Source organism: Oryctolagus cuniculus, chromosome 12, assembly GCF_964237555.1.
Source record: "Oryctolagus cuniculus chromosome 12, mOryCun1.1, whole genome shotgun sequence".
NCBI classification, from domain to species: Eukaryota; Metazoa; Chordata; class Mammalia; order Lagomorpha; family Leporidae; genus Oryctolagus; species Oryctolagus cuniculus.
In genome coordinates this window covers 54157170-54219627 of record NC_091443.1, presented here as the reverse complement: position 1 = coordinate 54219627, position 62458 = coordinate 54157170, and the positions used below count along the sequence as shown (strand labels likewise).

Here is a 62458-nt window from a genome sequence, read left to right as displayed (position 1 = left end):
GGTAGAATGAGAAGGCCATGCCAAGATGGCCACTGGCAAGGTAGCGTCAGTTACTCAGGAATGGCTTCAGAAACCATATGGCAATGGAGCCTGCCTGGCAACAGGCTGTGATTGGTTAGGGCATAAACTGCCCCTGATTGGCTGCCTTGGCTGTATAAGCTGCTGTACTACTGAAATAAACGAGTCTGCAGGCTACTCACCTCTGGCCTGATTTCACCCGACTCCCAGGGTCTGTGTGGTGACTCCGCGCCTCTTGCCCCCACCACGCTCCTTCTCTCAGAACGAATCCACCACAACAAATAACTTGTCAATATTTTTATAGCATTAATGATTACTTATATGTCAATTTATCCATTCATTTAGAAGTACTTCTTGAGTATTGCTAAGCTGTAGGCACTAAGCATTGAGGATAGAATGAAGAGTGAGAGAAAATCTAAAATGCTACGTGTTTTAATATGGAAATGCTTGGGGACTACCACACTAAAATATACAGTGAAGTGGTCATTTGCCTGAGCCTACTTATAATAAATAGGGCAACTTAAAAAGTTCATCAAACTTTGAATTAAAAGGTAAGTTTATTTGGGGAAAAACATTTTGAAATCCATGTGTAACATACATTTCTATTAACTTTTTAAGATTCTTCATAAACATGGATTCCAAAATCATATGCACCAAAATAAATTTATTTTTAAATTCCATCTTCCAGGGCCAGTGCTGTGGTGCAGTGGGTTAATGCCCTGGCCTGAAGCGCTGGCATCCCATATGGGCACCGGTTCGAGTCCTGGCTGCTCCACTGCCAATCCAGCTCTCTGCTATGGCCTGGGATAGCAGTAGAAGATGGCCCAAGTCCTTGGGCCCCTGCACCCATGTGGGAGACCCAGAAGAAGCTCTTGGCTTCTGGCTTCGGATCTGTGCAGCTCCGGCCGTTGCGGCCATCTGGGGAGTGAACCAAGGATGGAAGACCTCTCTCCCTCTCCCTCTCCCTCTCCCTCTCCTCTCTCTGTGTAACTCTGACTTTCAAATAAATAAAAATAAATCTTTAAAAAAAATTCCATCTTCCATGAACCCTTTGAAGTACTTCATATTTTAACAAAATACAAACAGAAATCTTAGAAACTGAATATTTTCAAATATTTTATTTTTAAAAAAGATTTATTTATTCAAAAGGCAGAGTTACAGAGAGAAAGGAAGAGACAGAGAGATCTTCCACCCACCAGTTCACTCCCCTAATGGTTGCAGCAGCCAGAGCTGGGCCAATTTGAAGCCAGGAACCAGGAGCTTCTTTGGGGTCTCCCATGTGGTTGCAGGGACATAAGCACTTGAGCCATTCTTTGCTGCTTTTCCCAGGTGCATTAGCAGGGAGCTGAATCGGAAGTGGAGCAGCCAAGATTTGAACTGGCACCTATAGAGGATGCTGGGGCCACAGGCAGTGGCTTTACCAACTATGTTACAACACCTGCCTCAAATATTTGATTGCTTGAAATAAGACTGTTTTTGTATATATACTTATTATCACCATAAATGTTCCTGTTCTCTTAAAATTTATAATCTAATGGTTGGAAAGCATACAGCTTTAGAATCCAGTCTTGTTGAGAAACTATTCCTAAATTCAAAACCTCATTTTGGATAAAGACTATTTAGTTCTCTTGCTGGTACCAGAGGCTGTTTCCAGAGGCTCTTAGTTGCCAGAGGTATCTCCTTTGATCTCTAACAAAGAACTAGATAATATTTTTCCACTGGCTTTTATGATCTTCCAACCATGAAATTTTGGGCAAATATTTACTCTCATATTCAAAGCAAATTATAAAATGACTGCACAAAATGCAGTGAGTAAGGAATGAACCATTTCTTTATTGTCTTCATAAAAGTATGGTTTTTCATAGATGTCAAGTTCTTTATGTCTCATACACATGAGAGAGAAAGAAAAGAAATATTTGAATAAAATTTATGATCTCATTGCTGAACCTAATTCATTGTGAACAAGGCAAGTGGGTAAGCCTATCTTTCGATAAACAGTGTGCCAAGAACATGATTCCTTTACTTGTGACAAAGGCTTAAAATGACCAACAATGAAAGACTATATGAAAACAATTAAAAATGTTCATATTATAGAGAAAATATAATGTGAAATGTTGTAATTGCTATGCACATTGTAGTATTACAATAAGAGTTCCCATTTGCTCTGAATTCATAGGAAATCATAGTTCAATTTTATACTAAAAACATGCAGGGTCAGTTAAACCCTTACTGTATGGCTATGGTGTAATTATTGATACATGGATTCATCCTCCAGTTTCCTAGGATTAGGAACATTTTGAGCTGGGTGACTGTCTTTCCCAGGGACCAGATTTCTTGATGTTTTTACTTCAAGAAGAAGGAAAAGGACTAACTTTCCCAAATAGGCATCCATGGGCTGCTTGGTGGCCAGAAGGTACATATGAGAGAGAGTAAGGATGAAAGCAACATTCATGAAGCAGATAGGACGTGTTAAATGAAAGAAGCATTGCCTCTCCTCACTGTCACGTCACTTCTCAGCTATAACCCTATAGCGAGTTATTTTTATATGGCAAGATGAAGGCAGTCCTTGGAAGAAACAAAAGACAAAGATACATAATTCCTAAATTTTGTCATGAACGTAATTATCTTTCCCATTTATTCTTCAGCTCTCAAACTGAAACTATGTTTTCTCAGGTTCAACAACTTTGGGGAATGAGAAAAAGAAACATGGGTGAGATAGCCAAATTGTAGGAATAGAAATAGAAAACACTTCAGGCAGTTCTGAATGATGATATCTAAGCTTAACCGGTAATGTGATTATTCACAAAAGAGGAAGAAATTCTCAAGTACTAGTAAATTTGTATCCAACATGTCTACAGTACACATTACCAGCTGTTTTCTTCCAGAATCATCTGATATTCCACAGACAAATACATAATACAGGCTGTATTAGTTATCTGTTGCTGGGTAACACATTACTTCTAAATGTTGTGGTTTAATACAACAAAGACTTATTTCAAAGTTTCTGTGAATCAGGAATTCAGGAACAGGGGTCTGCATTGTGGTGCAGCATGTTAAGCCAATGCCTATGACAGAATTCCATGTGAGTGGCTGCTCCACTTCTGATCCAGCTCCCTGCTAATGTGCCTGGGAAAGCAGCAGAAGATAGTCCAAGTACTTGGGTCCCTGCCATCCACATGAGAAACCTGGATGGAGTTCCAGGCTCCTGGCTTCAGCCTGGTCCAGCCCCAGCTGTTGTGGCCATTTGGGGAGCAAACCAGCAGATGGAAGATCTCTATTTCTACCTCTCACTCTGAAACTCTGCCTTTCAAATAAATAAATCTTAAAAAAAAAAAAAAAAAAAAAAAAAGGAATGCAAGAACAGCTACACTGGGTGGATCTGGATCAGAGTTGCTCAAGAAGTTGCATCCATGATGCCATTAATAGCCGTAGTCACTGGAAAGCTTCACTAGACTACAGGATTTGATTCCAAGAAGGCTGCTCAAATGGCTTTGGGGATGAGGTGTTGATTCCTTAATCATGCAGGAAGTTTCAGCTCATATTCACATGGACTTCTCCATTGAGTTGCTTAACTGTCCTTGCTAAATGGCAGTTGGCCTCCCCAAGATGATTAAAAAGTTTAAATGAAGCCATCATATCTCTAGATTCAGTCTCAGGAAATCCCCAAATATATGGAAATTTAAAAAGACACTTAAGGGTCAAAGAATGAATTAAAACTTTTTTTTAGTATCCTGGAATGTAAGAAAATGGAAATAATATTCCAAGATTTATGGTATGAAGCAAAAGCAGTTATAGGAAGGAAGTTTATAGCAATAAAGACTTACATTATGAAAAAATAAGGATCTCAAATAAACAACATAATTTTTTTTAAATTTATATTTATTTGAAAGTCAGAGTTACACAGAGAGAGAAGGAGAGGCAGAAAGAGTAGGAATCTTTCACGCTCTGCTTCACTCTCCAATTGGCCACAATGGCCAGAGCCAAGCTGATCTGAAGCCAGGAGCCAGGAGCTTCTTCCAGGTCTCCCACGTGGGTGCAGGGGCCCAAGGACTTGGGCCATCCTCCACTGCTTTCCCAAGCTGTAGCAGAGAGCTGGATCAAAAGTAGAGCAGCTGGGTTTCAAACCAGCGCCCATATGAGATGCCAGTGCTTCAGGCCAGGGCGTTAACCCGCTGTGCCTCAGCCCTGGCCTCCAGAAGATAAACAATATTGACAAACTTATTCCTGAACAAAGAAAAAGAGAGAAGACTCAAATAAATAAAATTATAAATAAAAGAGGAGACATTACAGCTGATATCATAGAAATACAAAGAATCAGGGCTGGTGTTATGCTGCATCAGGTTAAGCCACTTCTGGTGGCACTGACATCCTGGCTGCTCCACTTTTGAGCTAGCTCCCTGTTAATGCACCTGGGAAGGCAATGGAAGGTGGCCCAAATACCTAGACCTCTGCCACCCACATGTGAGATTTAGGTGCCAGGTGGTAGTTTCTGAATTTTTAATGCAATATTATATAGCAAGAAATATCTGTGTAGATGATTTTTATTTCCATTATTCTAGTTCTAAAAGGTATGTGGATCACACTGGCAATTCTGGGGCGAGGAAGATAGATTATGATTATATTAATGCCTCAGTTACTATATTATGCTGTGCTCTCATATTCTATGTTGTATAACTACCAGGGTTAGTGAGGTGAGCAGGACCCCGAGAGATGGTCTACAGAAGACAGCTAGACTAACCCACGGGTGTAATTTCTTCAGCACCTGTGTAGTGTTGAGTTCTAGTTTCATGGAGATTCACAAAGTTCAATGGGCCCCCTCTTCATCAGACATTGCAATTAAAAGCCATATCCTTCCAAGTTAAAATAGGTGTCTAGAAGCATGATTTTTCTGGTAACCCCTCGTTTTGATAGTGAAAAGGACTCTTGGCCCCAGCCCTTCACTTATCTCAACTGATTGGTAAATTAGGATCTTAACTTTGAATCTAAAGACAGGGATAAGGGATTGGGAGTAGATCAGAGATTGGATTTGGGTGAAATGTGTGAAGGCAATGGATGCTCTTCCTATCATCTCCCATTACTACTCCTTATCACAATTTCAGAAAGCTTTTAAGGAAAAATAATTTTAAAAATGTTAAGAAGTTTGATATTGTGACTTAAACTGGTTGGGAAGATTTCTGTTAGCAGACCGACTCTTCAGCATTTTTCTGAGGAGGTATATGCAGCGGTGTGACCACATCTACGGGAAGGTGGCGAGAGGCACTGTGGAGAGGCAGGTGCTCTGCCATAGCAGGTTAAGCCACCGCCTGCAGTGCCGGTATGACATATGGGCACCAGTTCAAGTCCTGACTGCTCCACTTCCGATCCAGTTCCCTGCTAATGTGCCTGCACCCATGTGGGAGACCTGGAAGAAGTTTCTGTCTCCTGGCTTCAGATCAGCCTAGCTCCGGCCTTTGTGGCCATTTGGGGAGTGAACCAATGGATGGCAGATATTTCTCTCTCTCTTTCTCTCCACCCCCCTGCCCCATCTCTCTCTCCCGTTCTCTGTAACTCTGCCTTTCAAATAAATAAATGTTTAAAACATAAAAAAAGACATTGTTCCTGTGCCGGAAGTGAGGATTTATTTCTAGTTTTTATGAACACTGATGTCTAAACTAGAGATCTAGGAATCCACAGAGACAGCACTGCACGGCTGAGAGTACTTTGGGGAGTTTGCTTTTCCAAGTATCTCAAGGGGTTTACCCGGAGGCGTCCCCTACCTGAGCTACTTTTTTTTGGTTATGTGTGCTGTGTTGTGCTGTGTTGTGCTGTGCTGTGTTGTGCTGTGTTGTGTTGTGTTGTGTTGTGTTGTATAGGAGCAACAGGACATGTGAATGATCTACAGACAGCCCAGGAGGGTGGCTTACACAAATGTCTCAAAGGAATTTGAGTTCTGTTGGTGTCAAGTCACGCCCCTAGAAAGAGTTTCATACCTGGAAACCACACATAGGCACACCAAAGTCGCTGCATTTTGAAGCACTTTATTCTTTCTGCTGAACTAGAGAATTACGTGACTGCATCTTTGGAGGATGCTTCCGGCAACCTCTTCCCGTTCCTTTTAGTGCTGGTCGCCCTTCCTCCCACGGCAGGCATGCATACCCATGACCCATTCAAAACATGTGGAACTGTGAGACCTGGGTGAAACCATCTCGCAGTGAACCCAGCCTACATTGCCTTTGAGTGATGTTCGGACAGGAAGGGAGGGAGGCTGATAATTACAATTAATGGAATGAAATAACCATTCTCAATTTTGATGAAGAAAGATTCATGTGGAGAGTGTGATATCCTCTCACTCTGACTTCTGAAATTCTTCTTCTTCATGGAGGGCATCTTTGTTCTGGGAGACACCTGCACCACCGAGGAAGGCTTCACTTGGGATGTTTTTGTGTTCAATCCTGTAGCACCAGGATATCATTTACATGAACAGGAACAAGTTTTTTGATACTATTTTGCCATCGACAAGTAATTAGGACAAAGCCCATCTTATAAGTTGAATCATAATCACAGTCAGGTAGAGTGGTCCCTCTTCTTAATTTACAATACACTCCCTCTATCGGCAGCCTGCTTCTGTGACATTTCTTGATCCCATTCTTACACTCGACATACCTCGTGTAACAGAGGTTTTTCACATCATCGTATGGCATTACGATGAAATTATGTTCCGTCACACAACGAGACTTGTTGTGAACATTTTTTAGCCTGACTGTATCAGTGCAGAAGAAGGAATCGCTTAATGTCCTTTCTGTTCCAATAAGGGAAAGCCTTATGAATTTTTTTTTGGTAGGTGGTCTGGTAGGCCCTGTACTACTAAATTCTTCCAAATAATCTTCAAATTCATCTGCTTTATCAGGTGGCAAATCGTAGCGTCTCTCATTGTCTTGAAACTGTAGTGGCTGTAGCAGCTGCAGCAGCAGTAGCACTAGAGGCAGCGGATGTTTGGAGATGAGAATTTTCATCTTTTTTCTGTAGAGAGTGAAAGAGGTAAGGAGATATAATGTATTGTGAAAATGGGCAGTATTTTATTTCATTTGTAGGGCAATTTTTCTAACACTTATTGCTATTCTGAATGCTAACTACTTTAATTGACAATTCACAATTTGTTTCCTCTGAATTACTAAAATTACCTTATAAAGGGTATAATTAGCCCAGAGATTGTGGATAAACAAGGAAAAGGTGAAAGAAAGGAGAACAAGGAGAGAAATAAACAGAAGAAGGAAGAAAAAGAATTCAGGAAAAACGGAGGAATGGAGCACGGGAAGGGTGAAGGGTGAGGGAGAAGGAAAAGGAGATCAAGGTAGCCGTGGCAGAGGAGGGAGAGTGGCTCCCGTGCTCTCTCCATCTGGAGCGAGTGCTGCTGGCCCTTCCCAGGAGTTGAGAACTTGCTCTGAAAAGAGACACGAAGTGGAGCCGGTGTTGTGGCTTTAGCGGGTTAAGCCACTGCCTGGGACGTCGCCAACATCCCATTTGGGTGCTGGTTCAAGTCCAGCTGCTCCCCTTCCAATCCAGCTCCCTGCTCACATTCCTGGGAAAGCAGTGGATTTAGGGAGCACAACAGCAGATGGAAGATTTCTCCCTCTCTTTCTCTGTAACTCTGCCTTTCAAATAAGTAAAAGCAAAAAAAAAAAAAAATGGTTTTTAAAAAAGAGACCTAAAGGCCGGCACCGCGGCTCAACAGGCTAATCCTCCGCCTTGCGGCGCCGGCACACCGGGTTCTAATCCTGGTCGGGGCACCGGATTCTGTCCCGGTTGCCCCTCTTCCAGGCCAGCTCTCTGCTGTGGCCCGGGAGTGCAGTGGAGGATGGCCCAAGTGCTTGGGTCCTGCACCCCATGGGAGACCAGGAGAAGCACCTGGCTCCTGCCGTCAGATCAGCGTGGTGCCACGGCGGCCATTGGAGGGTGAACCAATGGCAAAAAGAAAGACCTTTCTCTCTGTCTCTCTCTCTCACTGTCCACTCTGCCTGTCAGGGAAAAAAAAGAGAAAGAGAGAGAGAGAGACATAAGTGAATCACCAACCCCTTCCTTAGCATTCTGCTTTGATGAGGAAAATTCCTTAACTACATTTTTCATTATCTTCTTTTTTGGTGTTAGTCACAACCTTGGGGAAGGGGATCAAACAAGGTCTAAATTTGAGCAGCTAAGGCAAATGCATTGTTGAAACTACCCTTAAAAATAATGATAAACAATAAGCACAATAAGAAGGTATGTGCCAAGCACAAGGTTAACTACTTATTTTTAGTATTATGGTTGTAGTTATTATAATAGGCATCTCTTTATGAAGGGAACTTGCTTAAAGTTTTACACTGAGCCTGGCAAAATCCTGTTCTAATTTCTTTTTTATTTTTTAAAGACTTATTTATTATTTGAGAGGTAGAGTTATAGACAGAGGGAGAGACAGAAAGAGAAGTGTTTCATCCACTGGTTCAGTCCCCAAATGGCTGCAAAGGCCAGAGCTGAGATGATCCAAAACCAGGAGCCTGGAGCTTCTTGCAGGTCTCCCACATGGGTGCAGGGGCCCAAGCACTTGGGCCATCTTCCACTGCCATAAGCAGAGAACTGGATCAGAAGTGGAGCAGCCAGGACTCAAACCAGTGCCCATATGGGATGCCAACCCTGCAGGAGGCAGCTTTACCTGTTACACCACAGTGCCAGCCCCTCCATGAACTTTTTGAAGTGCATACTGAGGTCACTCACGGTGTCAGTGCACGACACATCTTCATTTTTTAGATTTTCAAGCTTCTTAATCCTTTATTTATTAATTCAACCTTTGATTTCATGCTTCTCCAAATACTTTATCTCAAAGTCTGTGCATTTTCATTTATGTTCTATTCTGCTACTTTTATACGTTTCTTAAAAAATTTGCATCCATCTTGAATTTATGTTAATGTATAGTAAGAAGTTTCTTTTATGGTTTGCACACTATCCCACTATCAATTATTTGGGGAAAAAAATCCATTCTATCATCCCTTTAAAAGTTTTTATCCTTCAAAAGCTATTTTAGGAGCCAGTGTTGTGGTGCAGTTGTGGGTTAAGCCACTGCCTGAAATGCCAGCATTCCATACGGTGCCAGTTCAAGTCCCAGATGCTCCAGTTCCAATCTAGTCCCCTGCTAATGTGCCTGGGAAAGCAGTAGAAAATGGTTCAAGTCCTTGGGCACCAGCACTGTTGTGGGAGACCCAGACGGAGTTCCAGGCTCCTAGTTTCAGCCTTGCCCAGCCCTGGCCCTTGCAGCCTTTTGGGGAATGAACCAGTAAAAAGAAAAGGTTGGGCTGAGTTCTTTAGATAGATCAATATATATTAATTGATAATGGATAATTTAATGATTTAATGGTGTTTTAAACGTGAGTCAATTTTTTTTTTTTTTTTTGACAGGCAGAGTGGACAGTGAGAGAGAGAGACAGAGAGAAAGGTCTTCCTTTGCCGTTGGTTCACCCTCCAATGGCCGCCGCGGCCGGCGCGCTGCGGCCGGCGCACCGCGCTGATCCGATGGCAGGAGCCAGGAGCCAGGTGCTTTTCCTGGTCTCCCATGGGGTGCAGGGCCCAAGCACCTGGGCCATCCTCCACTGCACTCCCTGGCCACAGCAGAGAGCTGGCCTGGAAGAGGGGCAACCGGGACAGAATCCGGCGCCCCGACCGGGACTAGAACCCAGTGTGCCGGCGCCGCTAGGCGGAGGATTAGCTTAGTGAGCCGCGGCGCCGGCTAAATGTGAGTCAATATTTAAAGAGAAAAAGCAAAATGCTTTAAAATTTTACAGTAAGACATTAATAGACAACTATCATAATTATTACATAGCTTCATTCACAAAAGGAAGAATTAAAATTATATCTTTCAAATTGGTGACAATTATAACACCCCATAAATTCAGTGTTGCTAAGAGTGTGATGAAGTGGCAAATCACGCATTTTTTGGAGGAAATAAATTGTTATAATTGTTTCTGAAAAGAGAAATATAATTAAAAACCTTGAAAATCTTATAATTCTCCAATAATCAATTAATTAACTTTAGTTGAAAGACAGAGAGACAGACAGACAGCTACAGAAAGATCTCACATCCACTGGTTCACTCCCCATATGACCACAGCAGCCAGGCTTGGGCCAGGCTGAAACCAAGAGCACAGAACGTATTTGGGTCTCCCATGTGAGTGACTCAAGCACCTGCGCCGTCTCCAGCTGCCTCTCAGGGTGCACATCGCTAGGAAGATGGAAGCAGAAGTGGAGGCAACACAAACCCAGGCATGCTAATGTGGGATGCTGGTGTCCCAAATGGCATCTCAACCACAGCACCAAAGGTTTGCTCTAGCCCCAGGGTTTTAATAGTTAGGATTCTAAGTTGCAAAAATGTTTATGGAAGGATGGGCAACAAGAGACAAAAATCTGAAATTTTTGAAAATATAAATATTAAAATTGTTGAAAATATAAGCATTAAAATATAGAAAAGGTTAAATTAAATCCTATTCATAACCATGTTAGCAATAATAATCATTTTTATAAAAGTTATTGAGGCAGTACTCTATATTCATGAATTATATATTCTTTGAATGGACTATTTTCCAGAATTTGCAAATGTGTCGCTCAATGGAATTTTAGATATATAAAATATTTTGTGCTATAATATCATCATAACTGGACTGCCTGATTGACAGTGAGAGAAATCCCAAACAAACAATCTTAAATGTCAAAGGAACTATGTTGACTCACAGAAGATGAAAGTCCCAGGGGTCCAACAGGAGAATGAAGCTAAACTCTTCACTGGGCTCTTGTTTGCACTGCCCCTCTCCACTCTGCACACTGATTCCGTTCTCAGGAAGTCTCTCTCCAGACAAGGGCAGAGTCAATGGTTGTCACCTTTGTATTAGGGTCACAGCAGGAAGTGCAGTGTTCTCCCACCTTCATCCAGCATGGGAGATAACTGTTCTGATTGGCCTTGCTTCTGTCACAGAAATAAATACAGGGATGTGGGGTCTTTTGATTGGTCAGTCTGAAATGTGTGTCCTTCTTTGAGAATAATGGAAAGACTACACAATCAAAATCCTAGCAGAATTCCGTCTGTTGACAGCAGGGCTGTTCCCTCTTACTCAAAACCATTAACAGGGACCAAATACAGAAGTAGACAAAGTGAATTCCAAGTAACGGGAAAAAATCAAAACTTAAAACTCTATCACAGGATCCCAATTAATAAAAATACAGATTACATAGAGGAAAAAAGACAAAAATAAAATATGATTTTAATAGAACATTATTTCTGAATGATATGTTACTGGTTCATTTTTTATTCTTGCCTTTAAAGTGGTCAATTTTACAAATTAAAAAAAAAGTAACAACAAAATAATCAGCAAAGGAATTAAGTTTTAATATTTGCATTGAACATGTTCTTAAATATTAAGCATCAATTTCCCAAACCCTACATTTTGGTATCAGCGCACTCTAGCGTTTCATCACCACAAGGAAAAAGCACTTCCTTAATTTGAATGGTTGAACAAAAACATATGCAGTCCTTAGGAATAGACCAGCCTTTGGAAGGGAAGCCCAGGGTATCTCTCAGTGAAATTTGGTAGAAAAATCTAAGCAGACAAATAGAATTACAGCACACTCAGAAGCTCAGCTTATCAAAGGAAACAATCAACAGAGTGAAGAGACACCTCACAGAATGAAAAAATATTTGCAAGCTACTTATCCAAAAAGGATTAATAGCCAAAGTATATTGGGAACTTAAAAAAACTCAACAACAAAAATAACCAAATCAGTTCTCGAAAGGAGAAATACAAAAAGCCAAGAAATATATAAAAAATATTCACCATCACCATCAAAACCACCATGAGATACCACCTCCCCCCAGTCAGAATGGCTATTATTCAAAAGACAAGAGTAACAAAAGCAGGCAAGGATATAGAGAAAGGGGAACTATTATATATTGTTGATGGGAATGCAAATTAGTGTAGCTACTGTGGAGAAATGTATGGAGAATTCTTCTTTTTTCTCTTTAAGATTTATTTATTTTATTTAAAAGGCAGAGGTACAGAGAGAGAGAGAGAGAGAGAGGGAGAGACAGATAGAGATCTTCTATTGCTGGTTTGTTCATTCCCCAAATGGCCTCACCAGCCAGGGCTGGGCGAGGCCAAAGTCAGGAGCTTCCTCAGGGTCTCCCTTGGGTGCAGGGGCCCAAGCACTTGGCCGTCCTCTGCTGCTTTCCCAGGCCATTATCAGGGAGCTGGATTGGAAGTGGAGCAGCCGGGACTCAAACCTGCTTCCATATGTGATTCTGGCAAAGCAGGAAGCATGTTTAATTTGCTGGGCCATAGAGTCGGCCCCGGAGATTTCTTTAAAAACTAGAAATAGACTTGCCATGTGATCCAGTAATCCTGTTGCTGGGTGTATGCCTAAAAGACATGGACACACTGTGTCAAAAAGAGATGTTTGTACCACCATGTTTGTAACAGCACTGTTCACCATAGCCAAAATATGGAATCAATCAAGGTGTCCATCATCAGATGAGTGATAAAGAAAATGTTATATATATATATATATACATATATATATGTGTATATATACACACACATACAATGAAGTAGTCAGCTGTAAAAAAGAATGAAATTTATCATTGCAGCAAATGGTTGCACCTGGAGGACATAACGTGGGATGTAATAAACTGGACACAGAAAGGCAAACACTGCATCTTCCCCCATACATAGGAGCTAAAATTTTTTAAAAACATCAAAATACAAAAACAAAAAATAGAAAGAAATGCCTGTATCAGTTTTGTTGCAAATGCAATGTTTTATCAAACTTTGCTTTAAATTGTTGTCAAATTGTGAAGAATTATATACTACTATAGTTTTTGTGACTATCTCAAAATTTGCTTTATATGAGTAAAGTTGAACATCTTTTCATTTGATTATTGGATGTAGCCCTTGCCTATTTTCCTGCTGAGCTATGGTCTTTTTACTTTCTATTTGTTGAACTCTTTATTTAGTGATGCACTTAGCCTTTCACTATAAAGTACATTAAAAATGTTTTCTCAAAAATGTAAAAACATTAAAATCTAAGATTTCACCAGCTTAGGATTTATACTTCTCACAAACATTTCATAGCAATGTTTACATCTCAGACCTTCACACCCCTAACCAAACTTAATATTAGGTATCAGGTTGGGAAATCTGGAGAAAAACATTCCCCTGTGGGGCAACAGAGAATTAACAGTTTTATTGGGGTACTGCGTCTTTTGCTCAACGGAAGACAGTTCTTCCTCCTAGGGCCAATAAAAAGGTTTGCGTCTTAAAGCTTACAGAGGCACATAGACTAGAAACACAAAAGTTAATCATTGGAAAACAAGCCTCCAGAGCAGTACCATGGGTCACTTGGATGTCTTGGATTCGGAGCCGGCCTGTCTCCTGCTTTAGAATCACAGAAATCTCTAAACAACTAGAGGCAGCTTTTTGCAAATTAGTTTTAATTTGTGTTTTGTTTAGCTTTTAATCATACAGTTCTAGAAGACTGTGAAACATTATGCTAGATAGCTTTTGCTACTTTTTTCCTATAATATTAGTATGAATTTTGGAGCTGTAGATTGAGCTATGGCCACTGGTGTTTATTTGATTTCATAATTTGTTTCAGGAAACAACAAAGGCAGAAAAATGGAAGTGTGGAACACATATCATAGAGTTTGTTTTGGAAAAGAAAAGGAGACCTGGTGAGACAATGGGCTCTATATTAAGAAAAACTAACATAGACCCTAGAATTCACATTGCACATGCTTTCTCTTTCGCGCACACACGAACTCAATTTACAATAGACTAGAACCCCAACTAATATTTTTTTAAATTAAGAACATTAAGTAAAAATATAATAGGATATTTTTTCATTGTCCTAGGGTCAATAAAAGTTGTCCTCATTAAACAAGAGCACAGGCATAAAGGAACTATTAGAAGACTTGATTGGACACATACAGACTTAACCACATACCCAAGTACATGAGTTATTGCTTTCGTTTCACCAAAAATAAATGACAAACTCTAACATCCAAAGACACCAAAAACAAAGTTCAAAAATCAACAATAGCTTGGAAAAAAGTACTCTCCAAATCCGTGCAATGTGAATTTGCTTCTCAAGCCTGGGTGTGGGAAAGTGTTAATCTCTTTTCTAAATCCTACCTATCTACAACAAAAACCCAACTCTAGAAAATAACAGCAAAATTTACCTCAGTTGTTATTTTAGGTGACTTCTACCTTCCCTATGGAACTAGAAGAATCCAGGGATCTGAAGTTGTCCTAGGAAAAGAGAAAGTGCATTTCTTGTCCGGGGGTGTTGATTGACATGGTTATAGCTTCCCTCTGTGTTGTAAATGGTCTTAATAGTGAGCATGATGCTGGCCAGCAAGCAGCGGCTTTACCTGTTATGCCACAATGCCGGCCCCCAGTTGATTTTCCAATAAATTGTGGAACCTAATTCCAACACAGAGATAATACTTAATTATCACACAGAAAGCAAGCAATGATTAGTACACAGAAGACAATATTGGATGTCATTGAAAACACTGATGTTCTCTTCATGTTTCTTAAAGCCTGTGCTACAAACCTGCATATGGGATATATTTAGCTCTTTATATTTGTAGTTTATTGATGAGAATATGCCCTGTATAAGGCTATATACCACTGGCTTCCTCAAAATCATGGGCACAGTCTTCAGGGAATATTTTTCTGAGTTAGGATTAAGGGGGAAAAAGTAGTTGCAAGTATAAAAGCTGTCTTTTGGACAACGACCTGTTGGGGTTTTCATTTTGACTAATATTATAGCTTACAACTCTGTTTACATCATTCACCTTCAAGCGAGTGAAATGACTATTGTGCTGTTTCCTATCCCTGAGAGGCCCTCTGGCCGTCCTGGGGTGAGAGAACAGGAGGGCTACAGCAGGTGGCTGATACCACATTCACCCTCAGTCTCTACGCAGATCCTAACTGCTGTGAACTGGTCATTCCAGTCTCTTCCTCTCTTCCTCTGGATCCTTGTGTCTCTGAAGAGTGGCAAAGCCTTCCAGTGGCACCTGGTAGGCTGCATCCTGACCCCTTTCTTAGCTCCTGTGAAATGTGCACACCAGCCCATGCACGCCTCATGTCGAGCATCACTGATTAGCGATGCTTAGTATGAAGGCAGCTTTGCGAGGCAGTGAGAGCAGGAAGGAGAAAAACAGAGAGAACAAAGGGGCCCCTCCAGTAATGCGGAACATTTTCCTGACCCAGGGTTAGGAGCTAGAAAGCAAGTGCAATAATAAAAGAGACAGGAAGAATGTTGTTGATTAGTCAGGAGAAAAGCAGGCTCTGCCCCCAGGCCATGCAGAAGGCCGGGTGGCTGGGGTTGTCTGTGCGCAGTCTCCGGAGGGAGCACGTGGAAGACAAGCAGCCCCCACCCCCACCCCCTGCTCCCCGGACAGGCCCGAGATAGACCTTTTTCTGTGTCTTGTAAGAGTCGCGACCATATGGGAGGAATCGCGATAAGGCGGGATGAGCTCACCACACAAGAAACACTTTTCTAAAAGGACCTTGCACAAACTTTCCAACGACTATAAAACCCCAGACCACTTCTTTGAATGGCTTTTTCCTGCATTCAGCAGTCTCTCCCAGCTGCTTCCCCAGGAGCTTTCCCTCTGCTCATTTCAATTTGCTAAAATCGCCTTCTTGTTTATTCGTCTGCCTCATCGTACATACAGCAAGTTCCCAGGGTTCGTAGCAGCTCTAGCGCCATGATATGTTTTCATTTGCACTAAAACAGAAAGAGAAGCTGCTTAGCTCCCTAAAACTGAGGGAAGCATATTTAGAGGAAAATACTTTGGACTGCTTTTAAAGTGAAAAAAAGAAAACAGAAAAAGAAGGACTAGGGTCAGCTTCCAGCCAAGATGGAGTCCAAGGGACTGGAGCTACCGTCCTTCTTGAAACAATAAAAAACTAACAAAATTCTTGAAAAATTATTTTCAAGATCCTGAACATATGTCAACAAAACACTCGGATCATTGCGAGAAAGGACAATTACAAGGAGGACCCTAAAGGACTCCGTTTATTGTCTTGAGAGAGATTTCAGGCAGAGGTGAAGTGAGGGTGAACTCAGAGCTTGCAGACCACTTGAGTTGAGGACATGGAATTGAGAGGACAAAGCAGCTTCAGTCCACAAGACAGTACATGAGACAGGAGAGAGCTACACCCAGACACTGCCTTGGACATCTGCACAGTCCCCCTCAAATGTCCAGCAGAGGGCTGTTTGTAACATGTGTGGAATAAATCCACCTGTGGCGAGGGAAAGAGCCGTCCAAAAGAACCAGGAAACAGTGCTTACTCTCACCAGCCAACTTGAAAAGGAAACAATCATAGACCCTAAGTGAACTACTCAGGAAGGTCTAGCCTCCGTGGTGGGTAATAATTAGCCCTGGACTGAACACTGCTGACCTGCCTACCAGATCATAAAATTAAGATCCCAGGGTCCCAAATATCCTTTTTTTTAAAAAAACAAAAAAAGGTTTATTTATTTATTTGAAAGTCAGAGTTATACAGAGAAAGGAGAGGCAGAGGTCTTCCATCCGCTGGTTCACTCCCCAGGTGGCCGGCACGGCCGGAGGTAGGCTGATCCGAAGTCAGGAGCCAGGAGCTTCTTCCAGGTCTCCCACGTGGGTTCAGGGGCCCAAGGACTTTAGCCATGTTCTACTGCTTTCCCAGGCCGCAGCAGAGAGCTGGATGAGAAGTGGAGCAGCCGGGACTCGAACCAGTGCCCATATGGGATGTAGGTGCTGCAGGCAACGGCTTTTACCCGCTTTGCCACAGCACTGGCCCAAACCAAATACTCTTGAACAAAGCTCATGAAGATTTTTAGGATGCCACCAATATCCCACAAGGTTAATTGGCAATGCAGAATCAAAACATCTGGGATCCAAAGATGCAGAAAAATACCATAACAAGGAGGGTAATGGATGGAAATCAAACTGGACTAGTCCCAGATGTTAGAGTGAATACAGGAGGACACTGAAACAGTTATTACTATTGAATTCTATAGGAGCAAAGAGATAAGTGGAGTTTAGGATGCTAGAAAAATAAACTTAATGAAAACTTTCAGAAATTAAAAACTACAATGTGTAAGATGAAAACATACATTAGGGGCCGATGCTGTGGCATAGCAGGTAAAGTCGCCACCTGCAGTGCGGGCATCCCATATGGGTGCTGAGTCATGTCCCGGCTGCTCCCCTTCCGACCCAGCTCTCTGCTGTGGCCTGGGAAAGCAGTAGAAGATGGCCCAAGTCCTTGGGCCCCTGCACCCACGTGGGAGACCCGGAAGAAGCTCCTGGCTCCTGGCTTCAGATCGGCACAGCTCTGGCCATTGAGGCCATCTGGGGCATGAACCAGCAGATGGAAGACCTCTCTCCCTCTCTCCCTCTCTCCCTCTCCCTCTCTCCCTCTCTCCCTCTCTCCCTCTCTCCCTCTTTCCCTCTCTCCCTCTCTCCCTCTCCTTCTCTCTTTGTGTTAACTCTGACTTTCAAGTAAATAAATAAATCTTTAAAGGAAAAAAAAATAAAACATACACTGGCTGGTATTAATGACAGTTCAGTCATTACATAAAAAAAAAAACACTGTGCAATAAGTGCAAATAACCTTAGAAACAGACAATTGGAGTCTCTGAAAGACAGAAGTGTGATGATTAAAAAAAAAAGAAACAAAGTCAAAAACTTTAAAACTTGTATAAATATACAAGTGATATATTTATACACTTGTATAAATCCACAAAACCAAAAATGTTCAGTACACCCTAAGCACAAAAATCATGAAAAAAATACACCAAGGCACATCATACTCAGACTTTGGGGTGGAGGTGGGTGCCAGGGAGAACAGTGCCAAAGAGAAAACCTGAGAGGCAACCACAGACAGAAAGACATGCATGGTCCAGAGAAATGAAGATAAAGGGGGCATCTGACTTTTTATTGAAACAAAACAAGTAAGAATGCAGTGAGAAAACAGTACTGAAAGTAAGAAAACTATCAATCTAGAATTTCTAGACCTGGTAAAAATATCTCTCAAAAATAGATACAAATTTTAAGGTATAAATCACCAGCAAATTCACACTGCAAGATATGTTAAAGAAAGTCATATCAGCAGGAGCGGAATTATACCAGATGGAAATCTGCATCTATATAAGGAAATGGAGAACACTGTGTAGTAATAACATGTGACTTGCCCATCATAAATGCAAAAATATGAGATTTTTCTTATTATTTAAAATTTATTTTAAATATAATTGTTTAAGAAAAATAATTATTAGATATAGTTTAATGAGGTTGATATATGTAAAAAATAAAATGTATAACAACACAGAATAAAATCTGAGGAGATGCAGAAGTCTGTTTTTGCAAAGTTCTTATACCATAAAAGAAATAGCATAATATCAGATGAAGGTAGGCTGTGGAAAGTTAAAGATGTGTACTATAAATCCTAACACAACTATTGAAATAGCAAAGCAAAAAGCTAAGGCTAAAAAGTCAACCGAGGAGGTAAAATACGATCATAAAGACTACTGGGTAGGTCTAAATACAAGCCAAAAAAAAAAAAAAAAAAAAGAAGAAGAAAAAAGAAAAAAACCAAAGAAATAGAACAAAGAGTATATGGGACAAATTTAAAACAGAGAGCAAGATATTAGGCTCAATCAAACCATATCAATCTCTTATTAAATGTAAATAGTCTACATACATCTATAAAAAGCCAGTAATAGGTTGGGTTGAAAAAAAAAAGCAAAAGCAAGACTCATCTATACTTTGTCTACAAGAAATGCACTTAACATGAAGACACAAAGAAATTAACAGCATTTGGATATGGAAACACAGACCATGCTAACGTAGTCACTAGTCAAATAGCTGGAGTGGCTATATCAATATCAAGCAATATAGACAACAATATAGAACATTAGAACTTTAGAACTTCTAAAGAAGTTCATATCCAAATGATGAGGGGAATTAATTAATCAGCCAGACATAATAATCCTAAATCTTCATGCCACTAAAAGTTTAACTTCAGGGGTCAGCACTGTGGTCCAGCTAGTTAAGGTGCAGCCTGCAATGCCAGCATCCCATTTGAAGGCTAGTTCGAGTCCCAGCTGCTCCACTTCCAATCCAGCTCCCTGCTAATGTGTCTGGGAAAGCAGTGGAATATGGCCCAAGACTTTGGGCCCCTGAACCCATATGGGACACCTGGATGGTCCAACCCTAGTCATTGGGGGAGGTGAACCAGCAGATGGAAGATCTCTCTCTATTTCTGTCTCTACCTCTGTCTCTGTAATTCTGCTTTCAAATAAAAGAAGTGTAGGGGCAGGTATTTGGCACAGCATTTAAGATGCCAGTGGGAAGGCTGGCATCTCAGCTGTTGTGCACATTTGGGAACCAGCAGATGAGAGTGTCCTCTCTTTCTCTCTCTCTCTCTTTTTCTCTAAGTTTTTAAATAAAAGAATTGGCAAAGGGCCGGCGCCGTGGCTCAGTAGGTTAATCCTCTGCCTATGTTGCAGGCATCCCATATGGGCACCAGTTCTAGTCCTGGCTGCTCCTCTTCCAGTCCAGCTCTCTGCTGTGGCCTGGGATAGCAGTAGTGGATGGCCCAAGTCCTTGGGGCCCTGCACCCTCTACCTCTCAAATAAATAAATAAAATATTAAAAAAAAGAATTGCAAGGCACACGTTTTCCAGCTTTATTCTTTTTCTTTTTTTTTTTTTTTTTTTTTTTTTCCCCCAGAGTGTCTTGGCTTTCCATGCCTGAAATACTCTCATGGGCTTTTCAGCCAGATCCGAATGCCTTAAGGGCTGATTCTGAGGCCAGAGTTCTGTTAGGACATCTGTCAGTCTATGAGTCTGCTGTGTATCCCGCTTCCCATGTTGGATCGTTCTCTCCCTTTTTGTTCTATCGGTTAGTATTTTCAGACACTAGTCTTGTTTATGTGATCCCTTTGATTCTTAGTCCTATCATTATGATCAATTGTGAACAGAAATTGATCACTTGGACTAGTGATATGGCATTGGTACATGCCACCTTGATGGGATTGAATTGGAATCCCCTGGTATGTTTCTAACTCTACCATTTGGGGCAAGTCAGCTTGAGCATGTCCCGAATTGTACATCCCTTCCCTCTCTTATTCCCACTTTTATATTTAACAGGGATCACTTTTCAGTTAAGTTTCAACACTTAAGAATAACTGTGTATTAGTTACGGAATTAAACCAATAGTATTAAGTAGAACAGACAAAAAAAATACTAAGAGGGATAACGTATTAAGTTGTTTGTCAACAGTCAGGGCAAGGGCTGATCAAGTCACCATTTCTCATAGTGTCCATTTCACTTTAACAGGTTTCCTTTTTGGTGCTTGGTTAGTTGTTACCAATCAGGGAGAATATATGATATTTATCCCTTTGGGACTGGCTTATTTCACTCAGCATAATGTTTTCCAGATTCCTCCATTTTGTTGCAAACGACCGGATTTCATTGTTTTTTTTTGTTTGTTTGTTTGTTTGTTTGTTTGTTTTACTGCTGTATAGTATTCTATAGAGCACATATCCCATAATTTCTTTATCCAGTCTACTGTTGTTGGGCATTTAGGTTGATTATGCGTCTTAGCTATTGTGAATTGAGCTGCAATAAACATTAAGGTGCAGACCAATTTTTTGTTTGCCAATTTAATTTCTTTTGGGTAAATTCCAAGGAGTGGGATGGCTGGGTTGTATGGTAGGGTTATATTCAGGTTTCTGAGGAATCTCCAGACTAACTTCCAGAGTGGCTTAACCAGTTTGCATTCCCACCAACAGTGGGTTAGTGTTCCTTTTTCCCCCACATCCTCGCCAGCATCTGTTGTTGGTAGATTTCTGAATGTGAGCCATTCTCACCGGGGTGAGGTGAAACCTCATTATGGTTTTGATTTGCATTTCCCTGATTGCTAGTGATCTTGAACATTTTTTCATGTGCCTGTTGGCCATTTGGATTTCCTCTTTTGAAAAATGTCTATTGAGGTCCTTGGCCCATCTCTTAAGTGGGTTGTTTGTTTTGTTATTGTGGAGTTTCTTGATCTCTTTGTAGATTCGGGTTATTAATCCTTTATCTGTAGCATAGTTTGCAAATATTTTTTCCCATTCTGTCCGTTGCCTCTTCACTTTCCTGACTGTATCTTTTGCAGTACAGAAACTTCTCAATTTGATGCAATCCCAATAGTTAATTTTGGCTTTGACTACAGTTTTATTCTTTTTCAAGATTGTTTTTGTTGATTAGGAGTTCCTTTGTGTTTTGTATTGATGTTCTCTCCTGTTTCCACTGGGCCCACCTGGGCCGCAGGCCCTGGATGGACACGTGCAGTGCTCCCACATGGGCTCAAACCAGCACAGATTGAACATCAGCCTCAGGTTGTCTTGGCTCTGGAAATCTGCCCCTTGTCACGCCACACCTGAGCAGTGAGTGTGAATGCAGGGTGCAGAGAGCAGAACACAGGAAGTTGAGTCGTGCAGAGCCTAAAAGGAAAGCAGAAGACAGAGCTGGCAGCGTGCCAAGGGGAGATGTGCGTCGAGGGCACCATTTAAACAAGAGGAGAGAATAAGGAAGTTCAGTGAGGAAAGGGGCGAGGGGAGATAAGGGAAGCAGGGTCAGAAGGAGGAAGTGACGGTCCTCAGGCTTGTGTGGGCCTTTTCAGGAGCCCCTTCCCACTGCCTGCGCCCAGCAAAGCTCTGGGAGAGGGTGTTTACCGGGACGGGTCAGAGGGTCCCGCTCACATTGCCATACAGAAGAACACAGAGCCCTGGAACAGCCTGAGTTGGAGATGCATGATAACATAGCCTAGAGCTCTCCTGGTCCTGGGCTCTGCCAGCTCTGTGCCCGTGCCCTTTGAGCCCGTGCAAGTCAAGTCCCAGGGCCTAAGCAGGCCCTTCAATGAGGTCCCCATCTCAAAGACCACCGCGGCCAGAGCTGACTGGCTTGAGCCTCCTTCCTAAATGATGCATAAGGGGAGGGAGGGGCGTCAAGGCAAGGTAATTCAGACACATGTACAGGGGCCTTCAAAGCAAGAATGGGGCTTAGAGCCAGTTGCTCATGAGAAAGACAGCAAATTGCAACTTGTTTTTCCCCTTGGAGGAGTGCATGAAAATGTCTCCTTTCCAATATCTATGCCAGTACTACATTATTTTTTAAAGACTTATTTATTTATTTTTATTTGAAAATCAGAGTTACAGAGAGGGGGAGAGACAGAGAGAGAGAGAGAGAGAGAGAAAGAGAGATCTTTATCTGCTGGTTCACTCCCCAGATGGCCAGAACAGCAAAGGCTGGGTCAGGCCAAAGCCAAGAACCAGGAACTTCATCTGGGTCTCCCACATGGGTGCAGGGGCCCAAGGACTTGGACCACCATCTGCTGCTTTCCCAGGTACGTTAGCAGGGAGCTGCATCGGAAGTGGGGCATCTGGGACTTGAACCAGTGCCCACACGGGATGCTGGCACTGCAGATGGCACCACAGCACTGGCCCTGTTTCATTATTATATATTTTAGATTTATTTATTTATTTATTTGACAGCCAGAGTTACAGAAAGGCAGGGGGGGAGGGGGGAGAGAGAGAGAGAGAGAGAGTCAGAGTCTTCCGTCCACTGGTTCACTCCCCACCTGGCCACTTTGCCTGCTACACCACAGTGCCAGCCCCTACATTATTCTTTTAAATCTTGTTTCTGCTGATCGGGTAAGGGAAAATGTGATAGCACTCTGTTTTTATTTATTTTACATTTGGTAGGGAGGAAATTTTTTTCAAATGTTTAATGACCATTTATTTCTTCTTGTGTGGCTTATTTTCATTTGTGTCCCCTGTTTGTCTTTCTGTACAAATATTCATCTTTCCCTTATTAAATTGACAGACCTTCTTATATTAAAGATATCAACCATTTGTCAGCCATATATATTGGAAATGCTTTTTAAATTTTATTTCAGAGAGAGAGATCCTGTCTGCTGGTTTACTTTCCCAGTGCCCACAATGGTCCCACAAGTGTCCACAATGGACAGCAGCCAGGAAACCCAAACCAGGTTTTCCACATGGGTGGAACCGCTTTGAGCCATCACCTGTGCCTCCCAGGGTGTGTTCTAGCAGGAAGCTGGAATGGAGAGTGGATCAGGACTTGAATCCAGGCACGCTGATGTGGAATGTGTCGCTCCCCCTCTTCGTGGAGGAACGACACTAAATCCTGCGCTGTTCTTTCGTCTGCTCGGCCCTTCCCGGATTTGCTGCTGGTCCTTCCTGGGTTGGCTGCCGACCCCTCCACCTCCGTGGAGGGGGGCTCCCCCTGCCACTTTCCCCACTTCCGCAGGGGAGCGGCACACCGCCGGCCGGCTCTCTCGGGGGCTGCTCAGATGTTATCTGGATGTTCCTGGTGCATGTTGTCTCTCTCCTCCTTTATAGTCCTCTTCCATCAATCCCAACTCTGCTACCCACATGCCGAGCACGCTGCTCTCCTCCAATCAGGAGCAAGATCAGCTCCTGCAGCTCATCAGTCAAATTGGCGAGAGGCAGCTGTGTAGAAGTTGTTTACTCCCTTTTAGCGCCATATTGTGGGAGAGCAGATGCATAGAATAAGTCTTAATTCCAGTAACTTAGTCTAGTCCGAGTTGCTCCCCACAGAATGTACTAGACTGTGTGCTAACCCTGGCATTTGGTGTTGTTTGGTCGCATCCTTAGCACAGTGCCCTGATCTAATCATAACAAAAAGAATAAAAATGGCAACTGCAATTTTATCTTCAAAACCATCTGCCGGCTAGAGCCTACTCAGGAATGTTGGAATGTTCCAGCACTATCTTTCTGTATGATTTTTTCTGTCAAATAAAGGAGAGTGGGTGTGGAATCAGAACCCTGAGAGTGGCTGCAGAATGTGACTGTTCTTGTTGGCTCCTGGGAGACTGCTTGTTACAAGTGTGTCCTGGTGCACTGCCTGAAGTTGTGCTTCTGTTTCTTTGTTGCTGTAGATGGGATAATAATACTAGCAGCATCAACTTCACGGAGGTTGTTCGGAGAATAAAACGGAGAATGTGTGTATTTTAGACCAGTGTCTGGCTTATCACAGGAGCTCAGCTTAGTCATTGTTAATACCAATAAATACCTTGTGGCAATTGTTCTAATGACTTTAAGAAAGTTTAGCAGACTTTGCAAGTGTGAAGGACTGTGATTTAAAAGTCATCCCCTGCCGGAGCCGCGGCTCAATAGGCTAATCCTCCACCTAGCGGCGCCGGCACACTGGGTTCTAGTCCCGGTCGGGGCGCCGGATTCTGTCCCGGTTGCCCCTCTTCCAGGCCAGCTCTCTGCTGTGGCCAGGGAGTGCAGTGGAGGATGGCCCAAGTGCTTGGGCCCTGCACCCCATGGGAGACCAGGAGAAGCACCTGGCTCCTGCCGTCGGATCAGCGCGGTGCGCCGGCCGCAGCGCGCCAGCCGAGGTGGCCATTGGAGGGTGAACCAACAGCAAAAGGAAGACCTTTCTCTCTGTTTCTCTCTCTCACTATCCACTCTGCCTGTCAAAAAAATAAAATAAAAATAAATAAATAAATAAAAGTCATCCCCAATCCAACAGCTCTCTGGTCACTGGAGTAAAAACAATGCATTTCATGTGTGTAGCACCTCCTTAAATTGCTCAGCCACTGTTTTGCAAACACAGGTATTTCACAGCGTCCTTGTGTTTGTTACCAGATGTACCTATGGCTAGGGACTTACAGAATTGGAAAAAAAATCTGCCTTGTTACTTCTGGGAGACTGTGTAGAAAATGAATAATTTTGAGTTAAATTGATTTATTTTTCCTCAGTGCTGTCCTCAAAATCTTTGAATGTGTGGGCAATAAGCTTTTCCCCCCTTCATTAGGATAGAATTAGAGTGTTTCATCGCTAGAAAGAAAGCTCTGAATTCATCTAATCCAGTGGTGTTCAAATTTTGGAGCACATCAGAGGACCTAACACAATGACATAAGGCGCACATGCTGTAGCCCTACCTCTGCTCTCCGGGATCCAAATATCTGGGACTAGAGCCCAGGGCTTTGTATTCAATAACATGTCTATTAACTTTGTCAGGGTAAAGCTGAGTTTATGGAACACAATCTCAGAGGATGGTGGGTTAAAACACAAATATTTATTTTTATATCAAACAACAGTCCCAAAATGAGCGGTCAAGGCTGGCAAAGTAACTCCACTTAACACATTGCTCAGAGATGTGGCTTCCTTCCAGTTTGCTGTGTGGTCCCTTCCTAGGCGATCATCACCACCTGTGCAGTTAAAGTGAGATGCACTCGTGTCCACCTGGGGGATCTGGCTCTGGAGAAGAATACTCCACCACAGAGGAAGGTGTCCAGAGTCCTAAGACCTGGGCTTAGAAGTGGCCCACGTGACATCTGCCCCTGGTGCCCGGGACAGCAGCTCTGGCTGGGCTCTCAGTGTGTCCCTGTACCCCTTTGCCTGGAGGGCAGCCTGCAGATTCTGCCACAGGGATCCTGATGCACCCCTAACTCTGGGGACCCAGACCTGATCGTGCAGATGAGAAAGTCACGTCCCAGCGAGCTTCACTGGCATTATGGGGGTGAGGCCCCTCCCAAAACACGCTAAAGGATTTATCTGTGATGTTTCAAAGCCTCTCTTTCCCATCAGTGCTATCTTGGGAACTTGAAACGAGTGAATTGCTTTCACTTTAGAGTTGTTGGTTAAGAGAAATGGAGTATAGTTCATGTTGAGAAAATAGAAGGAATGGCCGGCGCCGCCGCTCAATAGGCTAATCCTCCGCCTGTGGCGGCGGTACCCCAGGTTCTAGTCCTGGTTGGGGTGCCAGAGTGCAGTGGAGGATGGCCCAGGTCCTTGGGCCCTTGCACCCGCAAGGGAGACCAAGAGGAAGCACCTGGCTCCTGGCTTCGGTTTGGCCGCAATGCCCGGACTTGGGAGGTGAACCAACAGAAGGAAGACCTTCCTCTCTGTCTCTCTCTCTCTCTCACTGTCTAACTCTGCCTGTCAAAAGAAAGAAAAGAAAAGAAAAGAGGAGGAATAATTAGAGACAGTGAGGGCACTGCTTTTATGCTAACTACCTAACTACCTCTCTCAGATTCTCTTTTGCAGACCTATCACTCCACTCTCAACTTCCTTCTCTACTTAACTGTCCCTCCCGTGACCTTTTCTGTACTTGGCTCTGTCTCCTCACTCAATTCCTCTCATTTTTCCTTTCGAGCACAGCGATAGAACACCTACCTACTGCTCAGTTATATTTTTAACAAGTACAAGAGACACTTGACTTTTTCTCAGCAGATGGAGCTGGTAAAATCAAGTAGGCTGAGATGAACGAGAAAAGGAAAAGGAAGGGCATTAGGGTAGGCCTAGAAGCAAGACAAGGCACAGCAAGCTCTGTGACAGGGAAGAGAATCGCCCCAAAGCGAGAGGCAGGGCAGGTGCTAGCAAAATGAGGATGCAGCACTGGAGGTCGTAAAAGTCAGCCTGAGACTTAGGCGTGAAGCCTAAGAGAAAGTGAGCCTGAAATGGATTAGGGAGAGACAAAGAATGTTATTGCAAGGAGTTAAATGGGTAATAGGCAGCCAGGGTGGTCTCATGGTAGAAATTTGGAATTTTGAGGTGCCTGCCCCTCCCCAAAAAGGTTATCTTTAGCAGAACAAAGTATTCTGTTTTCTTACAAGTCTTAAGGTAATCTCCAAATTTACAAATTTACCATGAAAATAGCAAGGAAGTGGTGATTCCCCACCACCACCCCATTTTTGGATTTTTTTTTTTTATCAGAAACAAGCCAGACAGGGTGGAGGATGGTAAATCCAGTCTTTTGTTGAGTTTGTTTGCACCTCCTTGTTGACTGACAGTTTGGTCCCGAGATTGTACTTAAAAACTCTATTACCACCAGCCCTTTGAGTCTTCCTCTCTTTGAACACCCCCGCCCCGCTTTGCCGCTCTGGCAGGAGGTTTGCAACCTAAATAAATCCTACTTTACTTTCAATGCTGTGTCTGCATGATAATTCTTCTTTTGCCATTGTTTTCCCGTAATATGATGAAAACATATATTGTAGGATCTGAAACCTCCAAATCATCACCTTCACCGTGGACTTCAGGATGCACCTTGTTGTGAAGAGTGACAAGCTTCGGGGTGAAAGCGCTGGCTCTCAGCAGCGCTAACTGCCCTGAGCACCTCCACACTCAGCATCTCCCAGGCCTCAGACTCCAACGATGTGACGGGTGTTGGAGATTAGGGCACCAAAGGACTAGAACACAGCATTCCTGATTCCTGCAGAGAAGCGAGAAGCTCGGCCTTAGCTAAGCCTCATTAAAGGACACTCCTGGTCCAGAAAAAGGTTTCCTTCTGGGCCTCGGCTCTACTTTTCTGGGGGGGGAAGAAAAAAACCTTTGCTCAGCCCTGGACGAGGCCGGCTTTGGTTTTTCTTACATGACACAAAAAAACCTCCAAGACAAGAAATAGGGATGATTTCTGGAATTGACAGCCCCCTCAGCTAGAGCTGGAAATCCTACAGGAGGAAAGAAGTTACTCAAACGTGAACCAGTCTGGAACGAAGAGGTGCCTGCTGGGGCTGCCCGACTGTAGATGAACCCTCTCTTCCATTGACCTCAGACTCGCTCTGTGAAACTATCCCTGGAGAGGAACTCAGAAAGCACATCAGAAAGCCTGGGTCCTCCTCCCAAGAGGAAACCTTCAGGACGCAGCTAATTTCCTTCTATCACTCTCTCTTCCCACTTCCAAGTGCAAATTACGTGTTAATCACACACCTCTTTGGCCAAATCCAGTGATGGTTCATTTAAGCAGCCACCACCACCAAAAAGTAGAAAAATGTGCTGTTATACTCCATATTGGTTTATCATTAGAGTTTTTCAGTTCCAGTATAACAATAATTCTGCACCAAAATGAAAAACATTGGGAAAATTCATATATAAAGAATTATATGCAGGGGCCGGCACTGTGGCACAGTAGGTTAATCCTCCGCCTGCGGCGCTGGCATCCCATATTGGCGCCGGTTCTAGTCCCAGCTCCTCTTCCAGTCCAGCTTTCTGTTGCGGCTCGGGAGGGCAGTGGAGGACGGCCCAAGTGCTTGGGCCTCACACCCGCATGGGAGGCCAGGAAGAAGCACCTGGCTCCTGGCTTTGGATCGGCGTAGCTCCAGCCGTTGAAGCCAGCTGGGGAGTGAACCAACGGAAGGAAGACCTTTCTCTCTGTCTCTCCCTCTCACTGTCTGTAACTCTACCTCTCAAATAAATAAATAAAATCTTAAAAAAATAATTATATGCAACAAAAATGTCTTGGTGGTACAACATTCATCTACACACATTTATTGAAAATGGGGGTGGCGGGAGGATTACAGCGTCAGAGCATGTATGAACAGCAATGAACAAGGTAACCATCCATACTTTTGCAGAATGTTGACTCATGAAGACTTACAAATAAATAACTGAAAAAACTGGCTGCCATATCAGAAAACATCAAGATCGAACGTCAGTCCGGCCTGGAACTTGGCACAGACTTCCTATCTCCATCTCCATGCCTTCTTCATTCCTCCATGGCTGGCCATTACTGTCTCGCAACTCCAGCGAGACGAGACTTTGAGCACAAACTGCAGTCAGAGTTTCATTCCTTGTTTTTATAGCAACCTGTGAGATGGGGCTGAGGCTGGAGGAACGGTTGCTGTGTAGCAGCGGAGCAGTGACACTGAGAGCAGCAGCTGAGCCCAAGGGAGTCTTCCGTTAGGCGCATCCTAGTGATGGCAGAGCCACGGCTGTGTGGGTGGCGATGCACACACTGAGCAGAAGCATGAAAGCAGCCTGCCACACTCATTCACTATTCTTCGGAATAGTCTCGTCGGCAGTACCATTAACTGTGAACTAGCCACGTTGATTTTAGAACTTCTCTCCTCACTTTTGCCCAGGTGGCTAGACTCAGCTTCTCACCTTTAGAACTGAATTAGCATAGAGTTCAATATGGTGCAGAGAAGGCAAGGAGTGGAAGGAAGGAAGGAAGGGAGGGAGGGAGGGAAGGGAGGAAGGGAGGAAGGGAGGAAGGGAGGATGGAGGGGAGGGAGGGAGGGAGGGAGGAAGGAAGGAGGGAAGGATGGAGGGGAGGGAGGAAGGGAGGATGGAGGGAAGGGAGGGAGGGAGGAAGGAAGGGTGGGAGGCAGGAAGGGAGGGAGGAAGGAAGGAGGGAAGGATGGAGGGAAGGGAGGGAGGGAGGAAGGAAGGGAGGAAGGGAGGATGGAGGGAAGGGAGGGAGGGAGGAAGGAAGGGTGGGAGGCAGGAAGGAAGGAAGGAGGGAAGGATGGAGAGGAGGGAGGGAGGGAGGGAGGAAGGGAGGAAGGGAGGAAGGAAGGAAGTAGGGGGAGGGAGGATGTGAATCTGCACGCCAGGATCAGCTGTACATTTTAACTGGATTACCCATAATTTTGGATTTTTCACTCCTCCAAAGAGTATAAATAATCAAGAGTTTACTGTTGTGCGAGATGATGGATGTGGATGATAGAAGGAAAGGAGGAAGGACAAGCATGCACACATTCCTCTCAGGTAGGCTCCAGTCTCAAAGGCCTGTGGGATTTAGAGTTTAGAGCCACTGACTAACCAGCTCATCAGAGAATGGCCGGTCAGCACCGTCAGCAGTTTCTTCAGTGAAGTAACACTGTGGTACCGGCACCTGGGGAACTGTCTGCCCGTGGGGAGCTGGCACATGGTCTTCTCCGGTTCCGCTCTCTGACAGCAGCTTACGCCAGGATTCTCTCCACACTTGCAGCTGGGCATCTTCTGGACCCCACGGATCCCTTCCATGGTGCCACAGGTGAGGTCATTGCTCAGCCTGCAAGAGCCGTTGGCTTCGGAAGCTTTTCTCCAGATAGTCACTTCATTGCAGCATTCCCTGTCACTACTCAGACTGTTTACCTTGGGGATTCTATACTGTAACTTCCTGAGTGTCAGTAAGGAGGAAGACATCATATCCTTGGACAGGATGGGACTGGTGTTTTTATCTAACAAGGTCAAGTTCATTAATACCTTATCAGTTTGTGTTTCTCGACCGCTCTTTGCCAAGGCATATTGCACTTTCTTCGCTGCAAATTCTTCTTTAGTTACCTCCACTGTGCTTTCGGAAGCTCCTGTGAGAACCAGTCCCAGGCTGAGCAGCAGCAGTGAGGTCTCCATCTCAGACCCAGGGTAATCTTTTCTGCTATAAAGACAAAAAGTAAAGGATAAAAACAAGGAAAATCTTAAAGAGACAGTTCTCTTTTCCTTATAATTGTTGTTCCCAGGAGTGACTCCATTGTGTAAGTTAAGACCCCTACATATTTTAATAAAAGTAAGATAAAGTGAAAAGATAATTTGAAGCTCTGCGTTCCAATCCCTGCTTCTCCACTTGCAATTTATCCCATTTAACCTCAGTTTCCCCAACTGGAAAAAAAAATTAAAATGTGAGAATTAAGTAAGGTGATATGTTTAAAGTACTGGAACCAGGTGTTTGTTTCTCTCTTTTTTTCCTTTTATCTATAATCTTAGATAAAAAAAATTTTATCCAGCATATTCTTCACTGTTTTTATAGCTCCTAGTCTTACACCCCTATCTGGCACATGATAACCACTGGAAGAAAGGAAACAAAATGCAACACACAATGTCACTTCCCCTTCCCTCCTTGCGCTTCCCACCAGTTGTCAGCCCAGGGACCTGTCTTTACCAGCTCCTTTGTCAAGCTGATCCTGCAGAGAAAGGCTCCAGCTTGCTGCAGGGTTAGAAGTGCAGTTGTGCCTGTTTCCTGGGAGGTTCAATGCTTGGGTCTGAGGAAGGAGGGGCAAGAAAGCTGTAGATAGAAGTGTATGAGATTGACAGAGGAGACAATGTGGAACCAAGGACACTCAGGGAGAACTGAACAAAGTGTCCCTTGGCTGCGGAATCCCAACCACCCAGGCTAATCACTGCCTCCTCTTCTGTGACACTTCCCAGTCCATGGTTTAACCGAGAGGGATTTTTCCTTTTCTGAACCCTAAAGCCCAGATGATGATGTACTTCATTTTATGTCTTCTTTTTCATTATCCGTGTCAGTTGATACATATCGGTCTTTTTTCTGCTCTTAGGGGAGGGAGAACTTCCTGAGCCTGGAACACAGTTTCTTACTATTCTGTACTGCATCAAATACTGAACTGAACACACAAGTTTCACAACAATATTGGTTAACAATGAAACAAGGCTTGATCCGTGTAGAAAAATTCTTCATTTAAAGTCAATACCGGGCCGACGCCGTGGCTCACTAGGCTAATCCTCTGCCTAGCGGCGCCGGCACACCGGGTTCTAGTCCCGGTCGGGGCGCCGGATTCTGTCCCGGTTGCCCCTCTTCCAGGCCAGCTCTCTGCTGTGGCCAGGGAGTGCAGTGGAGGATGGCCCAAGTCCTTGGGCCCTGCACCCCATGGGAGACCAGGAAAAGCACTTGGCTCCTGGCTCCTGCCATCGGATCAGCGCGGTGCGCCGGCCGCAGCGCGCTGGCCGCGGCGGCCATTGGAGGGTGAACCAACGGCAAAGGAAGACCTTTCTCTCTGTCTCTCTCTCTCACTGTCCACTCTGCCTGTCAATAATAATAATAATAATTTACTTATTTATTTTCATTTTACTTGAAAGGCACGGAGTGGGGAGGTATCTTTCATTTGCTGGTTCACCCCCATATGCTTGCGACAGCCAAGAATGGGCCAGGCAGAAGCCAGGAGTCCAGAACTGAATCTGGGTATCCTAAATGGGTGACAGGGACCCAAGAACTGAGCTGCTTCCCAGGGTGCACGTTAGCAAGAAGCTAACTTGGAAGTGGAGGAGCCAGGACTCTAATCAGGCACACCAGTAGGAGATACAGGTGTCCCACAGAATATCTTAACCACTGTGCCAAATGCTGGCCCCTTAAAAGTATATTTGATTTCGGGGCTGGCCACCACCTGCAGTGTCAGCATCTCATATGGGCGCTGGTTCCAGTCTCAGCTGCTCTACTTCCAATCCAACTCTCTGCTGTGGCCTGGGATAGCAGTGGAAGATGGCCCAGGTCCTTGGGCCCCTGCACCTGTGTGGAAGACCCGGAAGAAGCTCCTGGCTCCTGGCTTCGGTTCGGCACAGCTCTGGCCTTTTCGGCCAGTTGGGAAGTGAACCTGTGGATAGAAGACATCTCTCTCTCTCATTCTGCCTCTCCTTCTCTCTCTGTATAACTCTGACTTTCAAATAAATAAATAAATCTTTAAAATGTCCTGTGTATGACAATAAAGCAAATAACTATCCCTGAGATATAGGAACCTTAATAATTGGATGGATGGACTACTGGTAGCATTAAGCAGACATGGTCCTGGGTGAGCCTCCCGAGGGTGCCTGAACACAGCTCTGCTGCGTGTGGAAAGCAGGAAGGAGGGATTCCCAGAAAATGTCTGCTTCTCCACCTTTGACATTAATAGTGAAGTGATGACAGGAAAGCAGAAAGACAGTGAGGAGAAATCCATGCAAGAAGGGCAGTGCAGACTCTTGTGTTCCTGAAATATGTACTTTAATTGGACAGAACTCACAGCTCTCTGGGTCTCATTTCAGACTGTTGCTCATTTGGGAGAAAAAAAAAAACACCCTGGGGGCTGTGGCTGTGGTGCAGCCAATTAAAGCCTAGACCTCCAGGGCAGGCATCCTGTCCCGGCAGCTCCACTTCTGCTCCAGTTCCCTGCTAATGCACCTGGGAAAGCAGCTCTGGCTGTTGCAGCCATCTAGGGAGTGAACCAGCAGATAAGAGACCTCTCTCTCTCTCTCTCTCTCTCAACTCTTTCAAATGAATAATAAAGCCAAGCCCACTTCCCCCAAGCTATACATGTGAAAAATGTTGCAGGATTCACTTGAAGTGAGTTTTGATCCCTTTTGAATGAAAATACTTGGGGTGGGGGTGGGGGGGAGGTGTTTGGCACAGCTTTCAAGACACTAGGATGCCTGCATCAGAGGTCCCTGGGTTTGAGTCCTGGCTCTGCGTCCAATTCCAACTTCCTGCTAATGCACACCCCAGGAGGCAGCAGGTGTCAGGTCAAGTAGTTGGGTTCCAGCACCAATCGAGCTAAAGTCTCCAGGCTTCATCCTGGCCTGGCGCCAGCTCTTGCTGGCATCTGGAGAGTGAATCAGCAGATGGAAATATCCTTCCTTCCTTCCTTCCTTCCTTCCTTCCTTCCTCCCTCCCTCCCTCCCTCCCTCCCCTCTTTGAAAAAACAAAAATAAATACAATTTTAAAATGCATAGAAAACACTCCGATGGCTGCCATTGCAGCCTCGGTTACTTACACTTTTATGGGACTGCGCTTACCTGCAAGGTTTTGTTTTTATTCAGAAGTGGGGAGGTTAGAGGAGGCAGAGGAAAGAAAGTGCTGAGAAGGAAAGCAAGGACAACACAGCCCAGGGAGGGGGAAGAAAGGGAAGCAGAATGCAGAAAACAGAGCAGGGGCCCAAGGTGAACCGAAGTTCATCTGCGTCCAGTTTCACTCAGGAAATGCTGACACCAAGATCCAACGATTCGTGTGCTGAGAACCACCTGCTCCTGCTCAACTTGGTGCATGCGTGTGTGAGTGTGCGTGTGTGTGTGTTTAAGATTTGTTTTATTTATCTGAAAGGCAGAATTATACAGAGAGAGACAGAGATGTTCCATTCACTGGTTCATGCTCCAAATGGCCTCATCAGCTCAGGCGGGGCCAGGCTGAAGCCTGGAGTGTCACAGCACGGAGCCAGGAGCGTCTCCCAGGTTTCCTGCGTGGGTGCAGGCCCTACTTCCCCAGGCACCTAGGCAGGGAGCTGGATCTGAAGTGGAGCAGCCGGGACTTGGAACTGGCACCCATGTGGGATGCTGGCACCCAGGCAGCAGCATCCTCTGTGACACCACAACACCAGCACCCCTATTCAACTTCTATTCAGATTCGAAGGCTCTGCTCACTTGGTGGCATGAAGACAGGAATAATGGCAGGATTCCCACAGAGAAATTAGTAATGCAACAGCTACCAGAGGCCACAAGGGGGAAGAAGTCGTGGGATAGGGGACTTTCTGCCTACTTGCCAGGTTGTGCAGTGTCCTCTACGACCCCTTGTGACTGTCCCCCATAAATCTAATCAATCCGTCAGAACTTGATGCCTACAAAAGATGGAAGTAACAACCAGCGCAAGTGTACCTCCTTCTTTGAAATGACCTTGAATTCAGTCCAAATGAGCAATGCAGCAGTCGAAGTCTCTCAACTGAGAAGATCGGGACAGAAAGTGCCCTGCAAAGCCAGTGAGCCGCTCAGGCCTGCCCTAACCCATTGTGTGTCTCTGGTTCTCATATACGGGATCAAAACGTCTTAGCTTACAGTTGGTGACCTGAGGAGCTGGCGTTGTGGCATAGCAGGTAAAGCTACTGCCTGTGATGGTGGCATCCCATAAGGGCGCTAGTTTGAATCTAGGGCTCTGCACCCACGTGGTAGACCCGCAGGAAGCTCCTGGCTCCTGGCTGCTGGCTTCCACCTGGCCAAGCTCCAACCATTGCAGCTCTTTGGAGAGTGAACCAGCAGATGGAAGACCTCTCTCTCTCTCCCTTGCCCTCCTTCTCTCTCTGTAACTCTGCCTTTCAAATAAATAAATCTTTAAAGAAAACAATTAGTGACCCAATAACCTGGCCCTTATTTGTCAATTACCCTTTATTTCTTACAACTTCCTAATATTAAGCCTCCCCTCCAGCAAAGCCAGCTTCTACACTATCTAAGATGTGGAATTGCAGAGTAACAGGCTTGGAAGGAACCGCAAAGACCATGTGGTTGAAGTCCCTCACGTTACAGGTGAGGAAGCTAATGTCACAGACCAGAACCCGCTGGCATTCCCAGAACTAGGATCCTCTCCCTCTCCCTCTGGCGGGAAGGTTACCATGCCCACAGCTGGGCCTTAGGAACTAAGCAGTGAGCACGTGCGTCAGAGGCGGAAGGTGACGAGTTAGTCTGACTCAAAGTCCTTTCTGTTCCCTCTGGAGGTACAGAGAGCGAGACCCTGAACTCTGAAAGACACGGTGCCTCCCTGGGAAACCCTTAGCCGCTTCTCTCCAGTCTGTAAGGGAATGGTTTCTGAACAGTCAGCCTCCTTCTGACCTCTCTCCCCTTCCCTTTCAAGGCAGGGGGAGGTGCTGGCCAGGACCAGGTGCCCTTTGAGTGGTAAACAACATCTGTAGAAAAGACCCTGAGAGGGGATCCCAACTGTCTTTATTCCTAGAATCAGGGCTGGGATTAGGGTAAAGTGATTGAGTCACTCATTCCAGCTATGAAAGTTAACGGGATATGAGAAAACTCAGTAGTCAAGATAAATAATATTTAAATGCAACACTAAAAACTAGTACAGTATAATCCCTGGAACAGATACTTAAATAACAGGATTTGATCTATAATAGTACAACTCCTATAATTTGACTACCTCTGGGTTCTTTTTTTTTCTTCTTTTTTGTGTCCTCTTAAATCTCGCCCCTGAAGTGAGTGTCTCATTCACTTTACCTTAATTCTAGTCCCGCTTCCAACTTACTCTAGGCTCTTATCAAATGACTCAAACACAAGGAACAAAAAGTAAAATCCACACACACTGAGTTTCTGGTTTCATTCAGTAAAGACTTCTTTATTGAAGCAAAGCGAAACACTTAGAACTCTGCCATCCTGGCAGGACAACTTCACTCCTATAAGCACCCATTTCCTTCAGACCTTGCCTCAGGGACAGCCAGCCCCAGAGCCCCTGAGAGAAAAGAGGGCAGCAGAGTCGGGTGTCCAGCTGGTCATTCAACATAGCCCTCGAAACTAACCGGCCCCAAGTCATCGCAGGTCACCTGGATGAAGGCCTGCGTGGGGGAAATGCGGTACCTGCAGGCGGGGTACCGCGTGCCCTCAATGAGCTCACAGACCGTCACTCTGAACTTGGTCTCGCTCTGGAAGCAGAATATGGTGGAATGGTTGAGGCAAGCCACCCTCTTGGGAGACATGCAGATGCTGTTGATTTTCTGGGGCCTCTCGTGGATGAACACGTGCTCCAGTTTGCACGTGTGGTCGGGCTCCCTGATGAGTCTCTGCTGGATCATGTGGTTGCAGTACCGGACAGGAGCACTGTCCTGCGGGTAGTCCACGTGCAGGTGCTCCAAGGTGAACAGCACTCCGTTCTCATTTAGCTCATTTTCCCAGAACAGAAGCATCAAGAAAATGATCACCATTAGAACCATCACGGGTAAAATTCCCTTCACATCTCTGGCTTTCACTCCTGTGGAGGAAGAGAACGCAGGAAATCACAGAGGATCCTCCACGTTCTCACCCTCTCCGGTTCCTAACAGATCTCCCACCTTTGGGACAGCGTCTTTCCTTCTCTTTGCTCCTTAAAACTGTGCTGAGCCTACAAGATCCAGCTATGGGTACAGACCCCGCAAAAATGCCCTTGCTGGCCATTTCAGCCCTCTGAGTTTGTAGTTAACTGTTCTCTAATTCCTCCCCTTGTGTTGCTTCTACGACCTTCTACAAGTCCTTCAGAGCGCTTACCACAGGGCTGAAGGCACAGCAGGTGCTCAAGCATACCAACCACTTCCTGTCCCCGAACATTCTCTCCCCAGATCCCACCGGATTCCACATGCTTTAATTCTGCATGCCCGTCCGTGCCTTCCCAGTCCCTCCTGGCGTCACGCCTGCTTCGCTCTGTGCTAGTGCCTCTCACCTGCCCTTTTGGCTGTCAGTCTCACAGGTAACATATCCTTCTGATCACGAATCTGAGAGAATACCTTGTGTCTCACTGCTTTCTGACAACTGACCGGGAGCAGGCTGAGCGTAGGGAGGGGGCGAGCAGAAAGGGAGGGACCTCTAAGGCGCCTGCTTGGCTGCCATTGGGAGCAGCCGCCTTCGGAGGGCAAGTCCAGTAGGCAGGTCTGGAACGCAGCCTCACTCAACAACCGTGGGCATTTCAAAAACATTTAACGGAGGTCTGAAGTGTGCCAGGCACAATATTCTCTGCTTTCCAATCCAAATTTCCAAACAGTCCTGACTACAGACCGGTGGCGGAGCTGTTATTTACAAATGAGCTGCAGAGAGGTTGGGAGTGAAAAACGGGACTGAGTGCTTGAGTTCCAGCTCCAACAAGTTCAATCCCCACGTGGCATCCAGGATGGGGCAAAACCAGTGCCCTGGCATTAGCACGGTCTGGACAAAGTCCAGGGCTTGTGACTCATAGGACCACACTGGAACCACCTGGGGACTGAAGACGACACTGGATTCCAACCTGCTATAGGATGTGACAAGGGTCGGGGGTTATTGAGGGACCCCACCCCTCTCATATAGAGCAACATTTGGGAACTACTAAACTATGGTGTAGTTGGGAAACTTTCACAGGATATGAGAGAATGGGGACCCAGACTGGACCCAGCTGTAGTGGGCATTTAGGGAGTGAACCAGCAGATGGGATCTCTCTCAAGATCTCTCTCTCTCTCTCTCTCTCTCTCTAATTCTATCTTTCTCAAAATAAATAAATAATGTTTTTTAAAAAGAAAAGAAATGAAATGAACTCGATGACTCAGATGGCAGCTCTGTGACTACACGTTTGAATGTCCCCTCGCTGAGGGAGGCAGCCGGCCATTCAGCCCGGAGTCGGGGTAAACAAGGGAGCTGCGTGCTGGCTGCCAGATCGGAACTCCCAGAGTCGGGCGTGCGCAGGAGCAGCCCCGCGAAACGGCCTAGGGACCTGGCGTTCCACTCACAGGGTACCTCGCTGTTGAAGACGAGGCACGATTCACCCCTATTCTGCTGGTGGCGGGTGCCCAGGGCTGTGTGTGACATTGCAGGGCTGCTCTCCAGACAAACCGCTGAGCACTCTTGGCCCTCCCTGCCCTGCTCCCGGGCGCAGGTGCACGCTCACAGCCCAGAGGAGCTGCGCCGGGCCTGGGCAGGGCGTGTTCTAAGTCAGAGACCCGTAGTCTCAGCCTTGCGGTGAGGGCTCTCGGCCACACACACGGGAGCCTCTGTCCCTGCTTGGAAAGACCCTGCGCCGCTCCTCGTTGGACAGATTTCTCTGCGTTCCTGGAGTGCTCACCGCCGCGTGACAGCCCAGGCAAGACCAGGCTGGGCCGAGTTGCACCAAGCGTGTCTTCCTCAGAGCTGCACGGCTGGCCCAGCCCTTCTTCCTTCCAAGGCTAAGGGTGCCTTGCGCATACCCTAGCTGGGTCCTGGCCCAGCCCCAGGCCCAGCCGCCAGAGGTCCCTTGGAACCTTCACAGGAACACACACCTCAAGTGTGTGCTTTTAAGTGGTCACTCCTGGGACGAGGAGCACAGGCCGTGCACAAGAAGTCTCCCAGGAAACCACTCTCCCTCCCTGGGCTGCTCCCGGCCTGAACTGACCCGGCTCCCTCTTGCCAGGCGGACACCCCCAGGTCTCTCGGCGGCGCAAGCCCTCCGCGTTCCGCGGGGTGCAATCCCACGCACGCTTCCCTTGCTTAGCTAAGCCGTCCGGGAACCCCCAGGGGGAGTGAACAGCTCCTGTTCTGCTCGCGTGAGACCCTGTGTTTTCCTTGTGGCCCTTATCACCGGCACGCTAAGCGAGCGAGAGTTCTTGGTAGTTAGAAAATTTGCCTGTTGCGCGCGGGCAGAGACCGCCTGTGTCTAGCTGCCTTCAGGAATCTGTTTCAAGCGCAGCGCCTGGGATACGATAGCGCTCAACCAACATGTGCTCAGTGAGCACTGAGGGAGCAAAAGGATGGGTGAGTATATGGCCCAATGGAACTATATTTTGCTCTTTATAGTGTCAGAGAGCTTATCTGCACAGACCTCAGTAATCCCTCTTGAGGGTAACTTGGGTGAGAAAGCACCATGTGGGCGTAAGGTTACGGGGGGGGGGGGCGCCCACCTCGTCCCAGGCAGGACCATGCGGGCACGGGCCAGATGACAACCAGTGGATGAGACACAGCTGGAGTCACAGCCTGTCTGCCCTTAACCTGAACCCGGGCACAGCCACTCCCAGCTGTGTGACCTCAGGCCACTGACGTCCCTTTGGAGCCTCAGTTTTCCTTCCTGTAAAATGGGGGCACTAACGCCAACTTCAGGTAGAGAGCATTAGCATTAAATGAGTCGGCAGTCAGGGCTCAGAGGGAAAAAAAACAGATTGATGAGAGGAACGAAAAATGCTGATTCTCTACTTGCTGCTCACGGCCTTAGGTCTGCGGCTCCTCCCTGGATCCCTCACTTCCTCTGGCAAACCCTAGCTCGGGAGATCTGCTGCTGGCTGCTCTCTCTGCTTGCTGCTTTTCTATAATCATGACATGCCTTCTACAAAGTAAGTCTCTCAGCTTAGCGCATGAACACCACTGCCCTGGACAATGACGCAGATGTCTTCCCTATAAATTCCACCCCCACCTCACATACTCAGGGAGAGGCTCAGCGAAAAAATAGAGGGGTCTCTAGAAATCAGCACTTGTTTCACAAATTCTCCTTCAAGACCCTGAAGACCTGTGGCAGTACCTGGTTTGTCCACGAGAGGGCAGACTTCCCCAGGCTGTTTGCATGCCCGCTGCAGTCTATTAAGGAATTTTGCCACCTCCAGGCGGTTCTAATTCCCCGTTCCATATGTTGCCTTCTGGTCCCTCCTCCATCGTCCCCACACACCGCCAAAGTTAGGCTTAAACAGCCCTCGTGATGGATCCCTCATCACGGAAACCCGGCTGAGTGAGGTTGACCAAGTCCTGCGGGCCCTTCTTCCGCCCCAGGTCTCCTGCTCCTCTCGGCTCTTGCTCTCGGGGGTTTCTTTGCTCGTCTTGCAGACTCCTACAGAATGGTCCTGCTAAGAGCCATGCTGCAATAAGACCCCAAACACCCTGGGGTCCAGCGTTCGCTCAAGGCCTTAGGCGCGGGATGCAGCCCTGTACGTCAGCTGCTCTGCCCGCCGCAGGGCCGCAGCGGGGTCAATGGCACCGACCCCCGGCCCCCGGCCCCCAGCCCCCTGCCCCCAGCCCCCGGCTGGCGGCCGCTGAAGACTGCTTTGTGTCTTTACGTCCAGGTGGAAGCAGCTTCCACAGCCTCCTGAAAGCGCTTAGAGCGCCACACTGTGACCAGAAGGAGAGCTGCGCAGAGCACCAGGGTGCTTAGTGTGGAAAATGGAATTAAAAGATAAGTTTATGTAGCTTTTAAAAAAGATTCTGTTTACTTGAAAGGCAGAGTTACAGATAGATAGGGAGAGAGAGAGAGAGGGAGAGAGAGAGAGAGAGAGAGAGAGAGAGAGAGAGAGAGAGAGAGAGAGAGACCTTCCAGCCAGGGTTGGGCCAGGCTGAAGCCAGGAGCTTCAGCTGGGTCTCCCACATTGGTTGCAGGGGCCCAGGGAAACTTGGGCCATCTTCCGCTGCTGTCCCCAGGCCATTAGCAAGAAGCTGGATCGGAAATGGGGCATCCAGAACAATAACTGGTGCCCATAATGGATGCTGGCGTCGCTGACTGCAGGTTTACCCGCTGTGCCACAAAGCCAGCCTAAGGTTAAATTTTGAAATGTGAAACCATGCATAGCTTCGTCATAGACATTTGCCGTGGACTTCTGAAGTGCCCTCTCCCTTCTCACGTGTGCACCCACCCTCCGCAAGGACGGCCTATTTCTCACCCTGCAGGAGCCCCTCTGTCACAAGCCTTCCCAGCCCCCACGCGCCTGGTCCCCCCCACCCCCAGTGTCACAGGACCAGACCCCTCTTCAAAGCCCATATTATTTTTTGGTTTAAAGCAGCAGTTCACACAGTTCACTAACCAGAGTTACTGACTGTTCGATGCTAAGCACTGTTGCAGCCGCAGTGGGCAGCCGTGCAGAGCGCTAAGAGCGGGGCCTCACGGACATTCCGTTCTGCAGAGGGAGAATTCAGAAAACCAACAGCAGTGGTGACAGCAAAAGCCAAGCCGCAGTGGTGCAATGAAAGCAATTAGGGAAAGGGGAGTGGAGAGCAAAGGGGCGGGAGCTGTGGCATCTGAGAGGTCCGAGGAGTCGGCTCTGATAGGTGGCTTCTGAGCAGAGGTCTTTAAAAAGTGAGGGCTGAGCCACGCCCATATGGGCAGGTGCAAAGGCACTGTGGTAGGCAAGTGTGGGGAGCTCAGCAGGATCCTTCTCACTGCTCTGTGGAACACAGAGTCCTAGGGCTCAAGGACAGCAGGGAGTCCTGCTACAGAGGTGCCGCCGCCACGCAGGTGGAAATGGCAGTGGCCTGTGCCACAGCAGTGGTGGCGGAGGAGGTGAGGGGTGTTTGAAAGACAGAGCCAACCCCACGTGTGGAGGGACTGCACGTGGTTTGCAGGAGAGAGGAGTCGATGGTGATTCCAAGCTCCTTTGCTGGAAGCGGCACCAGAGCGTGACCGGGAGGAGGCGAAAGGTGCCCGTGCTGTCCAGCGCTTGTGCGTCAGATGAGACTGAAGACTGCACGTGAGCTCAGGCAGGGAGGGCACAGGTGAGCCCAGGGGACCCGAGGGCCAGGCCCTGGTGCAGGGATCTAAAGACCCTCCCCCCAACACCCATCCGCATCCTGCTCAGAGCAGCAGGCAGCCCCTGGCCCCAGCTTGGCCCCAGCAGTCAGGTTAACCCCGTGAGGACGGGGTCCCAGCTAAAAGGGGGCGTGATCCTGAGGCAGGGGAAGTGGGGTTCGGGTGCCTGGAGGGAGCGGCGTGCGGGGGCACGCTCTCCAGCTGTGGCCTGCAGAGCAACTGGGCAGCCAGCAGCAGTAGCTCCCCAAAGTTTGGGGATCTTTGGAGAAACAGCCACATCGGGCCCCGTCCTCAGAGCCTTCTGTTTCATTGGCCTGGGAGTGCACCCAGCAGTGAATGGTTAACCATCTTCACAGCTGAGCCTCACAAGGCTTGAACGTGTCCGCTGAGAAAAGTCGTCTTCCTTCCCAACTGTCTACACTGCCGGCAGCCTGCGACAGCCCTGGACCTCGCTGGAGTGTGGGGAGGAGCCCACGCTTCCCGGGACAAGACAGCACCACATGGGTCACCCGTGAGGTCTCAGCACCCACCCACAGCTCGGCCCCAGTGCCTCCGGCGGGGTGGGATCGAGGGCTAAGACCAGGAACACGAAGTGCGCTTCTCCAAGCCGCGAGTGAGCAGTTGCTGCCTAATCACCAAGAAGCTCAAACGCGAAAGGTCGATTGATTTCAGAATAAAGAAGTCGTGGAAGAAATTCTGCATAAATAGTACGTGGCTGTTACTGGCGCTTGCCCTCACTGTTTGCTCACATCACAAGGAGCATTGCCTAAAGGGTAATACGGAAGTCTGAAATAGTACAACATAAAATCACGCTCATATGGCAATATTAAGTGCAGGTGGGACTTCGAATGGCGGTGGTTAACAAGCATAAAATTCATTTCACTATGAAACTGCTAATAGCATAAAATTCATTTCACTATGAAACTGCTAATAGGAGGGAAAAGTAGGGCTCGTCCGGGATTTGAACCCGGGACCTCTCGCACCCTAAGCGAGAATCATACCCCTAGACCAACGAGCCGCTTCTAAAAGAGGGCTATAATTCTAAACTTCAATAAGAAAAGTTTTGGCCACAACCACAGTTCCTTGCAAACTTCTCTCAACGACCGCAGGTCTAGGGCGACGTCTAGTGGACGAAGGCAGCCACTGCAGTCTCGCCGCCCCCGCCGCGGAAGGCCGCGCTCGCCAACTACCCGGTTTTCGTTTATTTTGTTAGGTTTTTGAGGGAAAAAAAAATTCCGGCACCACCAAGAAGGATCTCGCTCCCTGCTTCCCTTGCGGACGGGCCAGAGGTGCGGCAGGGGTCGGGGGAAGGCAGTCAGGGACGGCTCCGGGAGACCCGGTGGCCGGCCGGACGCATCTCTGCCCCTCACCAGAGACGGTCAGCGGCCGCGGCGCCGTCCACGCGGAGTCCCGCTGGCCCGCGCGGCCCAGGCCAGGCGCTCCGTGAACGCTGCACCGGCGCCCGGCGCGGCGTCCTGCGGCTCCGCCCACCAGTCTTGGATGCCGAGCTAAAAGGAAGCAACGAAGAGATGCCAGGAACCCGATAAAAACAGAACTGCGTGCGTCCCGGGGGGCTGAGGGCGGAACGGGAAGAAGAGTGGAGAATCCGGAGGCTGGGCCATCGGGCGGTAGCGTGGCCGAGCGGTCTAAGGCGCTGGATTAAGGCTCCAGTCTCTTCGGGGGCGTGGGTTCGAATCCCACCGCTGCCACATTGGTTTGTTTTTTTTTTTTCTTTTCCCTCTTTGCCCTTCGGCTGGAGCTGTCTGTGCACAGCGGGGATGCGCCGGTGCTGTCACCTCAGAGCCGCTTCCCTGGTCCCTGGGAGGACGCGCTGTCCTGGAACTTGTCGCGGCGTGGACGCCTCACGCAGGCAGGCCGGTGACTGAGCGGGCCTGGGTCAGGGTGTGCGGTTCGCATTTAGGGACGCCGTCGAACGCCCACGGAGCGGCTGCGACCCCCGGCATGGCCGGGAGAACCGCCGCGCGCGGAGCGGTCAGCCAGGAAGACCCCAGCCGAAGGGACGGACTGCAGCCTCCGGCCCGGAGAGGCGCGGTGCGCCCGGAGTCCCGCGGGGTGCGGGCTGCCGGCTGCCCGTTCCTCACACCCATCGCGGTCCCCGGTGACCTCGACAGCAGCCACAGCCGTGCAGCGGTGAAGAGGAAAAAACAAACAAACAAAGCTGGTTTTCCTCACGTGAGGAGAGAACCGGAGCAGAGGGAGTTGGGACGGAATGCGAACTTTTGAGGGATGTTTTTTCTGTGCGGGGAGAAGCGCGCGGCATGGCAGCCGGCAGGGCGGCTCACGGGCTCCGTTCTGAGGACTGGCGCCGCTGCGGTGTTGGCGTGCTGATGGGGCCGGGCCTGCCCGCAGCGGCTCGGGGTTTGGGGCAGGCCGCGGCCCCGTGCCGGGGAGCAGGAGCGCAGTGCGGGGGCTGCTGTGACGTGGGGCTGGCCGCTGCCCTGGAAGCGCTCTGCCCTCCGCCACATCGCCAGGGCCCGCAGCACGTGCGTTCCTGTTCCGCACTGTATCTAAGGAGACACATCACGTTCTCGCTCCCCTCTGCCCCCCGCACAGCGTCACCCACCTCCTCGCGGCGGGGAGCTTCTCCGGGGTCCCGGGACTGCCGACACTGGTTGAGCTATTTCAAAGCAAAACGCAGCTACAGTTTTCAAAAATAACCGCGGGCTCGTCCGGGATTTGAACCCGGGACCTCTCGCACCCTAAGCGAGAATCATACCCCTAGACCAACGAGCCACGGAGCTGACTCGTTTTGATTCTGCCTCAAGGCTCATTCACGTCCTTGAGCGCTGCGCGAACACCCGTGCGCTCGAGCGCCATCTGTCGGCGAGAACGTGCGTCCGTCTGCATAACGTGGAGGCCGCCCGCAACCGTACGCTGCGTGCCGGACCCGGGCCGAGCGGCTTCTGCGGCTACAGAATGGACTCGGCCTCGCGGGAGCGTCTCCCGGAGCAGTGCCGAGGTAGACGAAACAGCAGCGTCAACAACCCCGGGATCCGGACCCTGCGGGGAGGAAAAAAACTACGGCAGGCCCCAGCGAGATTTGAACTCGCGACCCCTGGTTTACAAGACCAGTGCTCTAACCCCTGAGCTATGGAGCCTCCACTCGGCTTTTGCTTCTCCACCTCTCACCTTATAGATTAGTGTGATAAGCCTGGCAGGTGGAGATGCCCAATGGACTTTGAGTTCAAGCAAGAGTCCTGGCTGTCTCTAGTCCTGCAGACCTGGGACGTCTTCCCGCCCTGTCAGCACCTGGACGAGCCTGCCCCTTAGAGCTGTCTGCATCCCTCAGCGCGGTCCGCGATCCTGGGCTCTGCGGGGCGCACCGAGGGTGGGGAGCCGGGAATTCCAGGCACGCGGGTGCACTGCAGGCCTCCCCAGGTACACGCCGAGGGTGTTCGAGGGACAGGGAAGTGACCTGCGCGCTCCTTCCACTCCATCTGCTGAGAAAATCCGGCGAAGGAGGCGAAAAAGAGATGGGCCTCGCTTTTGTCCTCCCTGAATCCGGAGCCCCAAACCCTTCAGTGTGCGTTTTGGGGGGATGTCCTCTCTCTCCGAGTCCGGGGTAGGAGCAAACAGCGACAGGGAATGTTAAAGAGCTTCCCTGGAGAGGCACGCAGATTCACGCATTTTTGTTATTAAAAAAAATCATAGGATAGTAAGACAAAGCATTGTGTTTTCAGTTTTCAGAAACCTCAGTCATATAAGCTGGTAAACAGGAACTGGAAAGTTATTTAACTAGAAAAGATCTCGACTCACTTCTTACTGCGACCAGGGCCGTTGATGAGAACGCTGGAGAAAAGCACTTCTTTCAGTTGTGTGAACCCACTCCGCTTAGTAAGCTTTAGATTCCCTGGCCCCTGGCCTGCCCTTCTGCCACTATTCTGTAATGTTTTCCTTTGTCCAAGATCGAAGTACGTCTTCAAGAAATGAGCGAGGTGATGACTCATTGCCTCCTTTAGTTTTCCTTATGTAAACAGAAGACGATGCAGCTGACCACAGATGTGCTCTGCTTAGTAGGCAAAGCAGGGCATTTGTGGCACACATTCCTGGCTTACGGATGAGCCTTCTGAAGGTGAGATGAACGCACACACGGATGATGGCACAATCTTCTGTACCCTGACCAGGGCCGCTCCTCCCAAAAGTCCTGTGTGTTGCACACCCTCAGGCTTCCTCCAATAGGCAAAAGCCCCCGTGTCCCCCGAAAGAACAAGACTTTGTTTTAACTGAACCAAGAGTCCTGTCTTTATTCCCCATTTGCCTACGTAAGGTACTTCACTGGAGAACACCTCCAACATGATGGGGCCGAAAGACAGACCGCAGAAATAAATGAAGGAGATGGCAGGTTGCCTGACTTTGTTTCTAGAATGGGAAAATCAGATTAAAGCACCTTTGGGTCATAGATGGTGTGTGCGTGTTGGACTGTGTAGGCACTGACTGTGGCGTGCCATGGTTGGAAAAAAACCAGGTCAGTCATTTAACTCTGCCAGGTCTCAGCGTCCTTGTTTTGGAAATAAGTGTTCATGTATCACCTAAGGCTACCTATATGGTCATGAAAGGGAAAGAATACTTCCTAGTATGTAGTACTCCCTAGTATTCAGTTTGTAGTAGGATTTTGTAGCCGATGCAGAAGAGGCCCTCAGGCCAATCGCCGGACGGCTCTCTGTGGGAGCTGGGGACAGAGCTTTCCACGGCAACGTCACGGAGGATTCTGGTAGGAACTTTCCAGTGGTCTACATTAGTGGACAGCATTCGGCACATAGCATACTTCTCGATTCGCTGTGCACTCTGGGGTTTGAGGGCTTGTTAGCATGCCAGTGCAATTCTTCATCCCAACAGGCTACAAGAAGATGCTGATTCTACCGATCCCTGGTCACGCCTTGAGTACTGATTAAGCCTTTAAAGTAACTCTCTTGCTGATTAAGCCTTTAAAGTAACTCTCTTGCTCCTTTACAAATTATCATCACCTGGGCTACTAACAAGATACTGAGAGCAGGAAATTCAAGGCTAAACTCTTCAGCGATGTTGCAGAACGCTGGAGTCGTGACCACCCGCATTCGGCACTGAAGACAGAGGAACGCCACATGCCAGACCAGCACATTGCGTGTGTGTGTCAGCCATCCATGGCTTCAGACTTGGGCAGTTAAGTAGGCAGAACACTGCACTGCACTAGGAAGGCTGAGGCACCTGGCTCGTGAGTCTCGGGACTCGAGTTTGAACTCAGCAACCTCTCGTGTGACCTCCTCTTGAGAGGAACATGGAAGGGCACGTGAGGGCAAGGCAGGCAATATAGAAACACCAGATGATTGAATAGGGGACGCCACACCCTCTGGTTAGTAAAGGACCTTCAGCCTGGGTTCTGGGAGTGTGGCTCTTTCTCTCCTGGTGAGGAAATACACCAATGTCTGTCAAGTGGGGAAACTTGAACTTGCAGCATTCCAGAATCAAAGGGAGCCCTGTGAGGCACGTTGTAGTGCCTGATCTGACACTCGAAATGATCGGAAAGCGCTCAGGCCACTTCCATCTTAAGACTCTTCACATTTGTTTTAAAAAGTCCAAGCAGACTTACAGAAATGGCAGTTTATTTAAATGAGTGTGTTCATCAAATCAGCCCTTCTCACAGAGACCTAAGTGTGAGTGGGTAATCTTACTTGTAGATCTCATCAAAAGTCTCAAGATGAGGTTCCTAGGGCCCATCCAGAGACCCCGAGTCTCTTGTCTGGCACTAGGCATAATATGTCAATAATATTTTAAATACTGCACACGCCCCTCCCTTCCACCAACTCACCCCCACCGCCCAGTCAAGTAATAAAGAAACCCAGGTTCTGCTCTCCTCTCTCTCTCTCTCTCTCCCTCAGGCTGGTGTTTTATTTGGCTTCCTGAGCCACCTTGTCTTTTTAAGATATATCTGTTTATTTGAAAGGCAGAGTTACAGAGAAAGAGAGATAAAGGTCTTCCATCTGCTGGTTCACTACCTGAGTGACTGAAACAGCCAGAGCTGGGCCCATCCAAAGCCCAGAGCCAGGAGCTTCTTCCTGGACTTCTATGTGGGTGCAGGGGCCCAAGCACTTGGGCCATCTCCCACTGCTTTCCCAGACCATCAGCAGGGAGCTGGATCGGAAGTGGGATGCTGGTGCTGCAAGCTGTGGCTTAACCTGCTGTGCTACAACGCCAGCCCCTCTTTCTCTCTTTTTAAAATATATATTTATTTGAAAGGCAGAGTTACAGAGATATCTTCCATCTGGTGGTTCACTCCCCAAATGGCCACAACAGCCAGAGCTGTGCCAGGCCGAAGCCAGGAGCCTGGAGCTCCTTCTGGGTCTCCCACTGCCACTGTGAGTGGCAGGGGCCCAAGCATTTGGGCCATCATCATCTCTCTTTCAAACGGATGCTTCGTCTCTTTAGACACTGAGGTGGATGTCTAGAATTCTCTCCAACTCAGAATAACACCCATCCTTGCACTTCTAACCTTGACGAAGGCTTGCGGATACTGATGGAGGCAGTATGCTCATATTCCTTTTTTCCCCCTGAGGATTCCTCAGAAGTGTGGAAACGAAGTGAAATTTCTTACAAGTCATACATTCGGCCAAAGGGGCTGGCGACAGGACACAAGGTGTCTGAGTTCCTGTGACCATCCAGTTAAACGGGAGACCTGTAAGACGGCGCCCACTGGCCTGGGATGGCGACCACTCCGGGGCGCGCGCCTCCCTCCTGACTCCGGGAACTTCCAGGAAGAGAAAACGTGGCCGGGGCCTGCGGGAGAATCCCCAGCTGTGCCCTTGGAGCTCGGACAGCCGGGAGGTGCGCGGAGGGAGGACTCGCCAGGGGGCGCGCCGCACAGCCAGAACCCAGCCAGGCGCGCAACACCCGGTGTGTTTTCAGCCCCCGAGCACTGATGGCACCGCCGGGCGCCGGGACTGGCGCGGGTGGGGGAACCCATTCCCCCCTCCACACACACACCCAAACCTCTGCTTCCCTGCTAGGGCTCTGCTTCTATCTGGCGATCTTGAGCCCGACTACGAAAGCTACTTTTCCAGGGCTTTTTCTTTCTGCTCGCCGCCCCCCGAGGCTAGGCAGCGGGTGGCATCAACTAAAAGGGCCTTCGCCCCGCGAGGATGTCCCTCTCTGTCCACCATTGACCCTTCCGACCTCCAGGGTTTGGGGGAGGCTTCGGGCAAGGAGAGGACAAAGAGGGTGGGGTGCTGGAATACTGGGAATGGGATGCGGGACGGAGGCACTCACGCCTGCGGAAGTTTAAACCGACTCCTATGAGAATTCCTGGGTGCAGAGACCACGAAACTGCCCATCAGAAACAGCAAAGAATTTAAATCACACGCAGCCCAGGGCTTTGCACTGAGTGGGGTTCGTCGGCAGGTAAGTGGTTCCCACTCGGGGTCCAGGAGACCCCCGGCTTTCCCCCCTGCTCCTTGGAAAGGAATGGCCCGGAGTAAACAGCGCAGGACCCCCGGGGGATCGGGGGGCCGCGCTCTGGGGGTGCGACTTCCCCCTGGCTGTCACTTTGGCTCCTATAAAGGGAAAGCGCTCCTGGAGCTACAGCAGGGAAAGTGTGTCTCGTTCACCCGAGTGCGCAGGCGACCTGGAGGGCGGGCCAGGAGACCCGGGCGCCCCGAAGTGCACCTGCGAGAGGCGGCGGGCGCGGAGTTCGCGTGGACGCGGCGGTGCGCCTCCGAGGTGCTGAAGCCGGCTCCACGGCACGCTCAGCGCGACTGGGGCCCCCGGCTGCAGTCCCTTGTTCTTCCACAGGCTCTGAGCGCTCGCACTCGGCCTCCACTGGGTTCTTCGTTTCTGTGTTGTGTCCTAGTGCCCAGGGTGAAGCAAAGATGGAAATCTCCCCCGAGGACTTTCGCGCTGATAAACATCTTGGTCACCTCCCGACCCGCCTCCCGGCCGGTGACTCCTCCTCCGCCTGGGTCTGCTCGGGACCCTGGGACGGGTGAGCCGGCTGAGGAGAGCTCCGTCTCCCGTGGAGAAAACAGAATCCAACTGTCGCGCCCCGGGGCCCAGCGCTCAGAGATGAAAAAGTACTAAGAGGGAGTGTGGGTCGCTGTGGTAGTGTGGCCGAGCGGTCTAAGGCGCTGGATTTAGGCTCCAGTCCCTTCGGGGGCGTGGGTTCGAATCCCACCACTGCCAGCAGTGTATTTTACTCTAGCAAAATGGTGTGAAACAAGAGGCCTTGAGACCCGGATTTGAGGAATTTTAGAGTTTGTTGATACAATGTCGTTTGAGATTCGGCGTCTCTATCACGTGTTCTTCACTGCTACCGCAAATCTGTCCCCCTCCGACATTTCTCTATTGCAGCTCGAATTGCCGGTTTCCTAGGTAAAATGTTCAGCTTGGGCAGGGGCAGCCGCATCTGCTGACAGGCCCTACCCGGGCGGGGAGTTACACCCGACATTCCTTACGTCCCAGTCCCAGCGTAGGCTCCGCTGTCGTGTGCCCGCGAACTGCAGCGGTTTGGTCTTCCTCTTCTAAAACGCACGTTGTCTCTGGATCGTTCTCTTGGGCTGATTCAGGCACCTGCTGGCCCGGAAGACTTCCCAGAAGCGGCCCCACTCAACGGGCACTGCTCAGTAGTGGCAGCCCTGGGCTCCCGAAATACCCTGGTTCCAATCGCGTTACCTTTGTAATTGAACAGGATGGGAGGATGGGTGGGTGGCAGGGTGTATGAACGGATAAAGCCAAAACTCAGTAGGCTTCCTTATCTCACTAGAAGTGGAGAAAGGGCAAGTAAATAATTTTTTGACTTCGCAGATGATTTTAAGATTTCAAAACACTTCAAAGGGGATCTTTGGCCGACTCCGGGCACCAGAGGGTCTTGGGGTGTGCTATGAATGGTGTTGGCTTAGCCACCCTCCTGCCAAGTAAATCTGCTTACCTTGTCTGAAGCAGCCAGGTGCAAGACCTGTGCAGATCCTAACCCAGTGAGGGGAGCAGGAAAGGATACACTCAACGGTTGTTCTACTGCATTTTTCAGCCACGGGAGCCACTGAGTTTGGCTGGGCAGTTCCCAGATTTCCCTGCAGGTCGGGAGGAATCAAGGAAAGGGAGCCAAGAACTACTGCTCTGCAAGAACCAAGGTCTTGGCTGTCTTCGTGCCACTTTGAGAGTCTGTCTTCCTTTTTATACCTATCCCTTTCCTCCCTTAAACTCCTTTTCTGTGACCTCCCAGATGATTCCCCTTTCCCTGTGGGGACTCCTCCAAACCAGTTCCCTTCGCTTTCACCCACCTCTCACCAGGAAATACCTGGGACCCCAAGGTCTTCACAAAAGAGCCCACTCCCCCCCACTGCCCCACACAGAAATGGAGACATCAGGTTTCCTTTGCGCCTGCAGCCCAGTGGCAGGGGATGAGGAGGAGGCGGAAGGAGAAACTTCAACATCAGTGGATACATTGGACAACTCTCCACGGTTTCCGAGTCACAATCCTGTTCCCACAGAGATGGAACAATTTCTCCACAGGGCAACTGTGCTGTCTTCCAAGGTTTCTTTTTCCTTCTTCCTGAAATTTAATTCTTTGCTTTATCCTGAGATTCATCTTAATTTTTGTATTTCTGTTCATCTTCCTCTATTGGCTCTCAGAATGACCCGATCTCTCTAGTTTGATACTTTTAACTGCATAGAGAGTTGTTGCTGTGGATTTGTTCTGAGAGGAGGAGCATGGTGGGGGCAAGAGGCACAGAGTCACCACATGGAGTCACCACACAGAACCCCGGGGGATTGGGTGAAAGTGGGCTAGAGGCGAGCAGCCTGCAGACTCATTTATTTCAGTTGGTACAGCAGCTTATATAGCTTAGGCAGCTAATCTGGTCAAGGGGCGGTTTATGCCCTAACCAGTCACAGCCTGTTGCCAGACAGGCTTCTTTGCCAGGTGGGTTCCAAAGCCATTCCTGAGTAACTGAAGCTCACTCGCCAGCGGCCATCTTGGCATGGCCTTCTCATTCCACCACAGAGAGTGTCTCCTATGAGGCCACCACCTGCACCCAAAGGAGAGTAAACCTGGGATCCTGCTGCCACTCCTCCCTCTCCCACCTCTCCCTGGTCAGGCCTTTTCCCATTCTCCTCATTCTCCAGTATGCCAGCACTCCCTGGACTCTCAGAAGCACCATGCGGAGTGGCTTTGTCTGTGTAGCCCACGCCCTTGCAGTACCCTCACTGCCCCTTCAGTTTAGCCAACTCCATCCCCTTGGATGTTTGCTCGCTGCTGTCTCCGGTCCTTCATGCCACTCACCCTCCCCCTGCTCTTTCCTGCCTCCATCACCTTTGCCACCACCAAACTGATCCTGAACTCCTAACCTTCCTTCTGTCCCCTCTTCTTATTCCTCTTACGGTACCTGATAAAGTCTACAACCAGGGCATTAGGGGCTGGGACTGGGTTTCTTGTCCCCAGGGGTGTGATTATTGGATTATAAGGTCAGCATGTGCTTCACTGTGTAAGAAACTGTCTTCCATGACAACACAGAGTATTTTTGAACTTCTTTTGTAAAATAAAAGATGTTTTCAAAAAATATATACAGCTGGTACATCCCAGAAAATACATACAACTATAAGGAATATCAGTCACACACAAGAAACATGTTATGGCATATTATACTTTTTCATCTTAAATAAATTTCTAGAAGCAGAAATAGAATTTTGATCACATATATGTCTTGATTTATAATGCCCAGAAAGTAATGACATTCTACAAGAACCTCCTTGTCACTGCATCCTTGGATGAGATATTAAGAAATACATTCTAATTATTGGTGAAATAATAGCCCCTTGTTTTAATCAGTATTTCTTTCCTGTTACTGAAGGAATATTTTCTATATGTATATTTAACCATTTGCACTGTTTTTCTCTGTGTTGTTTGCTACAACCTTTCAAAGGGCAGTCCTTTCTAAAGTATTGCTCCTTAAACCCGGATTCATTCTGAATGATTCAAGGTTCATGAAAATATGTAGGAGTGTCATCTAATACTCAGTTGATGTTAGCTAGCCTGAACGACTAGGAGATGAAAGATTCAAATCTAAAAGGGGCGTCATTAAATCACATCTGAGTAAATCAAATTACATCTGAACCAATTACGTCAGGACCACGAGGGGAACATGGAAAATTAAGGTTCATAGCAAAAATGGCAAAAAGCTATTCTTCACTGCCTGAAAACAGAAGCAAATGTTTCGTGGTCATTAGGTTAGGAGGAAATAAAACCTTCTGGGAATTGAAACAAAAGTTCCAAGAAGTTCCTTCGAGCCGGAGTCGAACCAGCGACCTAAGGATGACAGCAGTCCAACACCTACAGTCCTCCGCTCTACCAGCTGAGCTATCGAAGGATACAGCATGGTTCCCCTGGCGTGCATTTCTGTGCAGGAGGCAGCGGCTAGCGCGGTCTGGGCTTTGTGGTTGAGGCTCGCCCTCGCGTTCAGGAGGTCCCTATAGACGCGGACCTACAGCGAACGGAGCCCTGAGAGCAGCCCTGCAACAGCAGGACTGGGGGTCTGAGTCCGAGGCCCCGAGATGCGAGCGTGCAGAAGCCACCCGAGCTGCGGAGAACCTCGCCGGAGAAACCTGCGAGCCGGTTTTCACGCCAGGAGCCCGGGAGAACCCGCGGCACCGGGAAAGCTGCAGGGCTCCTGGCCACCAGCGGGGCTTGGGTCTGCAGCAGGCACAGAGCTGCGGATCCCACCAGCTCCAGGAGAGCCTCTGCCCACTTGGTGAAGGGAACCAACTGCGCTCGTTCGTCCCAGATCTCCAGGATTTGGCTTCCACACACACATCAAAGATTCAGCCTTCCCTTCGTCTGCTTTATCAATGAACAAAAAACCCATGTAGGCAGGAAAAGAATGCACCCTCCATGAGGCCCCAGCGAGATTCGAACTCGCGACCCCTGGTTTACAAGACCAGTGCTCTAACCCCTGAGCTATGGAGCCGTTATACAGCCCATTTTTCAGGATAGAATCCGTCAAAATTATCAAATCATAGCCACATAGTATTTGCATCTAAACAGATTTGTTACACAGTTAAGATGGAAAGGAACCGTCCTTTTATGTGTGGGAAAGGACCTCCTCCTGGCCCAGGCCCAGTCTGCAATGTCAGTCCCTGGGTGGGCTGACGGCCGGCCAGACTCAGGCTGGGGGTCTCACCGGGGCAGGAGCGCCGGCCCGGCTGCAGCGTCCTTCTTCCCCACGGGCTTGGGGTCTTAGAAAAGTAACTATCGGCTAAGTTGCGGGCTGTTTTTTTAAATGGCGGCGGCTCTCTCCAGGCACAGGGTGCTTCCCGTCCCAGGGAGCGTGGGGGCCGAGGCAGGGCGTGCGTCCAGACCTCCCCGGACCAGCCAGGGAGTCCAGCTGGGGCACAGCCTCCCCTAGGTTCCGGCAGAGCCGCTCGGAAGAGACCAGCCCTTCCCTGGACCCTGCGCGGAGCCTGGGCCGGGGTGCTGAGCCAGGAGGAGAGGCGGACGCCAAGCTGGCGGGGTCAGGTGGGGCCTCTCTCTGTTTTGCTTTTTCCTCTGCTCTTGGCCTGCCTGGGAGCCGGCCACCCCGTCCACCTGTTCACTGGGTTTCCCACACGTGCTGGGAACCGTGCTCACCGTGGGCCCCGTGACCCAGCCAGGCACTGCTCCGTGCTAGGCAAGTTAAAGCTACAGCCGAGAGCTCGGGTCCCCAAGCACACGCAGCCGTAGAGCCAGGCTCTTCCCCACCCCCGCATCCCGGCCCAGCCACGTTTTTGGTGGAAGAGAGGTAAGTTTCTTCTATGGAAAGCTATCAGAAGGGAGCAACTTTCCCCCTTGGGCACCCCCTGAGAGGTGTCCTGAAACCAGACCTGTAATATAAAGTTCAGCGGGTAAAGCTGAAGGAGGCGAAAGCCCCGTGTGACCTAGGAAGTGTTGTGCTGAATGGACCAGGGCGGTGCCTCCTACGGCTCATGCCCCCTCTTCTGCCGCTGCTGCCAAACCAGTAGTTATCCCTGGGCCCTCCAGCCCCAGGCCTCCGGAGCTGGTTCCGGCCCGACCCATAAGGCGGTGTGCGCAGGCAATCCTGCGCCTGAATCCTGCCATGGGCATTTCCACCTGCGGCACGCCCTGGGCCAGGCCTGCAAGACTCGCTCGTCCTCGCTCAGGGAACCTGGAGGAGAGGAGTGTGGGGAAGTGCATGGGTGTGCTAGGCCTCGCAGGCTGAGTGAACAGGCGGAGCGAAAAAACACCTTCCAGCTGCGGCTCGTTGGTCTAGTGGTATGATTCTCGCTTTGGGTGCGAGAGGTCCCGGGTTCAAATCCCGGACGAGCCCTGATCCTTTTAACTCTTGGCCAGCAATTGTTAGTGGACGTCGTCGCCTAGCCTGGCCAGGCCCACCTATCTTGAATCCTCTACCAGTCTCCGGATCACAATGATGGTCCGCTTCTATCCAAAGCTTTCGGGAACAGAGACCACCAGGGGTAAAGGCCCTGTGGGAGATGGGGGTGTTCACCATTCTAGGTCTTTGGGCAGGGGGGTCTCGTTCCGACACCTCTTACCGGGCACCTTCTGCGGGGGGGGGGGGGATCTTCGCTTCTCTCCGGGCCGCTTGGCAAGGAGATGACCTGAAGGGCGTCACAATGCGGGGCAGAACCCGCGTTCTGAGGCTCGGGTCTCCGTGGTGACCCCGCGCGTGGTGCAGCTGCGCCCGGTGCGCTGCTGGCTCAGGGAGACCCTCAGCCCCCAACCACGGCAGGCGCCGGGCAGCGGCCTCCAGGCAGGGGCTCTGCCCCGGAAACGCTGGGGCTCCACGTGCACTGCCTTCGAAGTGAGAGCCGAGGGACGTTGCCTGGGTGTTTTCCAAAACGCACCGTAAGCGGGAGAGTCATTTTTGTTATTTCCAGCAAGAAACGTGCTAGTCCTTCCTAAACCGCCTGTGCACAGGATGTTGTCCTTTCCGTTGTTCTGATTAGTCTTGTTGAGAAGAAGGGGTTTTGTGGCTGGCGATTGAAGGGACAGAAGAGCAGGAACCCGCCACGATGGCCTGACTTCTAGGCTGGTCGTCCATTCGGAAAGGTGATGTGGCCGAGGCCTGGGACTTTGTGTTTGCTGAATGCCTACCAGTGGAGACGCCCTTTGGGAAGTTGGAGTTAAAGTCTTTGAGTTCAGGAACAAGATCCAAACTAAAGAAAGGCTTTTCAGGAATCAAAACCACAGGGCAGGGGTGAACACTGGTTTGGGCCAGAGCACACTGGGAAGAGAATTCACAGAGAGGTGAAGGGCAGAGCCCTGGCGCTCACCAGTGTTTAAAGCTGGAGGAGTCTTGCCGCGGTCCAGACTCAGCAGGTCCAGGGCATCCCGAAGGAGGGGAGGCGTCGGCGAGAAAAGGAGGAGACCAGGTTTAGGTGGCAAGGGAAAGCATCATTCTGCCGCTCCTGCTCATAGCTTTATTTTCTACCCTTTTTACACATACTTTTTATTAAGCCTACTTCCTCCCAAGCCTCTGTTCTTTCTGGGAAAGAACACATCCCAAGTGATCGTCTATGGGTAACCTTTCTCTGTTAATCTTGTTTTATTTCGTTTTCCTTTCATGGCCTCATCATAACCTCCCCATTAATCTTTTCTCTCTTCATAGTGGATGCGTCAGCTACATGGAACTTGCTTAACTTATCTAAAGGTGCTAGATAAAAAGTCCAAGATTTTATAGGTTAATCGACTTATTTTAAGATGTTAAAACTATAAAATTCTAATGATTATGTCCTATCTAATGATTATATATTTTTAAGGTAAATCACACCCCCAACAGTTGTGTTTTTCATAAAACCTATCCCATTGGCTAATGTAAGAGTTCCTTGTTCCTTTGTTCTACATTTCCAAGCAGGGCCATAACGTCCTAACCTTTTTAAGAATGGCAGTGCTTGTGCATCAATCCACCTGCTGTAATATTAACTACACACCTAACATTCTCATGCACTGCTGTGTGAGGCAAGGAGCGGTCTGTGGGAACAAGCACCTGCCTGCTCTTTCTGTTCTATTTTCTCATAAAGCTCATTACTCATGTTCCTAATAATATTTTGCTCTAGACAAACTTTGGGAGATTCCCCTCTTATTTCTCCAGCCACCTCCTGTAACAACAATTTTGCTTACATTGATATCCATGATTCCCACACCCAAACCCAATGACTACATCATGGTTAAGCCTGATAAAAACACAGCTTCAGCTCAGGCAGGGGCTTCCTGCTTTGCAGAGTTCTCCTCCTCCAGCTGGGACTTTGTCATGCAGCATGGATGATGTTGCCTCCGCCAGTCTCAAGGACAGTCACTTGCTCTGACTACTGCTTGGATTGGTTGTACAGGGGCTAGAGGCCGTCTTTCCCAGCATTGGAAGTAGCAGGTTTACAGAACAGGTTGCATGAGGGGGTAGGTATGGACCTGTAGGCAAATAATTCTAGAAGCTTCACTGTGAGGGGAAGTGCTTGAACAGACTACATGTTTGACTCTGAGGTTTTAGGGCAGCTCTTGTCTCTGGTGAACTGGCTTTCCAGCCTGGAGCAGCCCAGGCCTAATTTTAACTAGTATCAGTTTGTGAGCCAGCCTTCTGTGTAATAGGTTCAGTCTTAAGTTCAGTCTTAAGTTTTAATGATAATACTTTTTTACTCTAGCTTTTCTGTTGTTTCTTTTTGAAAACTAAGTAGGTTTTAAGGCAATTCTTCATCGCCTCTCTAGGCAACACTTCTATATCACTCCAGAAGAGTTCTTTTCCTTCCTCAAATCACTGGTCATCCTTCCATTGCATAAGCACTCAAATAGCTTTCAGAATAGAAATGTTTAGTTTGTATTTGTACATATTATCAGTGGAACTGGATGAAAGCATTAATGTTTTCTGTGCCCAGTGAAGCTTTGTGGCTACCTCCTTTGATGCTAATACTCAGCTTGATAATTTTACAGCACTATTTTGAGTTTAGTATGCTGTTCATATCTTGAATTTTATGATTTTTTAACATGGTCCCTATACACACAATCACATTCCAACGTAGCATTAATTCCTGCTTAATGAATGAAAGCCTCTGTGAAAGCTTCAAGAAGAGAACACACGAGAAAGGGTAAACCGATTCTCATATGATCGCCAATGTCTTTTTGTAAACCCCTTTATCTTCCTCATTCCCTTGAATTCTATTTGTCTCTTACACTTCCCTTCTAAAGTTCAAGAGATTAAAAACAATTTGTTAGTCACTTCAGCATATATTTGTGTATCACAGGGTCCAACAAAGATGTTTAACAAACCTTGTTAATGAGTGGATAAATAAATGAATATTTGTCCTTAAGATTTTCAAGGGCAGTACAAACAGGAATCCCAAAATCCAGCGAAGTAGATAAAACTGACCACAAAGTCTAGTTTTTGGTAGATGACAACAATAGTTGGCATTCTTAACTCTTTGAATGGCAAAGTCCCTCATCTCAATCTGAAATTTAATGAAAACAAAAGATTTGAGACAACATATATAAGAATGTATAAAGTTGAATAAATGAAAGAAACATAATCCAGCAACAAAATGAGTGATGTCTTTAACTCATTTTTGCAGTAAAATACAAATTAGAAAAACACATTAAATACTATATTATTCAAGAATCCCTCATTGATCTGCCTTCCCAAAGGCACCTACAGTCATCATAGAGAAGTAATGAAGTGATTAAATTCCTTTGTTAAATTTTTATTTGACTGTTTTCTGGTGGTGAGTGTAATTTCTTCTGTAAAATGTATACAAAAATATCCAGACAATCTATTTTTATTTTTTATGATTATAAGGAAAATTTTGTTAAAACTGTTTTAACTTGCATAAACAATAGGAAGGCTCTGAGATGATCAGGTTTTTTTTTTTTTAATTTTTTTTATTTGACAGGCAGAGTTACAGACAGTGAGAGAGAGAGAGAGAGACAGAGAGAAAGGTCTTCCTTCTGCTGGTTCACTCCCCAAGTGGCCGCAACAGCTGGAGCTGCACCGATCCGAAGTCAGGAGCCAGGTTCTTCCTCCCGGTCTCCCATGTGGGTGCAGGGGCCCAAGCATTTGGGCCATCCTCCACTGCTTTCCTAGGCCATAGCAGAGAACTGGACTAGAAGAGGAGAAACCGGGACTAGAACTGGTGTCCATATGGGATGCCGGCCCCAAGATAATCAGTTTTTAACTTTGAGAAGAGGGCGCACCCAGATAACTCTAAATATTGAATTAAAGCTATGGATCCTCTTCCCAGACAAATGTAAATATATGCAAATACATAAAATTTAGGTACCTATGGGGCTTATAGATTTTCTGAAAACCATCCTTAGATTTCCTAGGTAACTATGGGCCCTTAGCTTGTGATCTTACAGATAGGACGTTCTTACAAAATGATGATGATGTTGATCAGGATAAATAAAGAATAATGTGGATTGTTATTAGGCATGATATAGAATCAAGACATTTTACCAGAAAGAAAAAGGATAGATTGGATGATTTTGGAGTTCTTTAGCGGTTCCAGAATTCAGTTCTTTGGAGAAGTCCATGATGGTGATGGAGAGAAAAGTACAACGGAGACTGTTGAGACTTAACACTGATTACTGAGTCTCTTCACTTTCACCTTCCTGTCTTCTTATGGAAAGTCTTAGCAAGTGAAAGATTTCCGAAAGATTCCATTGCTATCTTTCTAAACATATCTTTTAAGGCTTCCTGGACACCCTCATTGCGCAAGGCATAGATGAATGGATTTAGCAGTGGTGTCACGAATGTGGTTATCACCGTCACTGACCAGTTGGATTCCACAGAGCCGCTCTGGGAGGGCCGCACATAGAGAAAAATGGCACTTCCATAGAAGAGGGTCACCACCATCAGGTGGGAGGTGCAGGTTGAGAAGGCCTTCTGGCGGCCTGAGACAGAGGGGATGCGCAGAACAGCCCGGATTATGTGGCCATAGGACGCAGCTGTGGTCACCAACGAGGATACAATGACGAGAGAGGCCAGGGCAAAATCTGTCTTCTCCAGTTTCTCGGTGCTTGTGCATGCCAGACGGAGCAGAGGGCCGCTGTCACAGAAAAAATGCTGCACCACAGCACTCTGTTTGCAGAAAGGAAGCAAGGCCACAGCCACGGTGGGACCGAGCACAGGGAGGAGGCCCCCCATCCAGCAGGCCAAAGCCACACGAAAACACACAGCCCCACTCATGAGCAAGGGGTAGCGCAGAGGGTGACAGATGGCCAGGTAGCGGTCCACAGACATAACAGCCAACAGCAGGAACTCAGAGGCCCCAAGACAGAAGTAGAAATAGAATTGGGTAACACATGCAGCAAAGGAAATCGTGTATTGTCTTGAGAGGAAATTGTTCAGCATCTTAGGAATGATGACAGAAGTGAGTAAAATCTCTAGGCAGGACAGGTTACCCAGGAAGAAGTACATGGGGGTCTGCAGGCGAGTATCAACTCCCACCACACCCACGATCAATACGTTGCCTGTCAGAGTCAGCAGGTAGACAAGAAGAAACACAGAAAACAGTTCCACTCTTGTGCCATTGAGATTTGGGAAGCCTGCCAGGATGAATTCTGTCGCACTATTACTCTGGTTACAGCCAAGAACCATTTTCTTTTCCACCTGTGTGACAATATGAACATGATCACGGAGAAAGCAGCTTCTCTCTTCTATCCAGAAACTTCTTCTATCATAACATGGCACAAGTAGCCCCACTTTCTCCAGCTGCACATCTTGTTAGGATCTGAAGCACCTGAGGTCATCATGTGAGCAAATTTATGTTTGCAAAGACTAGTCCTACTAATTGTAATTTTTTAATTTAATTTAATTTGAGAGAGAGACAAACACAGAGAGAGCTTTCCCATTTACTGATTCACCTACCAAACGCCCACAACAGCTGGGGCTGAGTTAGACTGAAGCCAGGAGCTGAGAACTCATCCAGGTCTCCCATATGGGTGACAAGGGTCCACCCACTGAAGCCATCACCACGGCCTTCCCAAGGTGCACATTAGCAGGCAGTTGAATCTGAAGCCGTAGCAGGACTCAGTCCCAGGCATTTGACGCAAGTGTCTCAAGTGGCAGTTTAACTGTGCACCAAACACCAGCCCTTATGAAGCATAGCTAAAATTTAGAAGTAAAAAAGCCAGGAAAATAGATTTTTCAGATATCCTGTTTGTAGATCTTAACTAATCATACTCCATTACTACAATAATATGACTAAGAGCTGAGTTGGGCAAGAATACCAGAAAATTAATTTCTCATTCAACCAGGATCAGAAGTTGAGTCAGACTCTCTCTAGCTTTGAATTCCTGCATCTCTACTTCCTGGTTGAGTAACCTTGGAAAAGTTACTTAACCTCTCTGTTCCTTAATTTTGGAGTACAATAAGGAGCAGGTGAAACAATAGCAAAAAATTTAAGACTTTCCAGCACTCAACTAACAAATGATGCACACAAAAAAAACCTTGGGTTGTACGTTAGGATATGAGAATCTAGGCTTGACTTGCTACTACCCTTCAAGACTGTCAATGAATCCAGGCCATTAGTACACCTATTACCTGAAGTTACCCTTTTCATGGAGAATTTCACCAACAATCTAAGAGTCTAACTGAATTTAGATTTTCATTAAGTGCTTGAATTTTTAAAGCCAGTGTACTATGGGGAAAAAAAGAATAGGAATAAACCACATTGCTTCATTTGATCAATTGTTACTCTACTTTAGTGTCAATTCCAAGTGAAATATTCTGTGGAATGTTAAATTTTCCAGTCCAGGACAACTACCCTATTGAACTACCAATCCAAGGCCCTTTCCAAAATGTGGCCCCTGGTAGATGATTTGTCAGAGACAGAATTAAGAATTCCTGGCTGTGAAATGAGAAATGAAATTCTTACCCTTTGATTCAGGTCCTTCTAGTTCAGAAAACCAAACAACAAGTTAGAAAAGTCGAACTGATGATATTTAGAAACTTGTTTCTAAAAATGCCTCAGTTACCCAGGAGAATGCTGGTCTTCTCAGCCATGCAAAACCAAAGAATTGCTCTTAAGACCCTTGGTTCTCTGCCAACCTGCTTGTTGGCTAGGGTACCTCAACAGTCTTTGTTTCCTGCAAACATTAGGCTCTTAGAATTTCTCACCTGTGGGACCCACAAGTACAAGTAGGGGCATTTTTGTACCTTTTGTCTAGGGTAAAGCAGTTCCATGGTCTTTCTCATTAGAGATTCATTCAGTCTTTCTTCCATTCAGCTTCTCTAAAAAGTGCTTTTTTTTTTTTTTTTGGTCAGTAAAGTCATTTAACTTTTGCTCTGCATTTAATACGTAAGACAGGTGGAATGCTGCAGGTACATGCAAGGTATTAAGAGGGGGACACAGAAAGGGAACCAAACTGAAGAAAAATAAATCATATCCTAGAGAAAAGTGATGCCTAAAATAAACACAAAAAAATTAGTATGGATTTAACAGGAGAAAAGGGAGGGTCTTCAATGAGAAACAGCAGCCTGTAAGCATAATACATTTGGGCTAAAGCACAGAACATATGGAGTGGAATGTAATGAGAATCACAGGTCTCTTTGTAGGGGACTAGTTCTGCCCCTTTGTTACTCCTTTTGAATATGCCCCATTGAACTGAACCTGTATCTTATGTGGCAGGATGATAAGTCCCAACCTTATAGAAGGAATGCCTATCAGCCCTTGTATGTCCTTGATATCTCCAGGAGGTGAGAATCATCATAAAGGATTTCTCTTTCCATTTGTGATTTAACATCCTACTCCATCCTGGAGTCCTTCCCATATGCTGTACTGTGCAGGGCCACCAAAAGCCTGAAAAGACTTAGCATTCTTACCTACAGTTCCTTTCACCTCTAATGGTTGAAAAAATGTTTAATTTGAAGCCATATCTTTATTTTTTTGCTGAGAGTTTTTATATACAAAGTCTCAGGTTTTTTTTCTTTTAGACCATATCCTCCCTGCAT

The 62458-nt window shown here is 47.5% G+C and overlaps 4 protein-coding genes, 1 long non-coding RNA gene and 8 other non-coding genes across 13 annotated transcripts; 3 read left to right on the top strand and 10 right to left on the bottom strand.

The window, feature by feature from the left end:
• Positions 1-6025: 6025 nt before the first annotated feature.
• Positions 6026-7010, bottom strand: RNASE9 (ribonuclease A family member 9 (inactive)). Its single transcript, XM_002717871.3, has one exon. It carries the CDS (start codon positions 7008-7010, stop codon positions 6444-6446), a length of 567 nt encoding a protein of 188 aa, XP_002717917.1. The 3' UTR covers positions 6026-6443.
• A 22265-nt stretch (positions 7011-29275) lies between these two features.
• RNASE11 (ribonuclease A family member 11 (inactive)) lies at positions 29276-30910 on the bottom strand. Its single transcript, XM_002718037.5, has 2 exons — positions 30744-30910; positions 29276-30242 (listed from the first exon to the last, which is right to left on the bottom strand). The coding sequence occupies exon 2, from the start codon at positions 30215-30217 to the stop codon at positions 29621-29623; it is 597 nt and encodes a 198-aa protein (XP_002718083.1). The 5' UTR covers positions 30218-30242; positions 30744-30910; the 3' UTR covers positions 29276-29620.
• Positions 30911-35654: 4744 nt separating this feature from the next.
• RNASE12 (ribonuclease A family member 12 (inactive)) lies at positions 35655-37137 on the bottom strand. The gene is made up of 2 exons (XM_008269303.4): positions 36750-37137; positions 35655-36305 (listed from the first exon to the last, which is right to left on the bottom strand). Exons 1-2 carry the CDS (start codon positions 37000-37002, stop codon positions 35830-35832), a joined length of 729 nt encoding a protein of 242 aa, XP_008267525.2. The 5' UTR covers positions 37003-37137; the 3' UTR covers positions 35655-35829.
• Positions 37138-42471: 5334 nt separating this feature from the next.
• Positions 42472-42543, bottom strand: TRNAP-AGG (transfer RNA proline (anticodon AGG)). The gene has a single exon. It is a non-coding gene; the product is annotated as a tRNA-Pro (tRNA).
• Positions 42544-43152: 609 nt separating this feature from the next.
• On the top strand, positions 43153-43234 carry TRNAL-AAG (transfer RNA leucine (anticodon AAG)). The gene has a single exon. It is a non-coding gene; the product is annotated as a tRNA-Leu (tRNA).
• Positions 43235-44207: 973 nt separating this feature from the next.
• On the bottom strand, positions 44208-44279 carry TRNAP-AGG (transfer RNA proline (anticodon AGG)). Its single transcript has one exon. It is a non-coding gene; the product is annotated as a tRNA-Pro (tRNA).
• A 292-nt stretch (positions 44280-44571) lies between these two features.
• Positions 44572-44644, bottom strand: TRNAT-UGU (transfer RNA threonine (anticodon UGU)). The gene has a single exon. It is a non-coding gene; the product is annotated as a tRNA-Thr (tRNA).
• Positions 44645-49607: 4963 nt separating this feature from the next.
• On the bottom strand, positions 49608-55076 carry LOC138844658 (uncharacterized). The gene is made up of 2 exons (XR_011380825.1): positions 50440-55076; positions 49608-50270 (listed from the first exon to the last, which is right to left on the bottom strand). It is a non-coding gene; the product is annotated as an uncharacterized lncRNA (long non-coding RNA).
• On the top strand, positions 49613-49694 carry TRNAL-UAG (transfer RNA leucine (anticodon UAG)). Its single transcript has one exon. It is a non-coding gene; the product is annotated as a tRNA-Leu (tRNA).
• TRNAY-GUA (transfer RNA tyrosine (anticodon GUA)) lies at positions 52788-52876 on the bottom strand. The gene is given in 2 exon segments: positions 52788-52823; positions 52840-52876. It is a non-coding gene; the product is annotated as a tRNA-Tyr (tRNA).
• On the bottom strand, positions 53401-53473 carry TRNAT-UGU (transfer RNA threonine (anticodon UGU)). The gene has a single exon. It is a non-coding gene; the product is annotated as a tRNA-Thr (tRNA).
• TRNAP-UGG (transfer RNA proline (anticodon UGG)) lies at positions 54758-54829 on the top strand. The gene has a single exon. It is a non-coding gene; the product is annotated as a tRNA-Pro (tRNA).
• Positions 55077-59015: 3939 nt separating the features above from the next.
• OR6S1 (olfactory receptor family 6 subfamily S member 1) lies at positions 59016-60455 on the bottom strand. Its single transcript, XM_008269605.3, has one exon. The coding sequence runs from the start codon at positions 60101-60103 to the stop codon at positions 59108-59110; it is 996 nt and encodes a 331-aa protein (XP_008267827.1). The 5' UTR covers positions 60104-60455; the 3' UTR covers positions 59016-59107.
• Positions 60456-62458: the final 2003 nt, after the last annotated feature.

Bases quoted from the DNA above. Each gene is read 5' to 3' on its own strand.
- RNASE9 (XM_002717871.3), bottom strand. From the start codon at position 7,010: ATGAAAATTCTCATCTCCAAACATCCGCTGCCTCTAGTGCTACTGCTG.
- RNASE11 (XM_002718037.5), bottom strand. From the start codon at position 30,217: ATGGAGACCTCACTGCTGCTGCTCAGCCTGGGACTGGTTCTCACAGGA.
- RNASE12 (XM_008269303.4), bottom strand. From the start codon at position 37,002: ATGTTTTTGAAATGCCCACGGTTGTTGAGTGAGGCTGCGTTCCAGACC. The intron at 36,306-36,749 runs GTGAGAGGCACT...CTTCCTCCACAG, and splicing joins ACTGACAGCCAAAAGGGCAG to GAGTGAAAGCCAGAGATGTG.
- OR6S1 (XM_008269605.3), bottom strand. From the start codon at position 60,103: ATGGTTCTTGGCTGTAACCAGAGTAATAGTGCGACAGAATTCATCCTG.